The sequence below is a fragment of the Protomyctophum bolini genome (assembly GCF_963924005.1).
Source record: "Protomyctophum bolini genome assembly, chromosome: 6".
In the NCBI taxonomy this organism is placed as follows: Eukaryota; Metazoa; Chordata; class Actinopteri; order Myctophiformes; family Myctophidae; genus Protomyctophum; species Protomyctophum bolini.
The window spans coordinates 7,307,349-7,368,749 of record NC_137867.1 but is presented as its reverse complement, the minus strand read 5'-3'; the positions used below and the strand labels follow the sequence as shown (position 1 = coordinate 7,368,749).

Sequence of the window (61,401 nt, the reverse complement as noted above, 5' to 3'; positions counted from 1 at the left end):
TCATGTCATGTGAGGTGAATAAGGTCAAAGGTCATTCTCAGAACTTTGAAGTCAGAATCACTTAAAAGAGGAGTACGGGGACGCCCAGGGGGTCCTTGAGGGAGTTCTAGGAGGTCCTCAGACAAAGGAGGGCTAGTTTAATGTCACTATAATTCAATTCACTTGAAATAACTATAATACAAACAGAATGTATTCTCGCAAATTACATTTGAGACAAAATCATATTTCATACCAGGGTTCGTATAGGACAGAATCATTTGAACTGGGGTTCATTAAAGAGAAACTGGAGGTCCGTGACATGAAAGAGTCTTGGTCTAGAGTCTTAGTCCTGTAGTCCTTTGTTAGAAATATTGCACTGTTGAATTTAGGTCCATTCCATTGTTGCCCGTGGTACACAAAAGCTATCATATCCACAGTGGATTATGATATGTGACCCCCCCGGTCGCATCCTTTGGGGAGGCCGTGGCTGAATGGACTACTAATCAGAGGGTCACCGGTTCAACTCCTGGACCCGGTTTCTGTCCATGTGTCCCTGAGCAAGACCCTCCACGCGGGGGCTCGTCATAAGCAACTGAGTGAAGCTGAAACTGAATTTCCCCCACCGGACTAACAAAGCTCTCCCATTCCCTACCCACAACAGGTCATATCTCTGAAACGTGACCTGGGTTTGCCATCTCCCTCCTTTCATTGTCCATCTTTTTTTTCCTTCTTCATCCTTTCGTTACAGAGGTATATATATGTTTCTATTTATTATGCCCTGATGTAAGGCTTAAATATGTTCTTTCGCGTTATGCGTGTTCTCTTGTTTGGATAAATATTTCATATCTTCATTGTCACAAGAGCACCACATGTTATTGTCCAAAGACTCACTTGAGCGCCAGGTTGTCACGTTCATCGTTTCTTTTTGTTTCGAAAACAGAATAGTACTTTGTTTGCCGACGATGGAGCTCAGAAATGGTCGATTCTCTCCTCTCTCTCCGACTGACCCTCCGCTGTGTCTATGGGGGTCCTTTTCTCGTTGTCTTCGTAGCTCACGTTTTCGTACATCTCCTTAGCGTGGGGGCTGAGTTGTATCTCCTTGCTGGCTGCAGCCTGCTGCATCTGCAGCAACACTGCCTTGTTTACACTAGGACCTGCAAACGGCAAGAACATATTTCTTAAATACATTTCTGTTACTACAATTACTCTGCTCTCCTCTCTGTCTCTCCATTCAGCAAAAATGTATAGATGTTTTTTGGTATATTATGAAACACTAGCCCTTACCCGATTGATGGATATATGCATTCAGACAGACATTGGCTTAATTACAGTATGATGATAAAATGTGAAATGTATGCGTCAGCGATGTGCATTTTATTCTCTCCCTCTCACCAAAGTAGCTGAGCAGTACAGGCAGGAAGATGAGTCCATGAGCCATGCCTAGCAGTGTGATAACCAGGTTTAACCGGAAGAAGAAGATCTGGATGAGCTGAGCTTTGGCAAACGCCAGAACTACGATACCAGGCAGGTTGGTCATGGCAACACCTGCAAACACCTGTGAGACACAAACACACAATACATTCAGTACTTATTGAGTGGATACTTTGAGCCTCAGCATATATATATATATATATATATATATATATATATATATATATATATATATACATATATATATATATATATATATATATATATATATATATATGTGTATAATGTGTTCAGCAGGTAAACCTTAAAACAGGTAGAACTTATTAATTCCCTGGGGGCGGGGGGGGGGGGGGGGGGGGGGGCTACTCTACTCGGGTGATTCCTATTAGTAAATATACAAAAAATCAGTGCTTTGTTTAGGGTCAAGTGGTTAAGGCGTGTTCCACTCGCTTTGATGCCCGACAGCGTGTCCCGGGTGAGCAGAAAAGCCCCCAAAATATCTAAAAATACAAAACATGATCTTCAGAACGAATCCAAACCGGTGTGATCTTCTAAATACCAGACGACCACAACTGTACGTGTGGCAGTGTAGAGTGGACAGACGTACCGCACTGCCCATGTTGGCTGTGGCCTCCTTTGCCCGCTCCACCTGCGTGGGTTGGACGCTGAGGGCGAAGGATCTGGTCATGTGAGACACGAACTCCACGGAGATGCCCACACACTGGAGACGAAACAGAGAACAGGAGAACTTGCTTTCATTTGCTTCTTGCACGAAAAGATCACTTAACCCATTCTGACCTGAGATCAGATTCATACGAGGTTTCCACTGGACACACACTGGCCTGATTAACCCATTCTGACCTGAGATCAGATTCTAAAAATGTCAGTCGTTCTTCGATTTTTCAAAAAATAGCAGACCTACAAGCTCATAGCGCGCCACTCGGTGGGTCTGCTATTTTTCTTTAATCGAAGAACCACTGACATAGAAACATATAGCTTTAGATTGTGGGGGGGCCTAAATAATATAGTAGAAGCGTTTTTTTTTAATCAAGATTTGATCAATGTCACCATGGTCCACACACTACAAATTAATTACTTTTTTTTTTTTTTTTTTTAAAGGGACACTTCACCCTTTTTGCAAAAAAATATATGTTAATGACGTTTAGAAGCTTTAGATCACTTTTCTGGGGGTATATATGTGTGTAATATGTGGTTTTAGATATTTTAGATTGTAGCAGTGAGCCTGTTGTCTCTGATGTCATGGACACTGGTCTCACTACCTTCCTGGACTACAATTCCCATAATTCTTTGGTGCACTGCTCCTCCTTGTGGATAGGGGGGAGAGCTGTCTTACTGAGACAACATGTAGTCCAGGAAGGAAGTGAGCCCAGTGTCCATGACATCAGAGACAACAGGCTCACTGCTACAATCTAAAATATCTAAAACCACATATTACACACATAAAGACCCCCAGGAGTGTGTTCTAAAGCTTCTAAACGTCATTAACATATATTTTTTTGCAAAAACGGTGAAGTGTCCCTTTAAGAGCACATTGCCAAAAGGGCACTAGGGGGTGCCCTAGCACCCCCCTAGTGTCTATATGTGCACGCCACTGCTTACCGTGACCAGGTTAATGAGAGCCACGGCGTTGTAGTCGATGCCCCAGAGCGTCATGACGCCGACGGTGTCCACCGTGATCATGATGATGGTGAGGAGGTTGAGCAGGCCGGAGCGCAGGTCCATGCCCAGCAGGAGGCAGCACACCACGAACGTGGGCACCAGGCACAGCGAGATGAGGAAAAGGCCCTCCTGCACGATGGTCAGGTACTGCTCGTAGAACACATAGGTCACCCTGCAACAGGAGAACGGCACACATGGCGGGCACCTTACAAATTGCATTGTTTGTTCTACTGGCTTAAACATTGTGTTTCCAGTGTTGCACTGTTGACAGCTAAAACGTTCTAAGGTGGTCATTGTGGGTGGAGTTAAGTACCTATTGTCCCTCCCATTGTCACACCCACTTCTATCCAGCTCTAAGGTGTTAAAAATGTTGTGAATATTGAAAGGAACTTTTCTCAGCTTTGGGTGAAAGGCCCCAATCATTTTAAAATGGTTATATCTCCTTCAATTATTGTCCAATTTCATTGAATCATATGAAAGCTTACATTCTGTACTTTAATAATCTGTAAAAATCTGAAAAATGGAAAAGTAGAGTTGAGGCCCTTTTTGCTGGCCCCTGTCACATATCCCAGAGAAGCTCCGCAAGTTTGTCCAACTTTGAGACGACCCTTCATGAACCCTTTTGGTATGTGTATTATGATTGAGACAATCTGGTATAGAAATGAACATTCGTATATATACATGATGGAAAAGACACAGTAGAAATATGCCTACATTGAACAATTGGATATTTGGGGTTGTCTGAAATATAATTTCCGTACATATAAATATATCCTATATAGGCAAAAGTTTGGTCACTCAAAATGTGTCTTCTCCCATAGTGTCCAAACAAAGTATATATTTTATTGTCCCCTGCCATTTTTTCTGTATATTCAAAAACTGTATATTTATTTTTTTTACACCGTGCCATACAGCAAAGTGATGGCTGACATACGTGTAGGGGAAGACCTCAAAGTCCGGGGAGGTGCCTGGTATTGCCCTCATGCCCATGGTGATGTTCAAGGCCAGTTCCCTGGCCTTCTGCAGCGCTGCGGTGAACTCCTCAGAGGTTGTCAGTGGCGTGTGGTATGCCATGAACCTGGAGGCTGGACAGAGAGAGAGAGAGAGAGAGAGAGAGAGGCAGCGGTGATGTTTCAAGTTCAGTTGCTATACAAATTGGTCTGTGACACTTTTCTTTTGCATATTCGAGCTACTTAACAGCATGTGAAATGCATGATACATTCTGTAAATATCACAGCTTTACTCTTTACGCTGCTCTGAATGTCCCACCACAATGCAATGCAAACAACACACCTGGCCCCTTTTCACGGCATGTAAAATGTGCGCACGCACACGCACACAACACACAACACAATGTAGTCACTGTCTGTATCAGGATATGAGATGACGCCTCACCTATGATTTCTCCGCTGTCATCTCTCACCACAGCCTTGTCGTAGGCACCCAGGCCGCTGTTGGAAAACACAGCAGGAGGTGTGATTAATTGCTTCCCTTCCTTTCTAAAGCTTGTTGTCATCCTGGGTTCGATTCCCGCTGGGGACGCTGTTGTGGGCACTGGCGGCGTGTTCCCTCCTCCGCGTCATCAGTGCCCATACCCCGAGGCGGGTCGTCGGCGAAAGGGCCTTTTCTGTGTGGAGTTTGCATGTTCTCCCCGTGTCCCCTATAGGGTAGATACCCTCACAAAAACATGCCGTAATCCTGGTCTCTAAAACTATACCTCCCCCTGGCCAGCCGGGGCGTCTGATGGAGGGGAAAGGAACTGGTTGGAAATAACGTGTCCCTTCCACGCGCTATACGTCCGGCCCGGGGAAATTCCCCTCTGTCAGGTGAAAAGAAGCAGCTTGGACTCCTCATGCATAGAAGGAGGCATGAGGTCAGTCCGCTGCCCCCCCCCCCCCAGGTTGGCAGAGGAAGTGTAGCGCCCAGGATTACATTAGACAATTGGCACTGGGTGAAAAGAAAACTGGGTTACAAAATCGTGGGATAAAAAAAAAAAAAAAAAAAAAAAAGCTTGTTGTCAAGAGCCGTTTCAAACCTACGCTCACGATTCTCAAACGTTTGGCTGCAGACTCCCATTTGAAAAGATTTTGTCTCAATACCAATGTCTTGTTTTTCGTAGCTCTACAATGCAGCGCACTGTATATATCACGTTTGGGGAGGAACCACCTCAAAGACCCTCTCTTGACCCCACTTTGAGAACCAGTGGGCCCCGCCCCCCCCCCCCCAACAGCTAATCTACAAGCTCACAAAGCGCTGTTGATGCAAGACGTTGTGAACGTCATTTTTCCACTGACCCTTTGGAGCACTGCAGGTCAGGCCGGTTCCCCAGGAAGTCAGGCAGGAACCGGTTGAACTCCTCCACGGTCGGCCTGAGGACGCCAGTGGCGCTTCCTTCGATACACTTATCTCTACAGATAAGACCAGCTGGAGAAGACAGTAGAGAGTTGTTGTTAATATGACTCAGAATACATTGTGTATGTTATCATGTGAAAGACGTCTACTGCTTTTATAGGACCACGTTATGTCCTGCTGCTATTAATGCCCATTTTTACACCGGGGTTGAACCACCTAATATTGAACCGGTTCAAAGTGTTTCCACTGAAAATGAATTGGTTCAGAACCATACCAAAGTTATTTTGGTGAAAAGGGGCATATGTGTCTCAGAGGAGGGCTGTAGACGGTTCAGAAACCATGGCTTTGTCAGAAATTGCTAATCTACAAGTTCACATTTTGTCGTGCTGTGTCGTGTTGTGAGCTTGTAGATCTGCAATCTTCTGCGAAGATATTTAGTGTAGCACAGCTGTGCACAGAATACGGTCAACCCAGTATAGGTTCCATATGGGACAAAGAAACGGGAGTAAAACTAACTATATTGGATCTTGACAGTTTTACAATGTGGAGCTCACATTCGTTTGCGGGGCAGAAGTGGGAAGGGAAGGGCCATGAGTACAAACGACAGCATTTGGATCCAGGGTTGAGCCAGTCGATGAAGTCATCCACCCAGGAGTTAGCAGGAATAGCCAAATAGGACCTACAGAGATAAATACAATCACAACTGACATCACAACACATGTCTTAATCAGGGGATTTGTATTCTGAATGATAGTAATCATATAGGGTCTCTCCAGCTCTTTAATAAACACAAAATAATATATTTTCTGTTGGGACGGTGGGTCGCCAATTTCATCCAATCATGAGAGAGTATACCCATTTATTAGCTTACGTTTTACAGTGTTCTGGGGTTAGGTCAACATATCTAATTCCACGTGTTCATCCAGTATCCTGTTACTGAAGAAACACAGTTACTATGGGAATATATATACCTATATTTAACACTTATTTTAACAACAATTAACGACAACAAAAATCACTTAACCCTATAGAATATTAAACGAGGGTGATTTTCACCCAGACAATTATATTTATGTGATTTTCATAATGTTGATGATGGTTCTTGGGCACCGGCGCCACCTTCCGGGAAGTGACATCACAGAAGATAGGTGTGTTTCCCTGCCCACATCCCTGTTCTTTCCACTGGACCATTCTCACATGACCCAGGAATGGATCGTTCCCACAAAGGAGAAGTTCCCAGCTCCATTATTATTTTGTTTTGTTTTTAGGAATATTTCTGAGGGGCGCCAGCCCCTCCTATACACAGGTTTAATGTTTGTCTTTAGTTCAATGTTTGTTTTAAAAACACCATTGACAATGAAGGAGGTTTAATGTTTGTCTTTAGTTCAATTTGTTTGTTTTTAAAAATGTCATTGATGACAATGAAGGGAAAATGTGTATACGTCATCTTGTCCCTGACACAAACATTAAATGCCATTAACAATAAAGAGACTTTAATGTTTGTTTTGTCACCGTTTGTTTTACATCACCGTTACATCACCTAATCAACATGAGTTAGACTTTAATATATTAGCGGCCCTCACTTCACACGGGTGTGATCTTTTTAAACAATATCAATCAAGTCTTTTTGAGTACCTCAAATCGCCATGTATCGTCAAGGTCAAAGGTCCGATTCATACTCCTATTTTACCGCTGTAGTGCCGAAATGATTTCGGCTCGTCAGAAAATTTCAGTAGCACAGAAGAGGCGACTTTAGGACGGTACCCCCCCCCCCCCCCCCCCCCACCCACCCCGAACCTCAAATGACGTCACATTGTAGGCTCTACAGCGCCGAACCGACTTTTATTCGGCTCTAAAATAGGAGTATGAATCGCGCCTCAGCCCCTCTCTGCCCTTTGCCTTTCAGCAGTTGATAGCGCTGACCACGTTATGCGCTAAAACCTCTGCAACAATGAGCCAGTGTTCCCTGGTCCCTCTTATCTTCTGCGCAACGAAGGCATGTGCAAAATGCACATGCCGGCCGGCGGCGATGGCTCAGCTGTCCCTGCAGACAGATGCTATAGAGATCATGATTACAAAGAGTGGACAAATAAGTTATGAGCCCAGGAGATTAAATGTAATGTAATTATGTAATGTATATTATTTGGTTAAAAAAAAAAGGTCTTATTATTATAGGTTTAAGCTCCATTATTCTGCTGTAGAGTGTTTGTTCAGTGTTTGTTCCCCACTGTAGGCCCCTTTTCCACCGGTTGGGAACCAGTTCAGTTATTTTTGTTCTGTTCTTATAGTCCATGAGGCAGACCTCCAAAATGTGAACGTCAATTATGAATTGAGTGAGCAAAATCATACGTACATTGCTCATAGGATCAATATATTTAATAAGTAAATGATCACACTTCTAGAGTAGTAGCTTTTTCATATTTTAAATTTTTTGCACCTCTTTCTATATAATGCTTAATTTTGCATTATGTTAAAATTTTGTAATACAATGAATCATTGTCTTCGTGTAAGTATAATCAACTGCGGAAGTTTCATGGTGATTACAATTTAATAGGTTTTGACCACTCAATTCATAATTAACGTTCCAATTTTTGAGCTCTGGCTCATGGACTAAGAACAATCATATACCAACAATCATACGCTGCAGGGCTCCCAAAAGTATATAAACAAATGGTCTCAAATGGGGTTACGTAGCCTAATGCATATCACACTGGGCGTTGTTAGGGAAAAAAAAAAACATTGTATCCAAAGGTCCTACAATATAACACTATATAGAGCAGTTGGCGTAGCCTCTGAATTTGAATGATAGAGTGCTGAGTGCCGCTCATATAACCGAGGTGATCATTAACCGCCGGGAATTGGCAGGCGATGTGTGAGCTTATATAGATTATCAGCAGGTTCAAGGCTTGGTGTCAAGGGGAAAGGCAATGATATGGAGGCCAGATAATATGACTCGGGTTCGCACTGCGCAGCACAGCAAGCGCACTGCTGCGTATATATATAGGACAACCGACTGGCCGCTGCAGCCATGGGACGTGCAGAGAGTGTTATGGGAGGGGCATGCAGGGGGCTAAAAGCCCATATAATAAAGAGGGGCACCCTTTGGACAGAAATAGCGAAAATAGCAGATCTACAAGCTCTCGCCGCGTCGAGACAAACTTTGATAAACAACAATGATCGACGCAAAAACACTGTGTTAAAGTTTAGGAGACTTCGGGGGGGAATTAAAAGACTTCAGTGCACAATGCAAGGAATAAATGCATTCGCCATGTATCCGAAGGAAGTCTGATCCAATCACTTTTAGATTTCTCCAGTTTAATCCTATGAGTTTAAGTTTTGTAGTGTTCAAGATCTGATTTTAGGCATGTTTAAGCCTCCAGGAAAATCCGTGTTGAGGTTCTTAATCCACTCCTGAATCCTGCCTTCCAATATGGCATGGAAAGGAGCGAATGCTGCATTTGTGGTCATGGAAAGGGTCAGTTGTTTTACAGACGGGTGAAAGGGCAGGGGCTTAATTAAGCCCCCTTTGATGTGTGCACGTTCACTGTTCCCTGTTCACTGGCCACAACAGTGGTGTGCAGAAGTGCAAAAGTCTCTGTCTGTGTTTTATAGGGCATAACCTGACTGTGATGTCCGAGTAAAATTCCCTCTATTAATGAGTAAGTCATAGTATCAATCTTGTCACACTGTGAATGTGATGTTTATTTGTCCTTTTGTTTTTGAGTGGTGCAACCACTCCTACAACCAGTAATGTCCGTGTACCTGTGCCTATGAGCACGAGTATGTTACTTTTCATACCAGTAGGGGGCGCCAGAAACAGAGAGAGGGGTAGGGCTGTGTCTCTAATGAGAGAGAGAGAGAGAGAGAGAGAGAGAGAGAGAGAGAGAGAGAGAGAGAGAGAGAAGGGGGGGGGGGGAATTGTTTTTTATATGGATAGTTTTATCATCATTTTTAAGAGCCTGCTCAGGGACTATAATATGGAAATGAGCTCTGGGCCCATTTACAGTGCATGGACGTGGAAGCAGACTTGTTGAATAATGACCCGTTGTCTCTGTCACATAAATACATAATAATGAATGTTTTATCTAATGCCAAAAAAACAGGCTAAATGATATACAAGCTCGTACAGCACGTCATATGACGGGAGCTTGCAGTTCTGGTATTGTTTGCGCTTAAAAAGAAAGTGTGGTAAAAAGGAAAAAAAAAAAAAAAAGTCAAATAATCGGTGGTTTAAAAACCTATAGGGGACTGGCGTGCTCTGTCACGTGTTTTTTGTTTGCGTAGCCAAGGTGCTCTTGGCATGAAGTGGCCTTTGTCAGGGAGGGCGGGCACTTGGCCAAAACGTGTCAGCATTTTCTTTTCCTTTTTCTTTCCATCTTCCCCAAATGGGAGTAGCCTTGGAAGCGCCGTAAGTGGCCCTTGGCATTTCTGCTTTAATAATGTGTGGTTGTCTCAAAACCCCCATATGTGAACCTTCAGTCTTTCACCCAAGGAGGCACCACCTGCAGTGCACACCTCGGGTTGGGAACCATTGGGACAGAAATGCATTTTGCTGTGGCCACCATGTCACATTATTATCGTGCCACTCTTACAGAGGCCTTACTTTATGTGCTGATGAAGAGAACGATGTTTTTTTTTTCACATGCCGATGCAGAGAACAGAGTCAAACTCACAGCTCAGGGAAGTCGGTGGCGTACTGGATCTTCTGAGTGAGGGAGAACTGGTCACAGCCCACACTGGAGCACACGGCGTTCATCCCCCCTGCCGTAGTGAAGTTGAAGCCTTTGGTCGTCACAAAGTAGGTGGGGACTCCCACCTCAAAGTACTTGTACAAGTATGCAAAGAAATCCAGCATGTAGGAGCCCTGCAGAGGAAGGAACACAATAGTGTTAAAGATGTAATCCAGAATTGATCTTAAAGGTAGAGTAAGTGATTTCACTTAATTCAAATATCACTTATTTTTTTGTTTTGTTGTGATAATCCTCTCTACTATAGAGTGTGCTGACCATATAAGGAGTTCCTCCCTGTCCCCAGTTAACCCCTGGGGGTCAAAAAACCTTAGGTTTCGTTTTTGACTCTCTATCCTGATTGGACGAAGGCTTAGGTCCCACAGCCAAAAACGAAACCTAAGGCTTTTTGAGTGAAATCACTTACTCTACCTTTAACTATAGGCCTGTATACGTGCCCGTCTGCCGCCCACTGGCCTACTTGAGAACGATGCAACTTGGGAACCTAATAATAATAATAATAATACTGTCTTACCATAGAAGACATGACATATATGACTTTGTCACATTTGGGTTAATTATTCCTATTGCACTGCATGCTGTCACCTTCATGCCTCAAAATAAGTTGTTTCTATTGAGAAACACCAGTAAAATTATATTTTAATTTAAATTATAATTATATTATATTTGAAATGAGTAATGAGTTGAATGCCTGGTGCGTATGCCTGTGATGCGGTATGGTCCCGTGATGGTATGGTCTTCGCTCGTAGCATTTTATTGAAGAAGACTTGAATCAAGTGTGATACAGCGTATGAAAGCAAACTTCCCAAGGATTATGCATGTTTTTGTTTTTTTTTAAGGTTGAGAAATGAAAGAATTATGGCCGTTTCTAATCTCAACATTCCCAATAAAATGACGCAATAAAAAGACGCTGTTGCCATGTCTCAGAGAAACAAGTAAATAGGTCTATAAAAATAATCCCAAAATAAGCGCATATAACAGGGGTCTGTAACCTATTTTAAATGAAGTGCCATGTTTTTATTTTCTAGATATTGAGTCTGCCATATCCAGATTAATTTTAATGACACCACATTAAAATAAAAAACATATTTTGATTGTCCACAAATATAAAGTTCTTACATCTTTTTAAATATTTTCTTGCACATTGTTATAATGATCATTATATATCCGCCTGCAGTCAGAGTTCATAGTTTTAATGAATGAATGTGATGCATTGTGAGCTGGTAGATCTGCTATTTTCAAAAGTAATCTTGGAAAAATGTAATTACATTTTTGTATTAGCCGTCCTTAGTTGGGCAAATGCATTCATCTGGGGATCCTTGACATGGGAATGTGCTGTGTGAGGATCACTGGTTTAAACAACATTAGGAGAAACCTTTAGAAACAAGAAAAGCAACCACAACTACCAATATTTACAAGCAACTTTACAGAAAAAGAAGCCGCTTATAATAAACAGACTTGGCAACACTCCAGCAGCGTCCCAGAGCCGCTCAAGTGTAAAATCAAACAGTGCTTTTTCTTCTTTTTGCGTTTATGAGGTGCCTAGACCCACGTCTAATCGTTATGCGCAGGTCAAGGGGCTTAATAGCAAATTGCGCAAAGCGAAAATAATTAACATATGGACACTCCCACAATGCTAAAATATTCAGCAACGTCGTATTCCATATGTGTGTGCGTTCAACACGGGACGATAAGGCTTTCATAATACGATTGTGCGCAGAGCGAGGCCAATTTATGTATTACCACATGGTAAAACGCACCTTCAAAATCCAGCCCTAAGTCATCAGCAAACATAATTTCCAGTTTTAACTGTATTTTTGTCTAGTTCCGTCCGCAGTAGGTTTCCATGGACCGTTCATTTGTATCCGCCAACTGCTTTGCCGTTTACAAATGTATTCATGTGTGCATATAGTACCATGTTGTGCAATAAATAGAGTCCGCAAGACTGGTATGAAAACTCAGCTCCAACTGGTTTATTTGATTCAACGTTTCGATCACTAGGATCTTCTTCGGGAATATTATAATATTTTTAGTATTCCTGAAGAAGAAAATCGAAACGTTGAATCAAATAAACCAGTGGAGCTGAGTTTTCATATACCAGTGTTGCGGACTCAATTTTTTGAGTCCGCAATTTTTTTCCTTGTACTGCCTTTTGTCCAGCACCTGGGCTAGAGACAGAGTGGAGGTGCATAATACCTTTGCATACCATGGTGTCTCTTTGGTAAGTGATATGTACTTACTGAATAACTACATAGTATATTGGATAAATAACCATAATAATCCAGTGGGGGTGAGCCAGTAGGATACAACAGCACTTACAGCAGTGACTGACAACTTGACAAGGAGGAGGAATTCATTGGCCCATATGGGATATATGGCTTTAGGCAGTCCAGTGAAGTCAGACTTACTTGAGGCATAGCCAGCTCCTGGTCCAGACCCACTGTCACATGGAACATGAGGAACACAGAACCACAGAACATGAAGATGAACACCACCATCTGCAAGAAGAACACAACACATATACAGTACATATGTAGTCAGAACTCTCGAATGAATGTAAAATGGATGAGAAAATGGATTGTTATTATAATAATTATGTTTAAAACTATTACTTTTCGGGATTCAAATAAAAAAATAGTAGCAGCTCCACGAGCTCAACACGTTTTGAGCTTGCTACTTTGGAAAATGTTGCGTGATGCGTTGGCATGATCAAGTAGGACATTCATTTATGAAAAACATAAAAATGTAGGATTTGGCGATAAGAGGTTTCTGCCCGACAGCAATGACACCCTACTATAATCCCCATCACTGCTAACCCCTACTGTTGGTGTCGAGGAAGGTGTAGACTAAAACAGAGGTCTTGTGGAAGGTGTAGACTAGACTAAAACAGAGGTCTTGTGGAAGGTGTAGACTAGACTAAAACAGAGGTCTTGGGGAAGGCGTAGACTAGACTAAAACAGAGGTCTTGTGGAAGGCGTAGACTAGACTAAAACAGAGGTCTTGTGGAAGGTGTAGACTAAAACAGAGGTCTTGTGGAAGGCGTAGACTAGACTAAAACAGAGGTCTTGTGGAAGGCGTAGACTAGACTAAAACAGAGGCCTTGTGGAAGGCGTAGTAGCTTTACCACGGTGATCCTGGAGACGGGGTGCAGCAGGACCGGGGCGTAGTACTTCTTCATGAGGGGCAGCAGGAGGCCCTGGTTGGGTTTGTCGGAGCGCTTCTTGGCGGACACAGACACGCAGCACAGCAGCTCGCAGCGGCCGCTGTCCTGCCGCCGCGCGTCCAGCGCCAGCAGGGCCACGAAGGCGGTCATCTGCAGGGCGAAGTCCATGAGGACGGCCAGGGCCGCGTACAGCGCAAAGGACTTGACCGCGGGCATCGTGGACAGACCTCCTGCAAAATGGAGAGACACACGGGTGGAAAAAAACGTGTCAGCGAGCGTATAAAGAAAGGCATTAGAACTTATAGAATGTATATCCCGCATGATGGACTGGAATGACGCCATAAGGCGTTAGAGAAGCGATTCTCAACCTTTTCAATTTCCACGGATCCGCAGTTACGTTATTCACGAGGCCACAAAACCCACGTTGAAACCATGTTTAGTGTCATTCTGTTTGTTTGTTCTGTTTGTTCTGGAACCCAGTCTGCTCTGTAATGTGATGTCTCAAGAGAGTTAATTTAAAGCAAGTGGTGAACGTATATACAGAAATAACAGCACGACACGTTTGTGAGAAGTGAACCGGTGTACCAAATTATAAGCACAAGTCAAAGTCAGGTACACTATGTTGCTATAGTGTTAGAGCAGAGAGCATGATTTATGATTTAAAGGTAGAGTAAGTGATTTCACTTAATTCAACTATCACTTATTTTTGTGTTTTGTTGTGATAATCCTCTCTACTATAGAGTGTGCTGACCATATAAGGAGTTCCTCCCTGTCCCCAGTTAACCCCTGGGGGTCAAAAAACCTTAGGTTTCGTTTTTGACTCTCTATCCTGATTGGACGAAGGCTTAGGTCCCACAGCCAAAAACGAAACCTAAGGTTTTTTGAGTGAAATCACTTACTCTACCTTTAACTAAATGCACCATTGTTTGCGTTCACTTCACTATATAGCCTATAGATGCTGTTAATCACACCAATAAGGACAGATAAGTTCTCACCCAGGAAGAAACAGATAGATTCGGAGAGACTGCACAGGAGCATGCTGGGAGCCACGTTGCCAAGGACACGACCAATCTGCTCCTCTCTCGTCTCCCCCGGGCGCCTCATGTCCCTCTGTAGGAAACAACATGAGAGAGGACACATCGTATGAATGTTTAGGTCTACTTTCTGTACCACTGGTTCTACATCCAAAGTAATAACAAACTATACTATACGAATCAGAGCCTATTTGTCCTTGGACGATGCAAAAACGCTAATCCACGCCTTTGTTTTTTCTCGGCTTGACTACTGCAATGCACTTTTTTCAGGACTGCCTAAGAAAACAACTGACAGATTACAACTTGTCCAAAATGCAGCAGCCAGAGTTTTAACTAGAACTAAGATGAGAGAACATATTACTCCAGTTTGGCCTGCTGGCCTGCTCGCTTTGCCAAAAAAAATGGCAACTAAAAAGTACGGGGAAGCAGCTTTTTGCTTCTACAGGCCGTCGGCATGGAACAAGCTCCCACTGTATCTTCGTCAGGCAGCCTCTGTAGACATTTTTAAAGCTCAGCTCAAGACCCACTTCTACAACATTGCTTTTAATTGATCTTTTATTTGTCCTCACTGTATTGCATTACTGCTTGTTCTTAATGTTGTTGCCTTGCTTTTCTTTTATTCTCCATTTTTCTGTAAAGCACTTTGAGCTGCATTTCATGTCATGAAAGGTGCTATACAAATAAAGTTTTATTATTATTATTATTATTATTATTATAAAAACGGTCCGAACATTGGCCTTTGGCCAAACTGTCATCATATTGTAATATTTTATTATTGTAAAAAAAAAAAGGGAGAAAAAAAAGGCAAACACTGTGAACATGAACATCAATCTACACATTTCCACAATATTTATCTGTGAACCGAGTCGGAACTTATAATCTAATGCCTCAACTGATACATTTGCATTCCAAGTGCTTATCAGTGCTTACATACTAGTTCAAATATGTTTATTCACAGGGTCACAGGAGAGGTAATGAAAGCTGGGTATCGAGGCTACAGAATAATAATAATAATAAAACTTTATTTGTATAGCACCTTTCATGACATGAAATGCAGCTCAAAGTGCTTTGAGCTGCTGAGAACCAGAATGGATTGTGGTTGAGAACCACTGATCTTAACAATGGGGAAACTAATGTGGAATCAACGTGCACACACACCTGGTACCGCACACACACACACACACGCACACGCACACGCGCACGCACACGCGCACGCGCACACGCACACGCACACGCACACGCACACGCACACGCACACGCACACACACACACACACACACACACACACACACACACACACACACACACCTGGTACTCCAGCACAAAGATGAAGATGTTGTCAGCTCCCACAGCCAGCACCAGGAAGGGAACGACCTGTAGGATGACCAGAGAGGAGGGGATTCCCACCCAGGCATAGAAGCCCATGGAGGCCAGCACAGAGCAGCCAACCACCAGGATGCCCCCGAGGCCCACCAGGAACTTAGAGTCCACCTGTAGGACAGGAGGGGAACTTCAGGTTTCCGGAAACAGCGGGTGAAATATAGGCTCACGGCAGCCATATTGGAATGAAATTGGGGCCTCTTCCTTATACTTCCTTCACAGGTGTTACAAAAATGATAGGCCTATACTAATGAAGGCTCTGTTCCATTCTGGTCAAACTGAGTCAGGGTGCTGATATTGTTGCTGTTGGCTCACTGGAAACACTCTGCTATACACCTGACCAGTGGGTCTCAAAGTGTGGTCCAGGGACCCTCGTGGTTCCTTGAGGAGGTTCCTTAAATACTCTCTTGTACGGCTGTGTAACTCTGAGAGTGTTAAGGGTCCATTTGGTTCCATGTGTACACTCTCAGAGTTATGGGGGTCCTTGAAATTAAAACGTTCAAGAACCACTGTGCTACACCGAACGGAACAGAGCCTTAAGTAGTATCATTGATACTAATATAATTCTAAAATTATTGACTTATGAATGTATTTTCATATGAATAGCAAGGAATGGGACGCTATACTGTGCACGCTGCGCTGACTAGATTTCCGTTAGCCTGGGCACCATTCCATTTCGGATTCATGAACCGGCCGGGAGCGGATAATATCGCGACGTCATGTTGTAGTATTGTTTTGTAGTATTCAATCTTCCGGAACTTCCTTTTCCCTCAAACCAATTTTCCTCAATAAAAGCTACAGGCTATATACGAGAGCTTTTATTGTTATATTCTTCCGGTTTGAGGGAAAAGGAAGTTCCATTTGATTGTTCCTGCCTGATGACTATACAAAACAATACTGCAACATGTTCCAGACCGTTCCAGACCGGTTCGCACTTTTGGAACCGAGACCAGGCTTTCCTCCGAGGTGGAAAGCCCGGTGAGGCGAGGTTAGATTTCCGTTATCATACACGTGACATAAGTACTATCTGCAGCCATTTCACTTTCTGGGCAGAGTGTTATCTTGACATCTGTAGGCTACTATCTTGTACTATGTAATAACTAGAGGTGATAACACCCTAAACACGTTGCATTAGGGTCTTACTAGAGACTACTCTACCCGAGAGCCAAGACAGACTGTATAGTCTCACAACAGAAATTGTGTGAGACTCGCTTAAAACACATTCCCTGCCAGATATTAATATACCTATGTTTTTGCCCAAATCTTTTCATTCTAAGCTTCTGTTTTGAATGCAAATAATTCACGAATTCAGTGAACCGGCAGTGAAAAACAGCTATGAAAAAACACCCGAAAACATACATTTTGTAACAGCGAACAGTGATGCTTTGGTTATGTTAGCTGAATAAAGCTATGTTTTGATAAAAAAAAGGAATCTGGGAAAAGACTCCGAGATAACACACCACACATTCATTTCTGGTTTTACCAATCACCTAGCAATTCATGTTGCACACGAGTGCGATCTAACGTAATCAATATGTACTTATGTTGTCAGTACATCAGTTCATCCCTCCTCCACCCTTTTCTCCTCCTCCGCCATCGGCCGGCCTGCCCATTAGCCACATTTTAATATAGAATACAACTGATTCATTGTTTGAAGGTGTGGTCTTTACTAGTGAAAATATATTAAACCGTCTCCATTCAACGGCTTACAGGTGGCGTAGTTACAGACTCGTACTGTCTGTATATAGCATTCAGATTGTGGAATAGTTGTGGGTTTGGAGAGAATATAGGGTCTTACCAGTATGCGTTTGAATGATGTGTACTCTCCCAGTGCCACGGCAATGTAAACAAAGATGACAGCATAGCTGATCATAAAGATGGGAATGTCCTCTGCTGTCGTCCTGTTGATCTCATCCTCCAGAGACCTCTGTGGACAGACAGAAAAGGACATGTTAGATCGGGAAAGGACAATGCGGTAATGCTGTAGGCAAGACAAGACTGGAAGGGCAGTCATATCGCTTTATTACTTGTTTTTGGAAAGTTTGAACTCTTACTCCACTACAGTACAGAGAGCAAACATATAGAGAAGTACATTATGATGTAAAGGAGAAATCCAGACTAAAACACTGGTACGCTGAATCAGCCTATAATCCTGTACGGTTGGCCTATAAACATTCATGTTGGCCTTGAATTGTTTCATACTGTAGTTTTTCTCAATTCTTTTTGTTTGTTTGTTTTTTCACGAATGGTATATTAATAGTGTCACCCTCGAGCTGCAGGTTCATACAGCAGTGGTTCCCAATTTATTTCATGTCAAGGACCCCCAGTTTGACACGGACCCCCCATTTAATGGCATTTATATCCCTGGGACCCCCAACTTACAGTATATCAATATTAATTTAACAGACCCAAACTATCATTTAGCTAGGGACCCCCTGGAACTCCCTCAAGGACCCCTGGGCGTTCTCGGACCCCACTTTTGGAACCACTGTCATACAGAACCCAGTGAAGTTCTCAACGGGCCTGAACATTAAAGGGAAACTTCACCCTTTTTGCAAAAAAAATATATGTTAATGATGTTTAGAAGCTTTAGATCACTTTTCTGGGGGTATTTATGTGTGTAATATGTGGTTTTAGATATTTTAGATTGTAGCAGTGAGCCTGTTTTCTCTGATGTCATGGACACTGGTCTCACTACCTTCCTGGACTACAATTCCCATAATTCTTTGGTGCACTGCTCCTCCTTGTGGATAGGGGGGAGAGCTGTCTTACTGAGACAACATGTAGTCCAGGAAGGAAGTGAGCCCAGTGTCCATGACATCAGAGACAACAGGCTCACTGCGACAATCTAAAATATCTAAAACCACATATTACACACATAAATACCCCCAGGAAAGTGATCTAAAGCTTCTAAACGACATTAACATATATTTTTTTGCAAAAAGGGTGAAGTGTCCCTTTAAGGCCCGGCCCTGGGTTCTGTATGAACGGCAGCTGTGAAACAATTCAAGGCCAACAGGGAAAATGTCTAAATGTCAATACAGTAATTACAATTTACAATTTAGGCATTTAGCAGACGCTCTTAATCCAGAGCGATTTACATTAAGCAAGAACAAAAAGCATGGCAATACATCGCACACATAAAAAGTAGTTATCATGAAACATGCGTAAGCTAAGAACGTTACAGTGGAATATCTATATAATGAAACTATGCATAGATACTTTAAAGTGCTGTGTCTACATAAAATGCTATTCTAGTGCTGTCTACATAGAATGCATTGTTTTAAAAGAAAATGTACTTAGTGTGATAGGAACATTTCTCAAGACAGATAGGGCAGTCATATAGTTTCCTAAGCCATCACACGTATAGAAATGTGACAGCGGCAATAGGTCCTTATCAACAGTGCTGTCAGTTTCTGCAGCGACTGTTGCTTCACTGTCAAATCATCAACATGCTCTTTGAGTTGAGTGAGTCACTCTTTCTCTCGTTAATCGATAAAAACCATTCGTTTGTCTAAGGCAAGGCAAGGCAATTTTATCTATTTGCCATGTCTGGGTGAGGTAAATAAAGCTATAGTGAAAAGGACATGCATTTCTTTCTGGCTGCTTATCATCATCATGATATTGCTGGGGCCAATATGTACCTTGAGACTTCTGTTTATTCTGAAGTGGTACGTGTGCCCATTCCATTCACATCATAACATTCTGTGCCTTCTCATGGTGCATGGCCGATATAACATTATCGTACCTCTGCCACGTATGACATTCTGTCAGGGCCATGGGGGGTCATCAACCTGGCCGTAAAAAACGGACAAATGTGACCGTGGCAAGACTTGACCTTGTCCGTAGTACGTGGCACATTTTTAAGATTTCCACTGGTGCAGTCGTGGTGGTTCTCAAACGTTTTATTTTCAGTGTATATACAAATGGATTTCATTGGGGAAATGAATCATTTGTACACATTTCAGAGTTGTACGTATACGGACCTGTAATGGTCCTTATATGGGCTCTTTTAGTTTAGCTTTTATCATTTTGAAATGTGTTGTCTATACTCCTTTGGGCTTAAAACCCATTCTGACCTGAGATCAGATTCATACGAGGTTTCCACTGGACACACACTGGTCTGATGAACCCATTCTGACCTGAGATCAGATTCTAAAAATGTCAGTCGCTCTTCGATTTTTCAAAAATAGCAGACCTACAAGCTCGTAGCGCGCCACTCGGTGGCGCGCTATGAGCTTGTAGATCTGCTATTTTTCAATAGCTAAAGCATAACATGATGGCTAACACCAAAACGGGTTCCCGTTCAGAATGGGTTAAGCCACCATGGTGATGACCGCTGCATTCAGTAGCCAGGTGTTCATATACAGTATAATCGTTATAGCGACGCGTATACCTCTGCCATGTATGCGAAGGTGAAGTTGGTGCTGGGGTTCTTCTGGTACTCCTGGACAATCTTCAGGAACTCCGTCTCCCACTGCAGGGCCACTTTGAACTTGGCGCTGTCGCGTGCGTAGTTGTTGAGGGAGAAGGTCATGATGAGGGCTTCGGCGTTGGTGAACTCGTCGTCTGGCGTTGGGGGGGGGGGAGTCGACACAAATGAATAACGCTCCATCTTTAATGTGCACACTTTAACAACACGTCCACGTTATCACTGCTCTCACTGTTGCAATTTCTTGGTGACCTGGTATAGACCGATTCACAGAGGGTTTCCTGGGCGCGGCCATTACTGAGGTGTACCATTAAGCGCACTGATTAGCCACACCTGGCCTACGGAGCACCTGCTCCATGGATTACACCTCAGTAATGGCCGCGCCCAGGGCACCCCTCTGTGAATCGGTCTATAGCATTTGCCTTGTAAAAAGCTCATAATAAGACAAACGATGAATGAAAATGCAAAGCTGATATGCATATGTATTGTGTTGTGTTTTGATGTGCCTGCATATACATTTGGTTGATGTATTATTGTGTTCATTGTCATTGTTGATTCATTGAATACATCTAGGCCTACGGTATGACCTCAATTTTTTTGCTTTAACCCATTCTGACCGGGAACCCGTTTTGGTGTCGGCATCATGTTATGCTTTAGCTATTGAAAAATAGCAGATCTACAAGCTCGTAGCGCGCCACCGAGTGGCGCGCTACGAGCTTGTAGGTCTGCTATTTTTGAAAAATCGAAGAACGACTGACATTTTTTTAAATCTGATCTCAGGTCAGAATGGGTTAATCAGACCAGTGTGTGTCCAGTGGAAACCTCGTATGGATCTGATCTCAGGTCAGAATGGGTTAATGTCTTGCTGTACTAGCCTGGCTAATAACAATAAGCCAGACTATAATATCACACAACACGGTCGCCGGCAGGCTTTTTTATTTTTTCTTGAACGGCTGATTCGGTCTGGCTTATTTGCCAGGCTATTGCTGTACCCCGTGCTTCGTTCTGACTAATAAAGTATTCAATCAATCAATCAATCAATCAATCAATCAATGAAACAATCATTGTGTATACTGTAAACAGGTGCATTCGGTGATCTGTATTACTGGAAGACACTCACTGCTGTAGCCCCCGACTGCAAGGAAGGGGAACACGGGACCCCCGTAATCAGCCATGCAGCTCATGCCCAAGTCAGTGATGTCTTTGAAAGACAGCGGAGAACTGGAGGGAAACAAGAAAAAGGCAACAAAAAAAAAGAATATTAGCATCATTCTTGCTTTTTTTTGGAATCGGCACAGCATGAAATAAAGCCTGGAGTCTGGAGATGTTACACTCGACACAGTCACTGCCTTGTTCGCTCTCCGCAAAGGTCTGCTTGTAGTGTTGTCAGAACCACTGAAGAGGCTTTGGATGTATAGTGGTTCATTGGAGTAGTCAGCTGTAGGGTGGGGAGTGGGGACGAGGAACTGTGATGGGGACATTGTGCATTTGTTTGTTCAACTGTATCTAATTTTTTTCTTTTTTTGCTTTGTATTTATGACATATCCTGATGTTTCTTTGAAGATTTTGTTTAGTATTTGTGCTGCCATGTGGGTGTGGGGGGGAAATATATGTGAATAATTGCCTTGAAAATTCTATGTGGTAAAGAAAAATCAATAAACAAAAAAAACATCAGTAAACCTGGGTAACACGTTAACAACCACGCTTTACGCAGGGGGGGGGGGGGGGGGGGCTTTGCCTATAGGGCCAATTCTGATATTAACACAGCATGCTGAAAATAGCCGATCAGCCCGTGTCGTGTTGTGAGCTTGTAGATCAGCTATTTTCAGAGCACATACATGCAACACCCGAGCGCAACCGAAACAAAATTTGACGTAGCTTTTAATTCTACTGGATCTCTTCTCCACTATAGTCCCTCTAGTCTACTTTATATTTGTGGACGGGATTGTCAATATATTTTGTCTTAATTGTACTCACAGCGTATAGTTTTTATTTCGTTTTCGTCAGTGAAAAAAAGGTAGACGACGAACATCTTTCCGTCATATGGTTTCAGTCGACGGAATGAAACGCCGCAACGACATGAAGATGTCTGTCTTACTGCACTTACAGTGGCGTGCACAGACATTTAGAGGGGCAGGTGCTCAAGTGGAAAAAAAGGGCACCTTGTGCAGCGCATTTTGGGGCGGGAACCCATTTTGGTGCTTTAGCTATTGAAAAATAGCAGATCTACAAGCTCATAGCGCGCCACCGAGTGGCGCGCTACGAGTAGGTCTGCTATTTTTTTTTTATCGAAGAACCACTGACATAGAAACATAGCTTTAGATTGTGGGGGGCCTAAATAATATAGTAGAAGCGTTTTTTTATCAAGATTTGATCAATGTCACCATGGTCCACACACTACTTTGTAAATTAAGAAAAAGAATAAAACTTTTTTTTCTTTTTTGAAGAGCAAAATTGCCAAAAGGCCAGGCTCTAGCACCCCCTAGTGTATATCTGTGCACAACACTGCTTACTTAACACAGTAGATGAAGTGATCCCTCCAGTCCACCTCCTTGGTGACCCCCAGCTCCGTCATGTTGACCTTGCGGTTGATCTCAGACGCGCTGTTCTGGAAGTACTGAGGCAGGCTGTTGGTGGCGCAGTCCGTCAGAGACGGGTTGGACGGGTTCAGCGGAGCGAAGCACACATCCTTCAGACTGGCCGTCCGGTTCAGATCCTCCGACCGGAACGAAATGTTCTAGAAGACACACGTATAGGATCATACTATAATGTTCTATGAATAGCAACACATCGTGTTTAGTTTAAGTACGGAATTAAATACATTCCTCTTGATTCCAAGTAATTAAGTAATAATATATAAGTAATAAGTAATAATATTACTCTCCTAAGTAATATTTATATGATATGATTGCGAACGCAGTGAGCACTTACTATGAGACCTAGCAGATCATGTCTGTGTGTGTGTCTGTCTGTCTGTCCGTGTGTCTGTCCCGCTATCCAAATATGGAGTGTGTTGCATCAGCAATCACTCAGCTCCATATATGGGCACAAAAGGGGCCAGTGATTTGTTTGTTGTGGACCTGGCCCCTTTTGTGCCCATATATGGAGCTGAGTGACACTAATTCGTAATTTATTCTAATTGTTATTGCAATTTACGATCTGCGTTCGCTTCCCGCGTTCGCGCGTCTTACTCGTATAGTACTTTATTGTCAGTTCAAACTGAAATTTGTCTTGCGACCCAGCAGCCAAGTGTGCAGAACACATACACACATTTGACATAACACAAATAAATAGACAATTTACATACATGAAGACATGAGCAATATCCACCGCTTAGATTACCCTGTACTACAACTCCTGATTAAGCCTCAAGGTCGACTGGTGGAAAAAGGACCTCTTTAGTCTGACCATATTGTATGCCGGTACACCATATCTCCTTCCTGAAGGTAGCAACCTATAGCCTATTCTCCATACAATATTGCCCAACACTGGTTATCTATGGTTACCTGTAGTGGTACTGTATATACACTATTAATACCACTATTAAAGGAGAATTCCATACTAAAAGGCTTTCTTACCTTTCTTTGTAGTTGTTACGTCCCCACCAAAGAGGTCCAGGTGTTATTTTGTGCAAAAGCTCCTTATTGGCTGTTTCCCCTACCATAAGCCCTAAATGAATTGCATTGAACTGAATGGGAATTGAATGGGGCTATGGGGTGTTGTGCTAATTCACTTATTTCCATCGCTCAAAATGATAATTTCTTTGTATATATCCTCTCTTCATAATGTAAATAATATCCCAAGCGGCACACTTTACTACTTCTTTCGATTGAAATAAGCAAACTAGCATAACACCCCATAGCCCCATTCAATTCCCATTCAATGCAATGCAATTCATTGAGGGCTTATGGTAGGTGAAACAGCCAATAAGGAGCTTTTGCACAAAATAACACCTGGACCTCTTTGGTGGTGACGTAACAACTACAAAGAAAGGTAAGAAAGCCTTTTAGTATGGAATTCTCCTTTAATGTGTTATCTATGGTTATACCTGTATCCGTGTCTGCAACTCCAGGAGTTCCAGGATGAGGTCTTTGCTGATGATGCCGCTGAAGTTCTGCCGTCCGAACAGCAGCGAGTCGTACACGTGGCCCTCTCTGCCGGGCGCCGTCAGGATGACCTGGTTGGTCCTGAAGAACGGGTCGAAGTACTTGTCGTGGAAGTCCTTCTCCGTGCGCGCCCGGCTGTTGGGAGCGGACCACAGCTGCACCGGGTCGGTGGTGAGCTCGATGTGCATGAGGCCAGTGGCGAAGGCGGCCACGACTACGGCCGCGGCGAGCAGCACCTTGGGATGAAGAGATGAATCAAAAAGATTTTAACCCATTCTGACCTGAGATCAGATTCATACGAGGTTTCCACTGGGGACATACACTGGTCTGATGAACCCATTCTGACCTGAGATCAGATTCTAAAAAATGTCAGTCGTTCTTCGATTTTTCAAAAATAGCAGACCTACAAGCTCGTATCGCGCCACTCGGTGACGCGCTATGAGCTTGTAGATCTGCTATTTTTCAATAGCTAAAGCACGACATGATGCTAACACCAAAATGGGTTCCCGTTCAGAATGGGTTAAACGGATAATGTGTGAATGACCATATACAGTACGTGAAATACATACTAAGGTCCTATTTTAGCTATTAACCCATTCTGACCTGAGATCAGATTCATACGAGGTTTCCACTAGGACACACACTGGTCTGATTAACCCATTCTGACCTGAGATCAGATTCTAAAAATGTCAGTCGTTCTTCGAATTTTTCAAAAATAGCAGACCTACAAGCTCGTATCGCGCCACTCGGTGGCGCGATATGAGCTTGTAGATCTGCTATTTTTCAATAGCTAAAGCATAACATGATGCTAACACAAAAATGGGTTCCCGTTCAGAATGGGTTAAGGGGCAGATATTTTCGGATAAGGGATCCCCCCTTATCCCTAAACTAATTTGATGTATTTATTATTATCTATTTATTTATTATCTATTTTTAATAGTTCAAATAGCCGATCTATAAGCTCCCAGCATGTCGATGTAGATCAGCTATAGTTGAGCAATTTTAAAATGTCTTTTAAAATAATAAAAAAAGGCAAAGTTTAGGGATAAGCGGTAAGGCACCGGCGAAAATATAGGGCCCTTTGCCTATACAAAATCTATCATCCCAAGGATTATCTTACTATATAATTAGTTGTAGTTAGCACTTAGCAGTTCTGTACGAATAACTCATTCTGTCTACTCTATTCCTAATTCATTCTTTGTCAATTCTAACAAGGTGAAAACCAATTAAGTAGATATAGGATCAGATCATTTCACTTTTCAGACAATCATCAGGTCATCAACGTTTCCGTTTACGAGCTGGAACCGCGACTCTGCAGTCTGGAATGTCAGTATAGGTGCGGCCTCTAGACCGGATCTGAGCGGTCTCAAATATGAGGCCATTTATGACATAATTATCCCGTGTGGTTGTGCCCCTCTTCGTACTCATTGGTTTGCCGTTCCGTGGTTGGACAAAGATCCTCTCTCTCCATCCACTATACCGTTGAAATAACATGTTTTTCAGTTGCTTCGTATTGATATTCTGTGCGCTCAATTCTTATTTTAAACAGCATGGTGACTGTTTTTAGAAGGCTGACAAAGGGTGAATTATACGCGGCAACAACCCCTCTACTCATCCGGTTGTCCCTTCACAATAAAGTGTCTCCCCTTTACCTCCCAATGCTGCACATTTCACCCCGGTTACTAACAGGAAATAGGTGTAACTTAACATTGAGGGAGAGAGCAAGGCAGCGAGTGAGCGAGCGAGAGAGAGAGAGAGAGAGAGAGAGAGAGAGAGAGGGCCAAGGGTGGCGGGGGGGAGGGTTGACTAACGCCTGGCGGTCAGTCGGAGCTCGGAGGCCCCCCTGAGGGTGGAGGCCCGTTTCAATTGAAACTGGTAAGGTGAAACATATATAGAAAAGGCCTCCTATCGGCTATACTGTATGAAAGCCAGTGGCGAAAGGAAAAAGGGTTATACAAACCTTGAAAGGGTGGGAGGCCATGAGCGTTCCCCAGGGTCTGAACAGAGACGCCAGGAACTCCTGGGCGGCCAGGCTGTTCCTGTCGGTGCAGGTGACCTCGGAGGGGTCCACGAGCGGGTGCGGGGCCTGCACGTCGTTCCCGTTCCGGTCCATTCCCTTGCCCTCCTCCTCCTCCTCGTGGCCCTGCTCGTCCTGCCAGCCGAGCCAGCAGGACACGGACAGGTAGATCAGGAAGGTGACCAGCAGCAGGCACAGCAAGACGACGGAGAGGACCAGGAACCCGTCGGTCCCCATGAGCCTGAAGGGCCCCTGGGGCAGCGGAGGAGCGGGCATGGGGGGACAGGACTCCTGGCAGTCCTGACAGGAGCACATCTGCCCTCCGGTCGGCGTGGTCTCGTTGCACCTCAGGGGACGCCCGTCGTACGGCACTATGCCCGCCGGCAGGCCCTCGGCGGAGGCGCCCTCCGGCAGCAGCCGGAAGTCGATGTCCAGCGGGGCCAGGCCGTTGCTGGAGTCCCCCTGGAAGTCGTACCAGCGCTGCGCGGTGCACAGCTTGTGGCCGTAGCGGCCGCACATGGTGGAGACGGCGAAGCCGCCGGTGGCGGGGATGCGCACGTTCTTGCAGGAGTCGAAGGCGCCGCCGGCGAACGCGTCGGTGAGGAAGGCCTGGTAGCCCACCACCGCCACCTTGACCGCCGGCGGGAAGCCCAGGGAGACGTTGGCCGTCTTGGTCACGTGCACCACCCGGGTCTGGCGGGGGCTGCAGGTGGTGACGCAGTGCAGGTGGGCGAAGTTGTCGGCGCAGGGCGGGCAGCGGTTCAGCAGCGTCCGGGACAGAACCAGGCTGATCTGCAGAGAGCTGATCTGTTTGACGCTGCAGCAGGCAAACGTGTTGTTCTCTCCCCGGTCCAGCATAGGACACACCTAGTGTGAGGGAGGACAACATGCTGTTATTATACAACACGCTACAAGGGGTTTCTCAACATAGGACACACCTAGTGTGAGGGAGGACAACATGCTGTTATTATACAACATGCTACAAGGGGTTTCTCAACATAGGACACACCTAGTGTGAGGGAGGACAACATGCTGTTATTATACAACATGCTACAAGGGGTTTCTCAACATAGGACACACCTAGTGTGAGGGAGGACAACATGCTGTTATTATACAACATGCTACAAGGGGTTTCTCAACATAGGACACACCTAGTGTGAGGGAGGACAACATGCTGTTATTATATAACACGCTACAAGGGGTTTCTCAACATAGGACACACCTAGTGTGAGGGAGGACAACATGCTGTTATTATACAACATGCTACAAGGGGTTTCTCAACATAGGACACACCTAGTGTGAGGGAGGACAACATGCTGTTATTATACAACATGCTACAAGGGGTTTCTCAACATAGGACACACCTAGTGTGAGGGAGGACAACATGCTGTTATTATACAACATGCTACAAGGGGTTTCTCAACATAGGACACACCTAGTGTGAGGGAGGACAACATGCTGTTATTATACAACACGCTACAAGGGGTTTCTCAACATAGGACACACCTAGTGTGAGGGAGGACAACATGCTGTTATTATACAACATGCTACAAGGGGTTTCTCAACATAGGACACACCTAGTGTGAGGGAGGACAACATGCTGTTATTATACAACATGCTACAAGGGGTTTCTCAACATAGGACACACCTAGTGTGAGGGAGGACAACATGCTGTTATCATACAACATGCTACAAGGGGTTTCTCAACATAGGACACACCTAGTGTGAGGGAGGACAACATGCTGTTATTATACAACATGCTACAAGGGGTTTCTCAACATAGGACACACCTAGTGTGAGGGAGGACAACATGCTGTTATTATACAACATGCTACAAGGGGTTTCTCAACATAGGACACACCTAGTGTGAGGGAGGACAACATGCTGTTATTATACAACATGCTACAAGGGGTTTCTCAACATAGGACACACCTAGTGTGAGGGAGGACAACATGCTGTTATTATACAACATGCTACAAGGGGTTTCTCAACATAGGACACACCTAGTGTGAGGGAGGACAACATGCTGTTATTATACAACACGCTACAAGGGGTTTCTCAACATAGGACACACCTAGTGTGAGGGAGGACAACATGCTGTTATTATACAACATGCTACAAGGGTTTCTCAACATAGGACACACCTAGTGTGAGGGAGGACAACATGCTGTTATTATACAACATGCTACAAGGGGTTTTGTCGTATCTGGAATCAATAATTCATACATATGTGTGAACCAATTGTTGGACTCTGTAGTCTGCCTGGCTGCAAGTTTGAAGCGAAAGCACGCATAGGCAAGTAGTTTGGCCGGGCCAGGTGTGATAGAAGTTTAGCATACTATTGTCTCAACGAGAGGCCTTGGCAGAGATCACTCTGTATGCGTTCTATGCAAAAGTTTCAACCCCCTCCCAGAACTTCAACTGTTTGATGTGAAACTGTATATATGTCCTGTAAAATGCAAGGTTTGGGAAGTCTTTTAGGCTGGCCGCAGCAGCGGTCAGTGGGAGAGCCCTGAGCTGCTCCAGGCTCAGGGTCTAGGCGAAGCTCTCTGTCTTGGATCTCGGTTGTCTCGGTTGCAATAAATGAACAACAACACTTCAGTTCACCTCTCTGCCTGCTTTCATTCGTCCAGTGTTTTTGACTACTGTCTACAGCCTGTCGTTTGCTCAGCCGTTTCTGTCTCAAATAGATAGAATTCTAGTTCGTGTAAAGGGAGAAATTACACGACAGTTTCTCAACATAGGACACACCTAGTGTGAGGGAGGACAACATGCTGTTATTATACAACATGCTACAAGGGGTTTCTCAACATAGGACACACCTAGTGTGAGGGAGGACAACATGCTGTTATTATACAACATGCTACAAGGGGTTTCTCAACATAGGACACACCTAGTGTGAGGGAGGACAACATGCTGTTATTATACAACATGCTACAAGGGGTTTCTCAACATAGGACACACCTAGTGTGAGGGAGGACAACATGCTGTTATACAACATGCACAAGGGGTTTCTCAACATAGGACACACCTAGTGTGAGGGAGGACAACATGCTGTTATTATACAACATGCACAAGGGGTTTCTCAACATAAGACACACCTAGTGTGAGGGAGGACAACATGCTGTTATTATACAACATGCTACAAGGGGTTTCTCAACATAGGACACACCTAGTGTGAGGGAGGACAACATGCTGTTATTATACAACATGCTACAAGGGGTTTCTCAAACCTTTCCATGTCAAATACATTTTTTAGCCAAGGACTTCTTCCCCCATCTGAAAGTGCTTTGAGGTGGAGTTCATGGGAATATGATATTGTCGTGGTTGGGAGGAAATCTCTTTTTTTATTTATTTTTATATAAATCAGCCGCTATGTTGTATTGAACACCCTTTACGTCTATGTTCAGTGAGGGACGCTCTCACATCATCTCATTCCGGGCCAATGACAATTTGCGGTCTCACTTTTGCCTTCAATGTTTGTGTTTGCACAATGTTTGTGATTGCACAAACACTCGAAACTGGCCATTCATTGTCAATGGCATTAGCAGACGGTTGAGCTAACCACCCGGGCCCGGACAAAACCTCTTAACTCCATTGGACCCTCAAACTGTCTGCTAAAGCAGCTAACTCCACCACCTCTCCCCCTCTCATAAGTAATTGACAATATTATATAAAGTTACAAATTTTCTTAATTTCTTGGTTTTATCGCAGAGATATGTTCCATTGGAAATTAACATCATTTCAAAGAGTGCGCTTGGGTGGCGCAGTGGTAAAATGCCTGCCTACCACCGTGGAGATTGTGAGTTCAGTCTAATGAACAAACACAATTGGCCCGGGTTCGAGGGTGATAATATCACTGCATGTAATCGTACGAGCTAGGGGGGCGGCACCTGGGGTCAGCAGGGAGTGCTAGACAGGAGGATATAGGTTCTACGTCACTGGTAGGTGAGTCAGCAGAAAAAATAACACAGAAATGTGTGTGTGTGTGTGTGTGTGTGTGTGTGTGTGTGTGTGTGAGGGGAGGAATTAATTGGCATAACAACTACACCGAAAAAGGGGGTACAAAGCAAAAAGGGGGGAAGAAATGAAAGAGATTGTTAGTGAATGAGAATTTCAGTTTGACAGAATGCTGTATTTACAAATCTGCTAATAGTCAAATTGAACATTGCAAAAAGGAGAGTCAAATGTATTATCATCTCCTTCTCGTCGTGTTTTATTTTGTTCCGTCTCTCTAGGAATGCATCCACTGTCACTCAGTGTTGTTTTCGTCGACTAAAACTACGAGGAGAAATCGACTATACCTTTTTTCACTGATGAAAACGAAATGAAAACTAAGCTACGATGACTAAAACTGAGACTAAATATACTGACAATCTCGTCAACAAATTAAAACTAGACTAAAATGTTAAACAGGGACTATAGTGGACAAGAGATCCAGTACAAGTCATTTTACACTCGGCTGCATGCTGAAAATAGCCGATCTGCAAGCTCACAACGCGTCACGCTGCGACGCGTTGTGAGCTTGTGGATCGGCTATTTTCATCAAGTGTAAAAATACATTTCAGTCGACTAAATCAACTGTAGATTTAGTCGACTAAAATGACTTAAAATGTGACTAAAATTAAATGAAAACTATTTACAAGAGACCTGCATGACTAAAACTAAAAAATCAAAATGTGCTGCCAAAAACAACACTGCACCTCTATGAGTTTCTGGTAGTGCTGTCCTGTGACGGGCCGGGCAGCGCTGTAGTCCAAACAGGGGACGATAGGAGGAATGAGGCTCCCGCCCGGCTCTAGCGTGGGATTCTTCCCACATTCGTCATAAAAAGCACACTGGCCCTCTTCAGCTTGTACCTTAAACACCACCTGAGGACGAGACAGCACAACGTTGATACATAGTATAGTAAAAAAAAGGGTATAGTATTCATGTGCACACAACTCTTCTTATCCGAGTGGACAAATATATACTCTTGCTTTCTGCAAACATTATACGTTTATAATATTGGAAAACGTTTCACAACCCAAAGCAACAATAAAACGTTAACATAATGTTGCTATAGTTTAAAATACTTCTTCCACCACTGTGTCCTCGTGTGAGGTCAACCTGCTCTCAATTTAGTTCCAGAGGCAATAAAAGAGGAGAATATAATCACTGTTGTATGCTTAAGGCTTAATTACACCTGCTGTTCAATTCTGTGCCATAAGACATGTTTATAATGTTCTGTCCCAGGTAGGTAGTAAGACTTTAGTAGCTAAGGCGTGACAGTGAAAATCTGTAAATACACCTGCGAAGTTTCAAAACCAGATACATACATACATACATACATTAGGTATGCGGTCTAGCCTAACTTGGACTCAGGGGGGTGGACGCCTCTGCCTTGCATAGTCCCCAGTGAATATTACCCTTCACTGGTAATCCTATTTTGGAGTAGTTTTAAATAATTTAAGGTATGGTGGGCTGGGCTTTTTACAAAAAAGCCCCCCTTTTAAATACATACACACATACATACATGCTCACATACCTACAATACATACATTTCAGAAGTTTTAGCAGTTTTTAAGGACCCACTTTTAGGCCAGTGCACCAGAGCAAGCTCTTGCCTTTTTTTAAACCCTACCCATTTTAACCAAATACATACATACATACAATAGATTCTAGATGCTTATTTACACACCTCTACACACCCTCCGCCAACCTGGGGAGAGCAACGGACTTGAACTCATGCTTCCTTCATGCATGAGTGTCCAAGTCACTCCTTTGCACCTGACAGGGGGGGGAGTTTCCCCATGCAGGCACCCCAGGGGCTGGCCAGGGGGAGGCAGTTTAGAGACCAGGATTACTGCATGTTTTTTGTGAGGGTATACCATACCCTATAGGGGACGTGGGGAGAGCATGCAAACTCCACACAGAAGGGCCCTGAGGACGCGGAGGAGAGGACACGCCTCGAGCGCCCACGGCCTCCCCGAGCGGGAGTCGAACCCAGGACCTTCTAGCTGCGAGGCGACAGCACTACCGACTGTGCCACCGTGGCCCCCCTTATACTAGATGCTCATTGATCACTGTGTGTACTTTACTCTGACTTCATGCTTAACATGATGTTCTATTAATACAAAGGTAACAGGGCATGCACATCCACATCCACGGCACGCCCAGGTGCTGGGCAAATGGCAGTTCCAAGTGCAATGATTCTTGAAGAAGATCCCAATGATCGAAACGCTGAATTAATTATTCCTCACCAGTGTTGCAGACTCTATTTCTTATTCTATTAATACACACGTGAGTAAATATGATAATCTATAATGTACAATATACTGTACAATAGACCCCTGAATGTAACTCCATCTCTCACGGTTTCACCATCTTTTCTCATCCACTGTTTCCCATCAGTATACAGTCAGTGCAGCAGTACTGTGCATGCCGTCACATCCCAGAATTCAGTATATAATACTGTACTGTACATCTCCTCCACAGACACAACTTTTGACTTTCCATCCCAGCTTATTATATGGATACCAAAAGGACAGAAATACAGTAGGCTAATGCTGCTGGTGCATTTATATGGGCGAGTGGAAATTTAATGCAAATAAATTAATTATGGGTCCAGCAAGCAAATCATGATGGTCTGTTTGTGCTCAATAGGTCACAATAACATTCCGATTTTAGGTGTTGTGTTTTGTATGACATTTTGGCCAGTAGTTTTATATCTATCTCAGCTTTTGCCTGATAGCACACATGCTAACAGTGTTAGCAGATTCATTTTGACGTGCGGAGTCTCTCTCTCTCTCTCTCTCTCTCTCTCTCTGTCGCCACGCCACGACACACACACACACACACACACACACACACACACACACACACACACACACAGAGAGCAGGAATAGCCTGCAGGCAATGTCCTTCTTCCCATAGTGCGCGGCAACATAATCTGGAATTTCATGCCCGCGAAGCGGGCATGAAATTCTAGTTTTATACAATTGTAAATGGTGCATTTACTGTAAATGTAAATAGAGCCTTTACCCAAAGGCAAGCACGTAATTACATTCACACACCGGTGGCAGAGGAAACCATGCGAGCACTAAAGGCACCAACAACCTGCTCATCAGGAGCACTTGTCTTGCTCAAGGACACTTGTTCGACGGTAACACAGGGGAAGCCCCGGGATAGAACCGGGTGACCTTTTACGACTGCCAAGCTACCGGCGCTCTATAGTCCTGCCTCCTGAGCCAGCCCATTCTGTCCGTTCTATACCACAGTCTGTATGAATTAATTCTTAAAGTACGTATACTTTATTATAAAAACCAACTCCATCATCGATGACTTCACCACCCAAAGTATATACACCACCTCACCTTTTTGTGTTATTTATTAATATGTCGTCTCTGTCGGGTGGAAACCTCATTATGTCCAACACTGTTCAGGATTCAAATTCAAAAGTAGCAAAAGTAGCAGATCTACAAGCTCAAAAGGCATCGCTTTGTACCCCACTTCAAGCTTATGGATCTGCCACTTCCTGCCACACAAGTAGGGTGTGTGTAATTTATGACAAAACTGAAAAAGTTTGAATATGCAGAGAGGTTTCTGCCTGACTCTATGCGACGATATATAAAGTATTGTTATTTAAAGTATTTCTTTTATTGGTTTTGTTACAATGTCAAATCTATGTTTGTTTATTTTCTTATACCATCCTGGAAACGTTCATTGACAAAAGGAACTACTCGGAAAACACACCCTGACCAGTGACAGGTTGTATATCTGTTATCGTCATACCCTGAAGATTGGCAATTTGTTTGCCGAAACGTTGGTAACCCAATCAAAAGTTTTTTTTGGCATGGTGACTATACGAGCTGTGCGACCTCTCTATTTTCAAGTTTGTCTCCCATGGTCATGATGGTCAGCATCTCCCCACTACCCACTAGTGGTGTACCTTTTTGTTTGCTTTGTATACCTGCTATCAACACGAGTCAGCTGATGGAGGTATTTTTACCTTCCAGATACAGTAGGCACTATACTGTTTTATTTCAGAGTAAACCCAACACAACAGAATCGTGCACTCACCAGGCCAAACAGCAGAGAGGTCAGCATAGCGGCATAAGCCATGATTCAATTATACAGTGTGTCCCAACGGAGGAAGACTCGTCGTTTTCAAATACATACAAAGCTGGAGTGTGTGTTAGTCCACTATAGCACCCTGTCCTGTCCTGTAATGTAACTGTCCTGTCCTGTAAACTCCACAGTGTGCCTCGGTGTCTCCGTCTCTCCCACTGTGTGCATCGACGTCTCCACTGTGAAGATCCAACCTCGAGGTGGACCCGGAACCTCATGACGCTCCTGTGACGTCACCGTGATATTATCTGGCCTGATGTTACGAGTCCCAATCACGTCTCCTCTGGAACAATTTCTCTTGACTGATCATTAACGCGCAATCAATGTTGTCGGACGGACAACACAGGCGGTCGTTAAGGCTCATGCAACGAATCAAGGAGAATCATCGATCACACCCCAGGTTTCGCCCTGATGTCTTATCTTCCTCGAACATGCATTGTTGAAGTCAAAACGGTTGTGCATATAGCATACCGTGCATTTCACTGGGATTAGTAGTGCAAAGTGTAAAAGGCATAAACAAAATAAGAGCCAATGTCCATACAAATGTTAGAACACACATCACATAGATAGATAAAGACGAGTTGGGAGAGGCAAATGGTTAACCTCAGTTGGATATGAGAGTTTGGCTGCCGTTTATGACTGATGACAGACAGGTGTTTGTTTAGCTGAATGTAAATACAATTGGATCGATGGCATGGGTTTCAATTGGCATCCTGTCATAGTTCTGTGCAAGTTAACCTTATGTAGCCTACTTTAATAGCTGGCTGTAGTGGAATATTGATGTTCTTTCGGTTTCAGCACAACTTGTGTGGGCAGTATCTAACCTCGAAACCAGACGAATCTACCACAGCAACAAAAAAAATAACAGAAAGAAAACACTAGCTGGCCATGCTAATCACTAATGGCTACACAGTACACACCTGTGCTGGTGCTATATAGTGGTTGAATTCAGACATGATCTTCACCGCCAGCCCTCTGTGCCCTCAGTGAAAGGTTATGCCAGCTCCGCGCCGAACGCGTTAAGTGCATGTACATTATAAGTGTGAGTGAGGAGCGCCATCAGGGCCTATGGACGCCGAAAGGTCTCACAGTGAACCTTTGACCACAATTTGATTGACGCCATTTAAGGAGCGCCTATCTCTGCGTGCATAGAGAGCGGAGAGGGAGTATAGAGATGACCATTCCATGAATCAGCAACAGCTCTTCGGAACTGCTGATGACACAATTTATTTACTGTGAATGTACCACCTACATGTAACAAAACCATTATGATTGATGACTCGGATGATGTAGATTAGATTGATGCTAGTAAGGAAGTGGGTCAGGGTGGCTTACAGGAGTGTGTGACGTTAGTCAGAGGTCCGCAACAGTACTAACCCTAACCCCTAACCCCTAACCCTAACCCCCCTGCACTAGACCAGGGGTCCTGAGAGTTACGGGGACCCCCCTGCACTAGACCAGGGGTCCTGAGAGTTACGGGGACCCCCCTGCACTAGACCAGGGGTTCTCAACCTGTGGGTCGACGTGACCCCTCGGGGCTGGAAAATGGAAATGAAGAGTTTGCATAGTACACATATAATATGGGCTGCATTTTGCGTGTCTTAAGTACCAGGTCTTTTTCCCTAACTTGAGTAAACTAAAGACCTGGAGGCGTGATCAATGCCATTTGGATTTTCTGAGTGTCCAAAGAGCATTGATCACGCACGCCTCCAGGTCTTTAGTTTACTCAAGTTAGGGAATAAGACCTGGTACTTAAGACACGCAAAATACAGCCCTAGAGTACACATGCATACATTTTCCTTTTGATTATATCTGGTTTCAGTGCTCATTTATGATACGTATTTTCTCTATTATTAAGGTTATTGTATAGCGGCCAATTTATATTGGTGGTGGGGAGGGGGGGCAACTCCCAGTACTTCCCATACAAAACTCGGAAGCTCCAAAGGCGAGTGCTTTACAAACTGCTTGGTTTGTGTGTGTGTGTGCGTGCGTGCGTAACAGCCGGGAATCGAACCCTATGGTCTCCCGCGTGGAAAGCCAACATTTTACTCTGCTGCCGTGAGTGTGTGTGCGCACACATGTGGGTGGTTCATGGGGTTGGGTCTCTGTTTTTGTCAGAGGTAAAAAGGTGGGCTCCAAGGTAAAAAGGCTGGACACCACTGATATATAAAGTGGCTTCATATGTAAGCAGTGGCTTATGTCATAGCAGCTGGAAGAGCAGTATGCTAGAAACCAAGATTAGCTGCATTCATGGACACTGACTTGGCACTGACTTTTATTGCACGCCAAGGTCGTGTGTCAGATAAAGTCGACAAACCAAGGCTGTTTGTCAATGTCAGAGGGATATCCGAGCTATCAGGACCACGGTGATTAAGCATTTAAAAAAGTGATAAACTGATGGCCAGAGAGACAAGACGAAGAGTTGATCAGATGGAACCAGCCCTGCAGTTCTGCTCAGATATATGAGGGATAGTTTACAACGTCGCATAAAGCGATGATCATTTTGCAACATCGCCGGTTGAAGCCTGCTGCACAGTCTACTTCTAATATAGTATGTTGTGGGTCGGCCATAGTGGTTAGTTAGCTCTGGTCCATATAGCCTTCTACTGCTTCTACGATTCTGCCCTGCAGTATAAGGCTATGGGACTTTCGGTTTTAAATCTCAAATCGAAATCAGACCAGCCTCTCCTCTTTAGTGGAAATCTCACGAACGTTTGACCTACTCACCAATACAAAGACGGGTTGTGTCAATAGAAAGCCTACTTCCCTTAGTGGACGCACTCTGAGCCCGCCACCACACGTATAAACGGTACTTTTTGGCCACAAAGGGAAAAACATTCTCTATGAGGCAGTAAATATTGTTATGTATGGCGTTCACAACACTATTTTTTTTTATTTGTTCATGGCTTTTCTGCCTTTATTGATAGTGTCAAGTGAAGCTCTGGACAGGAAAGAGGGAGAGAGAGAGAGAGAGAGAGAGAGAGAGAGAAGGGGAGAGACATGCAGCAATGAACGGGTGTGAGGTGGGGTGCGTCAGCTAGGTCAGGAGGAGGTAACGGGGGGGTGCATGGCCAAAAAGGTTTGGGAACCGCTGGGCTACGGTGCGGCGTTGCCGCTCGCTATCGGATACATACAGTATAGAGTATAGTCCCGGGTTCTCCTCCCGGCAATACAATGGCTAAATATTGTCTCTAAGGCGATGTATACTGCCTTGTCAACGTCACATTATATATTATCTGATCATGAATGAACATTGTAACTGCTCCCAAACCATCTTTATCCGTGGCAGAAATATGACACCGTTCCAACTGATCTCACTTAAGGCTTTTTATTTCTCCAAAGTGATGACCGTGAAAAACTGTAACAAAAACATAATATACTTTTAAATACAATGAAATGTCTTTGTCAGTCCTGATGTCCGTATTATTATAAAGAAACACAATATGTACAAACACAATGAAATGTAAACAAATACAATAGCAATAAAATCTTTACAGAAACAAAACAATTGGGAACGTACCGTATGCGCCTTCTGTACAGATTAATTAGGAGTTCAGTTAAGTTCTTTCATATTATTTTCTTTCTCTTATCTTATCTTATTCATGTCAGACTGACATGAGAGAGAGCTCCTCTCTGCAGCTCTGCTCTGTTCTGATCTGACATGCCCAAGACCCACAGGTGCTTTAAATAGGTAATCAGAGCAGGTGAGCCCAATTCAACCTGCCCAGGAACCAGACAGACCACAAAACAGAGCACAGTAGATGGCACTATCACCATGCATTTACCTATGTACCCAAATAACATACCTATAAAGTTCACATATACATTTTCGAAAGGTAAGCAATAAAAATAGAAATAGAAAAATACAAAATACCCATCGCTGGGACAGTTACAAAGATGATATTGACCTTGATCAGGTCACGGTACTCTAGCTGGCATTCACACTTTACAAGCGGCCTATCTCCCACACACACACCAAGGTTCACCATTCACAATGTTTCTAACCATTACAGCAGTGGATCCCAAACTTTTTCACGTCAAGGACCCCCACATTGACACTAATGAGCCCACGGACCCCCCATTTGAAAATATATGCCAGGGACCCCCCATAAGAGAAGATCTGTACGGCTCTAGCAGTGATTCTCAACCCCATGCAGTTTGACATGCATTATAGTCTCTACGGACCCCCATTTAATGGCATTTCTATCTCTGGAGACTGGGACCCCCAATTTATATTGTAAAATCAATGTTAACTTAACTCTGAGTTACAGACCCATAACGGTCCGTTTGGTTTGGTTGAAAATAGTCAATCTACAACCTGTAATCTACAGTTGATTTAGTCGACTGAAATGTATTTTGGTGGGCCGTGACGGTGTTGAAAGAAATGGCTGTTTTATACCAACCCTGTCTCCAGGGCTGTGCCGGAAATAGCCGATCTAAAAGCTCACTTGTCACAGTGCGACAGACACGCCATTAAATTGGCTGTTTTTTCGGCGAGTGACACCTGTACACAACCACGCATAAAAGCACTTCTCTCAGTTCTACTGGATGTCTTCTCCACTACTAGTCCCTATATACCTAACAATTTAGTCTAGTTTTTATTTCGTCAGTCGACGAAAGCAACACTATAGTCTACGCTCTACAGAAGCACTCGCAGTCTGTTTACAGAGGTATGTGTTTAGCCTCGGCTACCCATGCAGTGTTTGTTGTCTGTCTGGCTTCCATCCAGGGGGGCAGTCAGACGGATATTTTGTGAAGCCACTAAGGAAATGAAAGTTCATATAATGGCCTGTTGTGGCGCTCTCATTGGGCTCAAAAAAACCCATAGCCCCATACAAGTCCATGTATTTGGGCCCAACTTCACCTAGACTGTATTACCTTAATAAACATGGTCATGAATACTTTTTGCTTCCAGTCACTAGTTTAAAGTCTCATTTCTAATGTCATAATATTCTTTTTGGAAAATTATGGTCCCATTTATTAGAAAAATGACCATAAAGTCGCGCATGTTCTGAGGGGCGTGGCTACCGTTACAGTCTATGAACGGGATCCCCCACCCACTCGAGTCAAAATAAAAACCAACGAAGAAGAAGGGGGAAGTCCCGCCTCGTTGTCTGGGCCAGCCAATGGGCCAGCTGGCCTGAACTGGGCCAAAACGGATCTAGAAAGATGGCGACTTCCATTGCAAGGACTGACAGGCTTCATTTTACGTTCACGTTAGACCCGCGGAACGCTTTGTCCATATTTTTTACAGTCTATGCTTCCATCCTGGTAGGTCACGTGAGTAATCCCTTCATGGAACTGACCCGTCATCGACGTGCATATTGATGATTATACATCTGGGCCTCAAATAGAAACGGCAAATGTTACCTTTCGTTCTATTTTATTTTGTTCGTGTCCGGGGCCTCCTGGAGAGCAGACTGTTGACACATATACCGCCAACTATCAGGTTGTTTACACAATCGCAGTGTTTTCCACGTCCAATTGGTCAACAGGATAAGGGCCGATTCATACTATGTGAGGTCATTTGGTTCGGGGGGGGGGGGCGGGGACCGTCAGCTCTTCGGTGCTACTGAAAATTTCTGACGAGCCGAAATCATTTCGGCACTACAGCGCCGAAACAGCGGTAAAATAGGAGTATGAATCGGCCCTTACGTCTGAACAAATATTGTTCAAGATCTGGCTCAAATTATGCAACCTCACTATGAGGTGACTAGCCTACTTTCCCCCCCCACATCAGATCAGCAATGTATTTAAAAAAAAAACAAATTTAGCCAAAGTACAGATACTCAAATATTACTCAACAATTAAGTGAAAGTTGCTGTCAAAATGATGCTTGAGTTGTTGATGTACTGGAGTAAACATATAGCCTACTTGTATATTAGCGTTTCCACAATTTCTGAATAGGGCTGCCTTCATTCATAATGTATTTCTGTAAGTTTTGGTACAACGGGTTTCCCTTCTCGAAATGTTATGTAGTGTGGAAATGTACAATATTTGTAGTTCCCCTGCAGCTCTCCATCCCCAAAGCATCACTGGCTTGGGCATGAGCTTCATGGCTGACTATATGGGGGTCCCATGTTCAACCCAACACAGACATATATAGACACAGAGACACAATTAGGGACACGCGAAGGGACACATTGGAGCGGTATGCACTGCTCTAAATGTGTGAGAATAGCAGACATGGAGTCCACATACTGTGGGATGTCGCTAGATAATAGGCCATTTCAGCGCTACCCCAACGAGAGCCAGTGGAGCAGCAGAGACAGAGTGTAAGCAATCCTGATTTATGTCAATTATGTGGGGTCATTTTAGATTAAGTGCTCAAGTTTAAGACCATTGTATTGTAGCCAAAGGTTTTTGTCTTTACAAAGTATTACTTTGCACTTAGCTCTGATCCATAGCTAGTCTAATGCGTTTCATTTAGAGCTATGTTACTCTCAACTTCCGCCGCTCGCATGAATGCAGACCAGCCTCTCCTCTTTAGCTTAAATAAAAAGAAAGTTTTTGCTACTCACCAAAACAAAGGTGGGTTGTGTCATTAGAAAGCCTATACTTTTCTTAGTGGAAGCACTCTGAGCCCCCCACCACACGTATAAACGGTACTTTTTGGCCAAAAGGGCCACAAAAAAATACTTTGTTACTCCACTGCGCCTTCTACCGATATTGCCCAGAGAATTGCCTCATAAAGAATATTTTTCCTCCGGTGAAAGAAAATCCCTTGCTGGCCAAAAAGTACCTTTTATACGTGTGGTGGGGGGCTCAGAGTGCTTCCACTAAGGAAAGTAGGCTTTCTAATGACACAACCGCCTTTGTTTTGGTGAGTAGCAAAAACCTTCTTATTTACGCTAAAGAGGAGAGGCTGGTCTGCATTCATGCGAGCGGCGGAAGTTGAGAGTAACATAGCTCTAAATGAAACGCATTAGAGCTATGGACCAGAGCTATACTTTGCAGTTTGCACTGACAAATAATTGAACACGTGTAGGCCTATGCTATTTTGTATTATGTTTCTTTATTATAACATCAAAGCAAAACAAGTTTTAAGTTTTCAAAAATATATCAGTGAAACTGAGACACTGTCGGCTGTACTTTTCTTTGTCTTTAAAGTTTGGAATGGATATTGTGTTTATAGTATAAAACATAAATAAATAAATGGCCTAGAAGATCACGCCCACACTTAGGCCGCGTCATCAAGGGAAAATACCTGCCAGTCCACCTGCTTGATCAGCTTGATTACAGCGCAGCTGCGCAATGTGGCTCAGAGCTAAAATGTTTGTTGGCGAAGCGCTGTCTCATAAAACAATAAAAACATATCCAAAACGTCCCTGCAGTAGGGTTGTTTTTGTCGACAAAAACTAAGACGAAAAATGTTCGTCTACTACCTTTTTCCACTGATGAAAACTACATGGAAACTAAATGAAAACTAAACTAAATGAAAACTAAGCTACTATGACTAAAACTAAGACTAAATATAGACAATTTCGTCAACAAATAAAAACTAGACTAAAATGTTAAGAAGGGATTAGTGGACATTCGATCCCGTATAAGTCATTTTACACTTGCTGAAAATAGCAGATCTACAAGCTCACAACGCGTTGCAGCTTGACACGTTGAGCTTGTAGATCGGCCATTTTCAGCATAATGTAAAATCAGCCATTACGACGGCATCAAGGCCCGCCGAAATGTATTTTAGTCGACTAAATCAACTGTAGATTTAGTCGACTAAAATCTCATATTTAGTCGACTAAAACTAGACCAACACTAAAACATTCCAGGTGACTAAATGTGACTGAAATAAATGAACTATTCAAAAGACTAAAACTAAAATAAAAATTTGCTGCCAAAAACAATGCTGCAGTAGGCAAAAAAAATAGCAGTTGTACAAGCTTGTAGATCTATTTTTTTTATAGCCAACACGTAAATGGATCAAGTGGTTAAAATGTGTGTGATGCTCAAGGACCAGATGGAAGACAACTGAGGCTTATTGTGAACTTGTGAATCAAATCAATACCGCCCCCATCTGACGGAGTCAGGTTATAAAGAACACAAACCACTGAACAACAGGCCTACTGAATCACAAAGTGCACTAAAATATCCTGGTAGACGGCTGTGTTGACTCCAGCGTTTTCACGGTCAGTGGACCAACACCATACAGATAACATGGTCCCAAATCATCAGTCTTTTATCAATTGCAGTCAACACAACCATCTATTAGGATATTTTACAGCACTGTGCTTCTGAATGTTGACAAGCTTTATGGATATACTGATTTCCTTTTCCAGCAGTGCCAAGAATACTAGTAATTGGTGTACTGACCACGGTATTACGGGGATGTTTTAATTATTGTCAAGAGGAAGGTGTGAGACACTAGATTCAACAATACAAATGAGTTTAAAGCTGCAATCAAAGCAAACATGGGGTTCCAGAATCTCTAACCCATTTTGGACTGAGGCCGATTCTAAAAAACCCTTCTAAATCCTGACCTAAGTTTTCTGAAAAACGTCACATTTATATAGAATTATTTTTTTGTAATTTATTTCCAATACTGTACAGAACCCCGTCCAGAAGGGAAGGGTTACAAAAAGGAGTTCCCGCCTAGAATGGGTAACAAAAGAAAATAGTTTATGCACAATTAATCTGGAATATATGAACGTTTCACTTTTTGAATTATATTATGGAAGAAAATGAACTTTTCCACGATATTTTTTTTTTGAGAAGCACCTGTGTGTGTGTGTGTATATATGTATACACATATACATACACAACAATTCCACCCACTCAACTAATGGGGAGTGCAATTTACTTTCCTTAACTCAGGAGTGGCTTATTGTCAGGCATCAGCTGGCAACACGCAGGAGTTCCCGTTACAATGTGCTAGACCTAGGAGATGGACGCTGAGCAGGTGGAACACCACACCTACCATCAGCTCCCAGTACTTACCGCACAACTTGCTTCACCCAAGCTGTGCTACTCGTATGCCGAGTTGCCGGTGCCCCGGAGTCGGGACGGAACCCAGGAACTTGTGGTCCAAAGGCAAGAGCTCTACAGACCCAGACACATTGATACCAAATGATTGATAGATACCAAATAATATATTTAAAAAAGTCTCCTTGGGGAATAAGGAATTTATTGAAGAACAAGTGACAGTATAATGTAATTTATGAACAGAAGAGAAAAACATTTGCTTTACTAAAAACATCTCAATGAAAAAGGACATCAGTAGGAGAAATGAATCACCGCCATTGCCAAAACTGACACCGTTATGCTACTTAAGTCTCTTCCAGAGAAGTACAAAACGAACTTAAGTAAAAAATAAAAAATAAACAAAAAAAACCCTCTCATGCATCATCATTTATCCAAGTTCAAAAGTAACACTCAACATTTGGACTTTAAAAACAGAACAGTATGAACCGAAATGGGGGGGGGGGGGGAGATAAGAAAAACAAACAAACAAAAACGAAACAAAAACCAGGCTGGGGGAGGGCCATTTAAAATCTGCGTTGCTTATTGGGATAATCACCTTGGCCCGCGAGGCCCCTGTTGAAGCCCCCCTGCTGGCCACCCCCGACAGCAGGCATGTTGTTGTTGTTGTTGTTCCCCGGCCCGCCGGGCATCAGAGGGGCATTCTCAGCAGCGATGTTGGCCGTGCCGGCGTTGCCGCCGCCGGCGTTGCCGCCACCGCCACCTCCGCCGCCCAGAGAGTTCCTGTTCATATTAGGGGGCATCCCGCCGCCGCCACCGCCGCCCATGTGCATCCTCATGTCCGGATCCCCCCGGTTCTCCGAGAAGTTCCCCCGGAAGCCCCCTTGCTGCTGCTGCTGCTCCTGCTGCTGCCTCTTCATCATCTCCTCCTGCCGCTTCATCATCTCCTCCTCGCGCAGGCGCCGGAGCTCCTCCTGCCGGAGCTCCGCCTGCTTCCGCTTGTTCACCTCGGCGCTGTGGAGCTCCTCCATGCGCCGGAGCTCCTCCTGCCGGCGCAGGAGGTCCTGCCGCATCAGCATCACCTGGTGCTCGTGTCGGCCCGCCTCCATCTCCTGCTCCAGCTTCTCGGCCGCCTCCTTCATGTTCCTGTCCACCATCTCATACTGCAATATTAATTAGAATTGCACATTGTTATGATATGTACGTATGTATGTATATATATATATATATATATATAACCCTAAAGGTCCCTGCACACAGAGCGCGTTGTTCGGATTTTTTTGCTGCGTTTCTTCAACAGTTTTCCGAAAAACACGCACAGGGTGCAACCACCCTCCTCATGTTCCCAATCCCATCCAACATTTTGTACTATTACATTACTATAATGATATCTATTTAGGTTACATTACTATAATGATATCTATTTAGGTGTACCGGTATATATATATATATATATATATATATATATATATATATATATATATATATATATATATATATAATCAAAATGACAAATCCGCACAGGATTTATATTAACTGCTCATCTCTCCATATTCTATAACTTTTGGTAAATTAACGGGGTGCGCACGCTTTTCCGACACACCGAAGATCCGAAGCGGGGGGACATGGCGATGCGATGCGAAAAAGCGATGGTCCGACATGCGCTGCTCCCGCGCTCGCGGTTAGGGTTAGGTTAGGATTGACGTTTCGGATCAATAGTATGTCGGAACTAAAGCCTGCACCCAAATTAACCCATTCTGAACGGGAACCCATGTTGGTGTTAGCATCATGTTGTGCTTTAGCTATTGAAAAATAGCAGATCTACAAGCTCATAGCGCGCCACCGAGTGGCGCGCTACGAGCTTGTAGGTCTGCTATTTTTGAAAAATCGAAAGAACGACTGACATTTTTTTAATCTGATCTCAGGTCAGAATGGGTTGATCAGACCAGTGTGTGTCCAGTGGAAACCTCGTATGAATCTGATCTCAGGTCAGAATGGGTTAACACCCTATACTTGAGCGTACTACAGCGTCGCCGTCACACAACAGCATCAGAAGGAGCTGATCCACAAGGTCAAAACAAGACAAAGTTTCTGAATTAGAATCCTGAAAAGTAACAGCTGACTAGTGACAGCTCATGAAATGTAGAAGACGTAGTCATAGTCATTCATGAGTCATACTGAGGACCTAGTCCTGATTGGCTGCCACACACGCTGCTGTCATGTATTGGTTACTCAGGTCACATGACTCAGGAAACGGGTAACAGGAAGCAGGTAACAGAAATCTTTAGAGACACTCAATGTTATGCAACGTAATGTTATGATTGAGACGGGCCGGTTGAGAGGAGCGTTCGTTACTATAAAAAAAACAGCACTTCTTTCACCTGACAAATATCACTATGTGGTAATTTCTTGTTTTTACATATGTTCAAGCCCACCATCTCATACATAAAGAAGTGTCTTTTTTTTGTGCATTTGTAATTTATATGAAGAGGGGGGGGGGGGGGGGGGAATCATACGTCTCAAGCTTAATTATTGAGAATTTGGAACCAAATATTTAGTCTGTAAATTAAAGAGCGACTAAATGGAGCCGTATTTGGTTCCACTTTACACTCCCGAGTTATGAGATATTGGGGGTCCCTCAAATAAAAAGGTTTATAAAGAATCACGGGTTTAAAATACCTGTTGCTTCTCCATCTCCATCAGGGCCTTCCACCGCATGGCGTACTCGAACTCGAAGGAGCCTGGCTGGGCGAACCTGGGCAGCTGCTCGCGCTCCTTGTGGTACTGCTGGTTCTTGTTGACCGTCTTCTCGGCCAGGCCCTCCTCGTCGTCCAGCTGCTCCATGGGCTCCACGGTGATGGGCCTGGGGAAGGCCGTGAGCAGGAAGGCGCCGTCGGCGCACTTATCCAGAGCCTTCCGGGCGGCCGGCTTGGACGTGAACTCCACGATGCCCTTGCCCGTGGGGCGGCCCCGGTCGTCCACAATGACAATGGCCCGCTCGATCTGACCGAAGCCGCCAAACGCCTCCTCCAGCAGCTCGTTGGAGACGAACTCCGGCAGGTTCTTGACGGACAGAGCGGCGCCGTGTGTGGCGAAGCGCACGCGGACCTGCCGGCCGCGGAACGGCGTGTCGTCCAGCTCGGCCCGGGCGATCTCGGCCAGGATGCGCGTCTCCAGGCGGATGAAGCCGAAACCGCGGTCCTTGTTGATGAAGATCTCCGAGGGCTTGCCATACTTCGAGAACAGCTTCTCCACGTCGTCCTCGCTGGTGCCGGCCGGCAGGTTTCCCACAAACAGTCTGCTGCGCTGCGTGTACAACTTCTCGCCCGGCCTCCGGAAGCTCTGCAGGTCCAGGGTCAAGGCTTTCTCCTCTTTCACGTCACCTGTGGTGGCCATAGTTTATGGTTATGTTCATAGTCTCTGGTTATGATCATAAACTGCCCACAAAAGGTTTGGAATGTGGATTTCTGTCAATTATTTCTCGCCTTTAAAGATACATTTCAATTTCAAAACATTATATAATTTATCATCTACTCAGGCATTGATTTTAGTTGCCCCGCCCCCTTCCTATAGAAACCTAATGGTTTTTTAAAATAACCTCCCTCGTGTGTTTATATTTTTCTTGGAAAATGGAAAGCATCAGGGAAAGAATATGGCTCCATAAATAAACGGTGCACGTATTTGTTTATATATATATATATATAGCTCAAATTAATATCAAAATACTGAATCAAGCAACTTAAAAACTGCCTTGGGTGTTTACATAAGCCCGAGTAGACCAATTGGCACCGTTAGGGTGACAAGTTCAGTCACACGAGAGACTCAGAGTAGACCCTCTGCTTCTTTGCTTGGAAAGGAGCCAATTTAGGGGGTTCGGGCATCTAGTAAGATCGACTTCCTGGGGAAGTCCTCGATGCACATCCCACTGGAAGGAGACCGCCGGGCAGATCAAGGACAAAATGGGAGGTATTATATCTCCAAAACGGCCTTGGATCACCTCGGGATCCCCCAGGATGAAGTTACTAATGTTGCTCTGGAGAGGGAAGTCTGGAGCTCTCTGCTGGAGCTGTTGCCCCTGCGACCCAACTACGGATAAGCAGTTGAAGGACGGATGGAAGGCATTCACTCTCACTTTGCACTTGGTAAGTGTGTGCCTGGCAGCCGAGCATGGGTACTCCTCTGGTTCTAATCAGTTTCTGGTTCTGTTCATAGTCTATCTATGGTTATGCTCAACTACGGTGCCCATTTCAAGAAATCAAAAAACTTGACGCTTTAATGACTTAATTTAAAAAAAAATAGACCATCTACAAGTACAAGCTGTGGGCTTGTAGATCTGTCATGTGATTATTATAGATCTGTTCTGTAACATTGTACTGTAAAAAAAGATACATCTGTGATTGTAGATCCATAAAACGTAAGCCAAGTAGCCATTGATACATCTGCCATTTAGAGATCTCTGCTGTGTGCTTGTAGATCTGCCATTTGTGTTACATTTGACAATTTATTTGACCTTATTTTCACACAATTACCACCATTAGGTAGGTTAGGGTTAGGGTGAGGGTTTGAGGTAGGTTGTCGATCGGACCGTGGGCATATTGACGCGGACCCGAGGGAACATAGGGCTGAGGGAACATAGGTACGGTCCCCTTTAGCACACCTAATGACTGCCTAATCTTGGTGAATTGAATACACAGGATCACAATGGGAAAAAGTACTTTTAAGCTTTTTTTTAATGTCATCCTTTTAACGATCATTGTAAAATCGTACCACTGCACTATTTGCGAACTGTTAACATATTTAATTGGTAACAGGTACGCTCGCCCCTTTTCCATCTCGCCCCACTACTCTACTACCTAGCTGTAAATAACAAATGATTATTTAAAAGGCATTATCATATTAATTGATCATTGTAAAGTTCACTCTGTATATTCACGGGGCATACTAGCATGATGATGTACAGAGTATAGAGATCGACTACTATGCAATCAAATAAATCTGTATACAAGATACTTTCAGATTTCAGAGAGGGAGGGAAATACTAAATTAACTGTTAACTAAATTAAAAAAATTCGCGGGGGAGAGTTGGTAAAGGGGCGAGCAGTCTCGTATTCATTAAGTCAATACAAATCGACACCCCATTCAACAAAGGAATTGTAAGAACTCAAAAACAAATATATCTTTTAATGTTTTTTATTTGGGATGAAACCCTATACGGTGATCATTCTAGTTTCAGGTTATGCAGCTCAGCTACGGTGACCTCACCGCATTGATTTTCAAATACCCAAACCGGGACCTTAAAAGCAAGAGTTCAGAAATTGTGAAAATAAAATCCCGGTACCCTATTATATTATCCTAGTTTTAAAGCACAAATGGCCCAAAGCCACAGCACGTCGCATCGGTTCTTTACCTTCGCGACATTAGACCAATGCATTTTGTAAATAAATGTATCCATTCATTTCCACCCGGTGTTTTCATATTATATCATGAGGCTGGGGGGGGGACAAAATGTTAGCACTTAGCAGCAGCAGCACAACATGACAATACATCTTCCATGTATGGAAGCACTGCAAAAACAAGTGTTAATTTACTTCAGCCGTGGTGAAAACAGGGATATTTTAGTGTCGTTGATTTACGGGACAGCATGCGTGTTATTTCAGAATGATTGTAGGCTACAATGTGTAGCGTCGTTGGCTTGCTATTCAACAATAGCAGATATACAAGCTATGTAGGCTAGCCTACGTCTGCTATTTTGGAACATTTTATTAACAGTTCAAGTGTGAGAACCACTGATTTAGAATGCATTTTGTAGAACTGGGCTCAGGTCATATAATGTGTTCAAGAGCAGTTATTCTTAATGGGATATAATAATAGTTATTTAACCAGGACTCACCACCGCCGTGTTCTGCGGGAGGCTGGCCGTTGTTCATTCCTCCCCCGGGCGTCTTGTCCTCGGCGGCCGGGCCTTGAGGCCCCCTGTGCGGCGGGCCGTGGTTCTGCTGCGGGCCTCGGCTTCCATGCATGCTGCTGTTGCTGTTCTGGTTGATTCTTTTGCTTTTCTTCCTTTTCTCGTTGCAAACGTGTGTGTTTTTTTTAACGTTCGAGCACAAAGCGGAGCGTTTTGGTGTCGCCTTGATAACGAGAGGGAGAGAGGTTGTGCTGTCTCTCTGCAGAGCTGTTACGAAACACAAAGACAATGAAAATGGCGGCCGCCGCTCGTGCTGGTGGAGGCAGGACCCCCCCCCCCAAAAAAGCAGCGGAGAGCCGCGGCACCGCCGCCTACTGGACCGGAGGGCTTTTTGATTGATTGAATATTACAGATGTAAAAAATATATAAATAAATTACACCCGTGTGAACTGAGTGGTGCAACTCCCCTCTCTCTCTCTCTCTCTCTTTCTCTCTCATTAGCAGGCAACAGTGCAGCACTAATACCAGTGGCGGAAGGTTCCTCTAACGACAGTGGGTGCCCACCTTAGAGTAGCCTATATATTTTAAGGTGCCCACCCGCCCCGCAACTTATTATTATTGGCTTATTATTTTGCGAGTGGGTGCTTCTGTTCCTGAGCACCCACGGAGTTGACGCCGCTGACTAATACTATCTCTCTCTCCGTTTCTGGCAGCGCCCATACTGGTACATACTGGTATAGTCATATATACTGGTGCTCATGGCCACAGGTGAACACATGATAGGTGAACACATAGGTGAACACGGACATTGCTGTTCCTTGGAGTGGTTGCACCACTCAAAAAAACCCAGCAACAGCTAGAGTACAGTCAAACATTTAGTCCAAACTAATCTAATCTCCTTGCGGTCTTGTTTCCATTTAGGTAGCATCGGTCCCATGCTCACTCATCTGCGAAGAGAAAAGCCATTTAGGCCCTATGCAATTGTGCGTGTAACAGGAGAGCCATCTCATGCAGTAGAAAATAAAGTAAAGCACAACGGTTTGATTGATTGATTGATTGATTGACGTATTTATTAACAGTTTTCAGAATTACAGTAAGTTTCAAGCACAACTCAATACAAAAACTCTTAACTATGAGTGGACGACCCAATAAAGCCACTACACTTGTTTAGAGGGTCCACCTTGTTCAATTCAGTAGATTATATTATTACCTGATCAATGTGACTATACATTAGTTTCTTAAACAAACAAAACCTGCTGTTTTCTGTTTTCCCCAAAAGATTAAAAAAAATAGAATAACATGTATTGACAAAACACAAGACTCACAGGTGCCCCCGAGGGCCAATTATCTTTGACAAGACATCATTGTTATTAACAAGGCCACACCATTCATTTAAATAAAACGAAACTAAATAAACAGAAATTAATTTTGGCTCCACCACACCCTGTAGGCCTACTAGATTTGTTTACATGATTCCTGTCACAGTGCACATAGCCACATAGGAGGAGCCTTGTACTGTAGGCTGAGGACCCACCTCCTTCTTCTTCTACACACCTGTACACCTGTGATGTGACGAGTCTGACGACAAAGCTGATCCTGGGCCTACAGTGCATATTTCAGTGTTAACCTATAATAACTTATTTTACTACATTGTCATTGAGCATCATGTCCAAAGGCCCCTGGTAGCCAAGTCAAGGGCCCCTGGTAGACAAAGGCCCCTGCACCCTGGTAGTCAGGGGCCCCAGAGCATATATAATTATATGCCCCATCTCATTAGCACATGGGCCTGGTTCTCAAGGCACAACACCAGAGGGACCTTCACATGCGCGGGTGATACATTAATTCTAGGCTACTATTATGCCAAATGTGTTCTCTACCAACACAGAAATCAATAAGTGGGATTCTCTACCATTCTTCAAAACCGCCCTAAAAGAGCACCTGTTGCAACTGTCCTAGACACGACTTTTAGCTCGCCAAAGGAAATGGAACCCGGGAACAGGGCTTTTTGTGTTATCCTTTTATCAGTATTTCATAACTGTAGGCTACCTCTGTACTTTTAGCAAACTGTTAATAAAGTATTCGATCGATCAATCAATAAATCAATCAATCAATCAATCAAATCCGTCCATCAATGGTCACAATTACACTAATGACCACAAAAGACAGGACAGTTGACCAAATAACGGAAGCAATGTTCTTCTGGTACTGTAGTTCGTTCGACCATTTTGCCAGTTTAGGATGCCCAAAGAATGCAGGGGTTGAGCTAAGAAAGATGATCTACTACATGTTGTAACCTTTGTCAACCACTTGGTGGCAGTAAATACCTTAGGTAAATACTCACCCACCAATCGAATTCAACGCGACCAGACGTTTTATTTGTGCGACGCTGCAGTGCTGATTTCTCGATTTCGCGGGAGACTAGACTAGTCTACTCTGGATGCTCTGCGAAGGAGAGCGGATTGCAATCTGAGTCTAATAATAACAATATATTAATAATAACTCAACCTGTTGACCAACCATAGAGTGACCAACACATCATCCGTTCATTCTAAGCAGGTGAGTTGTCTAAACATAATGTTTAATAATATAACATTACGTCTGTTGTCCAAATGGTTTAAATTAAAACGACCTCCTTCATGCATGTAGTACAAAAAGGAAAGGCGAAATAGGCAGATCTACAAGCTCACAACGCGTCGCGAGCTTGTAGATCTATTTTTCACATACATATTCATAACATTCATAATAAATGATGAAGCACTATGCTTTCATACTGTAGCTGTCTTACCTGTCTACTGTCTGTACAGTAGCTGATAAAGAGGTAAACAAACCACCTTTTACTAGAGATGCTCCGATCGATCGGCGACCGATCATGCCTGTATCTGATCGGATCGGATTCTCAAAATCAATCAAAATTGCCGATCAAAATGCCCGATTAAAACAGTGGCGAAAAAGTGACTCTCAGAAAGGTAGGCGGGAGATAGCCAGCGCTGGAGAGAGAGAGAGACAGAGGTGGAAGAAAAGAAAGGAGAAAAGAAAGCAGCCAGAGAGCACCCTACTCTAGAGCACCACCACCATGAAATATCTGGGTGACGCAGTGTTGACAAACGTGCTTCTGTTTAACGTCATCAAAGTCCCCCTTGCAATGGACTCCCTTCCCAGACCCCTTGTACTGCAGTGGAGACTGTGGAGTAACTGCCTCCCATTTACATTTCACAAAAGTTTTGCTCGTGTCGTACGTTACGTTCCAGTCCAAAAAAGCGATTGAGAAACCTGTGCAATTTCATCCAGACCAAAAGCAATGCCCCCGCTGTTAATTTAGCATCGCATTGTAAACAGCTGTCTGAGCTGTGCCTCGTTATAGCCACACAAGTTTCTAATTTGCGGTCACAGTCGCGACACTTTTCAGTTGTGTGGTACTAATATAATATGGATTTAACTGTAACATAAAGTTCTATCCAGACTAGTATCTCCCATCTCCCAGTCACGGAGCTGGGACTGACACAGACACATAGACGCGACGACGAGGCGCAGCATATCCAGCTAGAACCTGGAAGCCAGAAGTGTTGCCAGTATAACTCTATGGCAGAAACAAGCAACCTAGGTCTATACAAAATAAGCCAAAAAGAAGCAACACTGGTCGTTTCTGGCCAGTGTTGCCACATCTGTTTATAAGCGACTTTGGGATTACTTTTGTAGATTGACAAAATATTGGGAATCCTTTGCTCTTGGCATGAACATGTTTGAGAACCACTGCTCTAAAATAATATCAGACAAAGTTTGAGCCACAAACACATTGCTCTCTCTCTTGTCCTTTTGCATGAATTAAATAGGCCTATTCATGATTCTGCTTATAGAGAAGTAGCCTATGTTAGTTTGTTTTATGGAAACAGTTGTTTGTGTTGAATGTGCTAATTGCACAGAATTATTAAAAAGAGAGAAAATGAGCAAGCCATAAAAGAATGCACATTGCACTCGTCTTTTCATACGTCATGTGGAAATAAGGTAAATAAAAAAGTAACATTAATGTTGTCATTTTAGCAACATTCTTTTGGCCCCTTGCCATTTTCATAATGTGGCCCACATTATGAGCTATTTGAGTATCCCTTGTTTACTGTGTCAGAAAAGGACACCAAACTCGCAGTTTTGCAATGTGTGAATTCACAACGCTGTGATCGGTATCGGCAGGTACTGCGTCCAGTGATCGGTGATCGGCCCCAAAAAACCTGATCGGAGCATCTCTACCTTTTACATGATTATTATTATCGCCAGAATAAAATACAACTTTCTTAAATAATGAAATCATACTTCATGTTCTCGTGCAGCCCTGGAAAGATTATTATTATTATGATTATTATGTTTTTTTCTACGGTTCTCAGTTACTTTCTGGGTTCATGGCATAAAGGAATTTCTTCTTGTATAGCTAAATGATATAATTATATATTTGACAAGATGTTTTACTACATTGACATTTTTGTTTTCATATATGTAGGCTATATATAAACATTTAGCCTATTATTATTAGTAGTAGTAGTAGTAGTAGTAGTAGTAGTAGTAGTAGTAGTAGTAGTAGTAGTACAACATTCAAATAAATACACACAGTACTTGAAAGCTAGCCCCGCGAGTCAGAACCTAATAGTGGTGAAGTTTCTGATTTTGTTTTAGACTCCATACCATGGGGTCCTGTTCCATCGCTAACCTGCTACCTGGTACACAAACATAAATAAACATGAATACCTTCGGAAACGTCGTTTCTGCGGCGTTTGAGTGATTCTGATCGTTTGAGTGATTCTGATTCTGAGAGCTACAAGATGCAACGGAAACCGCTGCAAATTTCCCTGCATTTTTAATCTGTGTTGGACCGATTTTGGAAGCTTTGATTCCTCTCTTCCTTCCTTGTTTATTGACATCCCATTGTACCGCCAATAAACAAACAAGGAAGAGAGGAATCAAAGCTTCCAAATCGGTCAAACACAGATTAAAAATACTTAACGGCTTCCGCGGCACAGGAAGATTCGCAGCGGTTTCCGTTGTATCCTATAGTTCTCAGAATCAGAATCACTCAAACGATGAGAATCACTCAGACGCCGCAGAAACGACGTTTCCGAAGGTATTTATGTCTGCGTTCTATATCACTTGCATAAGAAAACACATTTCCGAACAGGGACCCCATGGGTTCGGCACGATAGATTGAGCTGACCCAGGGGGTTCCGAGAGGGGCTACTTGAATGCATACATTCACTCTCATTTTGTCAGTTAAGTTTGGAGATAAGTAAGCGCTTTCAGACAGACTGTCCCCAACGGTGTGATGTCCCCTCCCTCTCTCTCTCTCTCTCTCCCAGTCATGTTCTCAGACCTAAGTGTCCACAAGGAGGGGGGTCCGTCCCTGTTGTGTCGTCCGGACGGTGACGAGCAGCAGCGCGAGGCTGCCGAGGTGTTCCAGAGGGTGCTGCCGGCCTACACCCCCTGCTGCGAGGCCTACCGCATCGGGGAGAGGAACTTCAACCGGCAGTACGCTCACATCTACGCCACCAGACTCATGCAGATGAGGCCTCTGCTCACGGAGAGGGCCCAGCAGAAATGGGGTGGGTTCTGTTCTGCTTTGTAGCAAAGAGCTCTTTAGGGAGAGGGCCTAGCAGAGATGGGTTGGGTTCTGTTCTGCTTTGTAGCAAAGAGCTCTTTAGGGAGAGGGCCTAGCAGAGATGGGTTGCGTTCTGTTCCGCTTTGTAGCAAAACGCTCTTTGGCCCTTTTTTCCACCAGGGGTTGAACCGGTTCAGTTATTTTTGCCTGCCTAAAATTGAACCAGTTGGTTCAGAACTGGAACCAGAAAATGGCCACCTGTTCCGTGAAAGCACCAAGGTTCCAAACAAGAATGTAAAACGGAACTAGTTTTAGAACCAAGTTATTTTGGTGGAAAAGGAGCCTTAATGGAGAGGGCCTAGCAGAGATGGGTTGCGTTCTGTTCTGCTTCCTAGCGAAACACTCGCGCACCACACGGCCTGTGTAGAATAAGACCCTTCACATCTGTGGTTGGCCGGGGTGCAACGGTTAATCAAACTAATAATCAAAAAAACATAAAAGTGTGAGATTGTAGATGGGCTATTTTTGTTAAGTAATGGACAGAATAGGCTCTGTGGGACTGGGGAAAAACTGGGGAAAAACTTACATAAATCTGTTATTTGATTTTCATTGTGTGTGTGTGTGCGTGCGCGTGTGTGTGTGTGTGTGCGCGCATGTACGTGCGTGTCTTGCAGGAGAGGACGTGTGCATCAGGAAACTGTGTGATCTGCATCTGCAGGCAGGGGAGCAGTGTTGCATTGTGGGAACTCTGTTCAAGCACATGGAGCTGCAGCCGTCCATCCTGAAGGAGATCAGCGAGGAGGTCAGAGGTCGCGAAATAACCCCAAATACGTTGAGGTCATTTGTGAAACTTTAACCCATTCTGACCTGAGATCAGATTCTAAAAATGTCTTCTACGTCAGTCGTTCTTCGATTTTTCAAAAATAGCAGACCTACAAGAGTGGCGCGCTATGAGCGCGCCGTGTATCTGTAGATCTGCTATTTTTCAATAGCTAAAGCATAACATGGTGCTTACACCAAAAGGGGTTCCCGCCCAAAATGGGATAACGTCGCTGTTGGGCAGAAACCTCTTATCTCTATATTCAACATTTGTTTCGTATTTTAAATACAGATTAAGAAAAGCGAGTGAGGGTAAAACCTCTTATGAGCAATGGGGAAGAGTGTAGAAAGTGAAGGAAGAATAATTTAGCAACCGGAGTTGCTAAATTATTCTGGATCCAGTACAGAGTATATAAACGTATACGATATGTACAGGGGGTGTTGTGTCAAACCAAGAGAATAAGACGGCCACAAAGGGGCTGTTGCCGATTGGAATACAGTTTAGTATGTACTGTATCTGTCTGGCGTTCAGCATGACCTCCTGCCCCAGCCCACACGCACCACTGGTTTACTATTCAATGTATGTGTATGTCACACCAAGTACACAACTGGTGTTTATGTAATGTACCTGTTGTTTCCAGCATAACCTGCTGCCCCAGCCCGCGCGCACCAAGTTCACCAGCGACACAGACGAGCTGATCCTGGAGGATGAGCTGCAGAGGATCAAGTTGGAGGGCAAAATTGACAAACACAAATGTGTCACAGGTGAGTCTGTCGTTCGCATCCACTGTCGGGCTTCATTTGATCAGCACTAAAGCCTCATTTATCTTCATTACTTGACAAGTACTGCGATCGGCTGCGTATGCATGTCTGTGTTGTCCACCGGCCAATGGGCATGTATGTATGTATGTATGTCGGTGTTGTCCACCGACCAATAAGGGACCACCATTCTTGATGACGTAACTAAGGTACATTTGGTGATCGGCTGGGTATGTATGTATGTCGGGGTACGAATGGTGGTCCCTTATTGGCTGTTGATGGTGACGTAACTAAGGTAAGTTTCAAGAAGCAGTACTTGCGCACTCTACTTGCGCACAAGTAGGCCATGCGTAGAGGCCGTTATGCCAATTGATTCCAGAAGGGTTTGGGTGCAAGTAGATGGTAGATGTAGTTTTCATTTGTAAACCCCCCTCCCTCAGGTAGTGTGATTGCCATATACGGAGCAGAGAAGAATGATGGGAAGTTTACAGTAGAGGATTACTGTACCGCTGATCTGCCTGTGCAGAGTCCTAGACCTGCTCTCAAAGAGGACAGGTACACACACACACACACGTTTGCATTATTGAAGGAGTAGGTCTGCAATGCAATGCACACTGCAATGCACTCTTTTCAGGACTGCCTAAGAAAACAACTGACAGACTACAACTTGTCCAAAATGCAGCAGCCAGAGTTTTAACTAGAACTAAGATGAGAGAACATATTACTCCAGTTTTGGCATCACTGCACTGGCTTCCGGTTGTTTTTAGGATTGATTTTAAAATTCTTTTACTTGTCTATAAAGCTCTCAATGGTCTCGCACCTTCCTACCTACATGACTGCCTGCCTAAATATGTCCCAAACCGCCCCCTAAGGTCTTCCACTGCCGGCCTGCTCGCTTTGCCAAAAAAAATGGCAACTAAAAAACACGGGGAAGCAGCTTTTTGCTTCTACGGGCCGTCGGTATGGAACAAGCTCCCACTGTACCTTCGTCAGGCAGCCTCTGTAGACATTTTTAAAGCTCAGCTCAAGACCCACTTCTACAACATTGCTTTTAATTGATCTTTTATTTTTTTATTTTTTGTTATTCATGTCCTCACTGCATTACTGCTTGTTTTTAATGTTGTTGCCATGCTTTTCTTTTATCCTCCATTTCTCTGTAAAGCACTTTGAGCTGCATTTCATGTCATGAAAGGTGCTATACAAATAAAGTTTTATTATTATTATTATTATTATTAGGTCGGGAGTGGCTTATTGTCGGTATCAGCCGGTAACACGCGTGAGTCTGTCCCCGTTACAATGCACTACAGACCCCTGGGAGATGGAGTCTGTCCCCGTTACAATGCGCTATAGACCCCTGGGAGATGGAGTCTGTCCCCGTTACAATGCACTATAGACCCCTGGGAGATGGAGTCTGTCCCCGTTACAATGCGCTATAGACCCCTGGGAGATGGAGTCTACCCCCGTTACAATGCGCTAGACCCCTGGGAGATGGAGTCTGTCCCCGTTACAATGCGCTATAGACCCCTGGGAGATGGAGTCTGTCCCCGTTACAATGCGCTACAGACCCCTGGGAGATGGAGTCTGTCCCCATTACAATGCGCTACAGACCCCTGGGAGATGGAGTCTATCCCCGTTACACTGCGCTGCTATAGACCCCTGGGAGATGGAGTCTATCCCCGTTACAATGCGCTACAGACCCCTGGGAGATGGAGTCTGTCCCCGTTACAATGCGCTATAGACCCCTGGGAGATGGAGTCTGTCCCCGTTACAATGCGCTATAGACCCCTGGGAGAGATGGATTGCTGAGGTGGAGCGCCACGCCCACCATCAGCTCCCAGTACTTCCCGCACGACTTGCTGCACCCAAGCCGTGCTACTCATTCAACTGAGTTGGTGGTGCCCCGGGATCGGACCCATGAACTCGTGGTCCAAAGGCGAGAGCTCTGAGCTAGGCTTGTGAGGATATCGACATTTTGGGTCAACCCATTTTATGAATGCCACACAATTTGTTTTGTGTGTGTGTGTGTGTGTGTGTGTGTGTGTGTGTGTGTGTGTGTGTGTGTGTGTGTGTGTGTGTGTGTGTGTGTGTGTGTGTGTGTGTGTGTGTGTGTGTGTGTGTGTGTGTGTGTGTGTGTGTGTGTGTGTGTGTGTGTGTGTGTGTGTGTGTGTGTGTGTGTGTGTGTGTCATCATTAACCCTAAGCCAAAAATAGTACATCCATCTACCAGCTCACAATGTGCCACGCTGAGACGCGCCGTGAGTCTCTTTACATCGGCTATGTGCGACACCGACGTGCAAACCCGAGTATAAATCTGGCATAACTCCCAATCGCTATAGACGTTCCAACCCTAAAGGTCATTACGCACTGGCGAATTAGCGACGCGATGCGAATAAGCGATCTGAAAATGCGAAATGTTGCGTGTTGCAGTTCGCCTGCGACTCTCTGCAAAATATGACACCAGACTGAGCGAACAAATAAAGAGCGAAAACGGTCGCATTTTCGCACATTCGCACACTGACGTGGAAGCTTGCATGGACTTCAATTGTTTTTTTTTTTAAATGCAAATTATTCACACGAATATATCTCGTCGCCAATTCGCCAGTGTGTAATGAATGACCTTAACCCAGAGCGAATGACGCATGCTCCAGGTGCTGTATACTGTACATACTGTACATGCTTTATTGCGGGAGGGAGGGTGCAGGATATCGCCTAATGGAATTATTTGAGATAATCACAATTAATTTAGCATAATCGTCCATGTCCATACATTTAACAATTTTTTTTTTTTTCTTCCCAAAATAGCAGACATAGCAGATCTACAAAGTTGACTTTGTGACGCTTGCAAGCTTGTAGATCAACTATTTCCGTTAGTATTTCGTCTTTTTTTTTGGAGAGTTTTCTTTTTATTATTAAATGTGTCCTATTTCTTTTGTATATTTAATTAAGTTATATTTGTGATTTGTGATTACAAAGTGATTACAAAGCCAACATAAATACAAATTGTAACATTCCAATGTTCAATGCAAAAAGAACACAATTAAATCGTTAATCGCAATTATTTGTGTGACAATTAATCGTCACCTTAAATGTGTAATCGTGCACAGCCCTACTTGGTAGTGACGTTGCATTGTGTGTGTGTGTGTGTGTGTGTGTAGGTTTGTGTTGCTGGCCTCGGGTCTGGGTCTGGGCAGTACCCGCGCTGACAGCATGCTGGGCCTTCAGCTCCTGGTTGACATGGTGACGGGTCAGCTGGGCGGTCAGGGCGAGCAGGGCGGAGCTGCAACCATCTCCAGGGTCCTACTGGCTGGAAACCTGCTGAGCCGAGACACCCAGGACAAGGAGGCCACCACTAAGGTGAGTGTCCTTTTTTTCCTTTTGGACAATGCAGGACAGTATACAGGGAGGGAATGAGGCATTGCCCCCCCAGGTGAAGGAGTTTTAAGTATCTCGGGAGTCTTGGTTCTCGAGGGGAGGACGGAGAAGGAGAGAATCGGAGCGGCAGGGGGCGGTATTTCAGTCGATGTACCGCACTGTTGTGACGAAAAGAGAGTTGAGCCAGAAGGCAAAGCTCTCTGTCTACCGAGCAATCTTCATTCCTACCTTCACCTATGGTCATGCAGTATTAATAATATAGTAAAATATATAAACAGCCATGTTAAACACTTATACTTACTTATACTGTACCTCTCGTATGCAAAATAGTGAAAAAGGCCGATGTACAATCACATTTATTCCATGACTTCAGTCCGAAGGAACTTGTGATTTTGTAAAGATGACACAAAGGCCGAGGCTCAGGATGCCACAGTCCCAACGCAACACGCACAGCGCCCTGTCTCCGGCACACGCGTATAGCCGAAGAATTTATCTAATCCGACATTCGCCGCTGGGAGTCAGTAATTAAACAGCGCCAGCCACCTGCTGCGCTGAGGAGGGCCAGCTGGTCGGTAATAACCGAGTTCAGTTGTTTGTTTGAACGCAACCTGAGAGCGTCTATTAAAGTTCTCATGCAGTCGCCACCGCTGTTTTCAGTAATTCGAATAGAAACCAGCATGTCTTCTATGGAAGCTTGCCGCGCACCGAAAACAGCACATAATTTCGGTCATTAGTTATATTAAGATTAAAAACGGGTTTGAAGTGGTCAAACTTCTAAACTAGCAATAGAATACATTTTTAGATATATTAGAAGCATCTTCCCTTAACATGAATGGTCTCAGAAATGTCCTAAAATAAAAAAGGTTTAAAGCTTCAACCTATTTTGATTTCTACAACTGCTTGGCTACGTGTATATAGAGCAGCACCAACGTTTCCATGAGATTGTTTTCACGAGATATTTTGCTTTATAATGAATGATACACAGTAGTGTGTATACGGGACTGGTTCAGCTGTCTACTTTGTTTCTCTTCAGGCCCAGCACATTCAACTGTTTCAGTACCTGACCACCAATAAATAGCTGTTTGTGTGTCTTCAGCCCAAGTACCTGACCAATGAATAGCTGTTTGTGTGTCTTCAGCCCAAGTACCTGACCAAGAAGACCCAAGCTGGCAGTGTTGAGGCCATGCGTCTGCTTGACGAGATGCTGCTGCAGCTGGTGGTGAGGCCCCTTCGTTCCTTCAACTTCTCTCTCTCTCTCTCTCTCTCTCTCTCTCTCTCTCTCTCTCTCTCTCTCTCTCTCTCTCTCTCAGCCATTAATTTAGTCACCCTTCTGGCAGAATGCAAATGTTGTCCAGCAGGGGGAGTGGTTACACCAGGCTAGGGGGGGGGGGGGGGGGGGGGGAACAAAATATTTTGAGATTGAGGTCGGCAGCCTAATCATACTATAATTATACTATAATCACGTGTCACTGTGACTGCCATAGCTCCTCACCGCCTGCACCAATCACTCCCACTTTTCACACAGGCATTGACCATAATAACATGGAGGTCTTAACAAAACGTATAAATTAATAATGAATTGATTAGTGAATAAAAAATGCGAAAGCGCACTC

General features: G+C 44.0%; 3 protein-coding genes across 3 annotated transcripts in view; 1 reads left to right on the top strand and 2 right to left on the bottom strand.

Annotated features, from left to right (window-relative positions):
• Positions 1–948: 948 nt before the first annotated feature.
• Positions 949–34,425, bottom strand: npc1l1 (NPC1-like 1; the record flags this gene model as incomplete). The annotated part of the gene is made up of 21 exons (XM_080765651.1): positions 949–1,133; positions 1,372–1,534; positions 2,018–2,131; positions 3,031–3,262; positions 4,025–4,175; positions 4,486–4,541; positions 5,385–5,514; positions 5,997–6,121; positions 10,116–10,306; positions 12,599–12,688; positions 13,315–13,583; positions 14,349–14,463; positions 15,696–15,878; positions 17,566–17,694; positions 20,164–20,336; positions 21,320–21,420; positions 22,713–22,936; positions 24,248–24,541; positions 26,266–27,189; positions 31,026–31,193; positions 34,384–34,425. The coding sequence occupies 21 exons, from the start codon at positions 34,423–34,425 to the stop codon at positions 949–951; spliced, it is 4,059 nt and encodes a 1,352-aa protein (XP_080621777.1).
• Positions 34,426–43,525: 9,100 nt separating this feature from the next.
• nono (non-POU domain containing, octamer-binding) lies at positions 43,526–49,554 on the bottom strand. The gene is made up of 3 exons (XM_080765100.1): positions 49,247–49,554; positions 46,036–46,739; positions 43,526–44,519 (listed from the first exon to the last, which is right to left on the bottom strand). Exons 1-3 carry the CDS (start codon positions 49,374–49,376, stop codon positions 43,923–43,925), a joined length of 1,431 nt encoding a protein of 476 aa, XP_080621226.1. The 5' UTR covers positions 49,377–49,554; the 3' UTR covers positions 43,526–43,922.
• A 2,117-nt stretch (positions 49,555–51,671) lies between these two features.
• Positions 51,672–61,401, top strand: part of pold2 (polymerase (DNA directed), delta 2, regulatory subunit) — a 13,607-nt gene continuing 3,877 nt past the window's right edge. The window contains exons 1-7 of the mRNA XM_080765000.1: positions 51,672–51,817; positions 54,601–54,843; positions 55,514–55,641; positions 56,300–56,423; positions 56,858–56,972; positions 59,572–59,770; positions 60,927–61,007. Of these exons, the coding sequence (XP_080621126.1) occupies positions 54,603–54,843; positions 55,514–55,641; positions 56,300–56,423; positions 56,858–56,972; positions 59,572–59,770; positions 60,927–61,007 (888 nt within the window). The 5' untranslated portion in view covers positions 51,672–51,817; positions 54,601–54,602. The remainder of the gene's footprint in view (positions 51,818–54,600; positions 54,844–55,513; positions 55,642–56,299; positions 56,424–56,857; positions 56,973–59,571; positions 59,771–60,926; positions 61,008–61,401) is intronic.

Excerpts from the sequence above, each read along its gene's own strand:
- nono (XM_080765100.1), bottom strand. The coding sequence starts at position 49,376 with ATGCATGGAAGCCGAGGCCCGCAGCAGAACCACGGCCCGCCGCACAGG. Across the intron at positions 46,740-49,246 it reads TCCCGCAGAACACGGCGGTG|GTGACGTGAAAGAGGAGAAA; the intron begins GTGAGTCCTGGT and ends TGGCCACCACAG. Across the intron at positions 44,520-46,035 it reads TGGAGATGGAGAAGCAACAG|TATGAGATGGTGGACAGGAA; the intron begins GTATTTTAAACC and ends TTAATATTGCAG.